Source organism: Lolium rigidum, chromosome 6 (assembly GCF_022539505.1).
Source record: "Lolium rigidum isolate FL_2022 chromosome 6, APGP_CSIRO_Lrig_0.1, whole genome shotgun sequence".
Classification (NCBI taxonomy): domain Eukaryota; kingdom Viridiplantae; phylum Streptophyta; class Magnoliopsida; order Poales; family Poaceae; genus Lolium; species Lolium rigidum.
The window spans coordinates 17431012-17491959 of record NC_061513.1 but is presented as its reverse complement, the minus strand read 5'-3'; the positions used below and the strand labels follow the sequence as shown (position 1 = coordinate 17491959).

The following is a 60948-nucleotide window of genomic DNA, read 5'->3' as shown; positions in this document are numbered from 1 at the left end:
CGTTTCGTCGAATTCCGAGAATATTGCCCGAACAGCCTTTCCGGAACCAAAAACGAGCAGAAACGAGAACCGGCACCGTGGCATCTTGTTAATAGGTTAGTTCCAGAAAACGCATAAAAACATTATAAAGTGCAAGCAAAACATGTAAGTATTGTCATAAAACAAGCATGGAACGACAGAAATTATGGATACGTTGGAGACGTATCAGCGGGCGCCAGACAACTGCCTGCGTGCGTGGGGAAGAAGACAATGGCATATTGCCCATAACCCCCTGGGTTTTTCTAATTTCTCTAGAAACTTTGAAACAACACTAAAACAAATCCTTTTAATAGTTTTGCAACCTTTTGGAGATCCAAATTAACTCAAATATTTTAGGGGAAATATTTTGTGGCCTTCCTAATAATAATTGAAAGTCCACATATTTTTATCTTGAGGTTTTCAAACATTTGAACACATTTCAAATAGAGAAAGACTCTCATAAACCTAGGGTTTCCACTTTAATCTATTTGCAAATTTTTCTTAATGCATTTTAGATGATGCTCATGAATGCACAAACATTTCCTAATTAGGGTTTGCTAAATAGAGATGTTACAAGGAGAAGGGAAAGAGGAGGAGGGGAAGGGAGAGAGGCGGAGGAGGAGGAAGAGGAGGAGGAGGAGAAGAGAAAGTGAAAGAAGAAGAGGCCAGCGGTGTGGTTTGCATAGGTTATCGCCAGGGCACCAAATATGGTGGTGCGCCGATGATAATTTTTGAAAAAATTCATCAAAATCTAAAACCTGAAAAAATTTATGTTTCCTTTTTGATTTTAGGGAATCTAAAAGTTATCAATTTTGCGTCGATACATTTTGATATAAAAAAGATTTTTTATCGGAGGTCGTATCAAACAGAAATCTTGTTTTACCGAAACATGACGCTATTTTGCATAATATATCGAAATTCATGTTTTTAGATTTTCGTGGAAACTAGATGACATAGCACATGGGCATCTCGAAGAATTTTTTTAAAAAACTTCTATCATTTTCTTTTATGCCATGATTGTGCGCCGGTGGTAATATTTTTACCCCCAGCGCACTAGGCTCCAATCTTTGGGCTGGCCTAGATCAGGCATACCCTTATTCCCAGCGCACAAATCATTCGTTGTGCTAGCGGTATTTGAGCACCACCGGCGCCCCATAAAATAGGTGCACCGGCGACAAATTCCACCAGCATGCATATTTTTTGGTGCGCCCGTGGTAACACTAGACATATAGCCTATTTCGTAGTAGTGTGGGCATTGCCACAGAGCGATACCATGAGTGCACGGTCATCATGTACGTTTCAAATTGGCACGACTATGCGAGATGGTACCTCCGGAGCCTAACCAGTTCTCTTCAAATGTGGTCACCTTGACCCAGACATCAGCATCTTGATAGTCATGGCGATGGAGGTGCCATGATCGACGTACTTAAGATGCCAAGCAGTGAAGGTCGCCAATGAACGCTCGAGTAGGTGGACGTGTCAATGATGTCATCCTCAATAATTTTTTGTTTTTTCAAATTTAGGTTCAACCAGTGAAAGATAAAAGAAGAAGTGCTACTGCTATTTTCTCCTCGAAATAAACTTTCGCCCCACCATATTAATATAACAACCACGAGAATAAATATTTTCTTTTCTTTTCTTTCAATGTTTTTTGCTCATGGTTTTGTTGGTCAAAGTATTCCTGAGGTTATAGGATTCGTCAAACTTTCTTTCCATTTTGTACATCAACAAAAAGTTATGTAGAAGCTGTTCCATTACTCTAGGAAATAAACCATTCTTTGGTTGCGTGAACGATCGAATCGAATGAGTGCCATAGCGGCCAAGGTCCATAGTCGATACTAAGGGCGTGTTTGGTAGACCGGCTCAACACAGATATTTCCAACCCAGCCGACTATTTCTTGTTTGGTAGGTCGGGTCGTGTGTGCCAGTGCCCATCTCATGCGAAAATAAGCCCTCGGCCATGCTAAGTTAGGAAGCTCGAATCCAGCTTCGCAAGGCAACCGAGCTAAGTCCGCCCGGAAAACGGTTCGCGCAAGCGGTTCGGCCTGCGAGGGTCACCGGTCCATCCCATCATTTTTTCCTATAGCCTAGTCTCGCCAGAGAGCTCTCCTCCTTCAACTTCCTCGCTGCCTCTCACGGCTTCGTCTCGAGGTCCATGTGCGACCATCTTCCGAGCTCTACACCAGCAACTGAACTGGCGGAAGGCCACACCGCCTCTCCCATCCCCCTCCAGCAGCGGAGCAGCTCGTCCTCGCCTCGCGCGAAGCAGGAGGAGTTCTCCACCGACAACCGAGCAGGAGGAGTAGCTCCGCCTCACCGCTCGTGAAGCAGAAGGAGCTGGGCCATCTGGCGGCAACGGCTCCTCTCGCCGACGGCAGGGGTGGAGCTCGAGCCCAACATTCACATGGACCTCATTGCTTTTTGTTTTATGTACAGGGACCTGGTCGCTTTTTTATTTTGTACTTAGGGACCGATGCCTTTTTATTTTTGTATGGCATGACTCAAATCATATAGGACACCAAAGAAAATCTCATACGACCTACCAAACACAACACAATAAAACACACTTGTAGGTAGTCAGCATAGGTAGACTCAACTTGTATTAGGTGAAATAAGCCAACCGGGCTACCAAACACACGTTAAGGGCTTGTTTGGTTACATGTTTTCCCGAGGAGTTCTGCCCATTTTCCCCGGCTAAATAAACGCCGAGCCCAATCAACCCAGATAAGCCCACCACGACGTGCAGTTTGTGGGTCGTTTCCACGTTCGTCCCCCTCCATCCTTATATGCCGACCAGGTAAGCACCTACAGTCCGTCGCACACCCCCGCACGTGGTGTGGGTGGACTCGGCTAGACATTTTCTTCCTGTTCTTTCTCCTTTTCCTTTCCTTTTCTTTTTTCCTTTTTTTCTTTTTTTCTATTTAAAAAAAGTTTTCCAATTTTTTCATATTTTAAAAAGGTTCAAGTTTGGAAAAGTATTCAAATTAAAAATTTGTTCATATAAAAAGTTTGAACAATTTTAGAATTTGAACGAATTTCAAAAACTAAACGAATTTTGAATTTTAAATGAAATTTTCAAAATTTAAACTAATTTCTAAATTTGAATGATTTCTGAATTTTCGAACAGATTTTGAATGATTTTCGAATTTAAAACAAATTTTGAATTTTGAACAATTTTTTAATTTTGAAAAAAATTAAACTCGTACATTTCTAAAATCTATATATAGAATATTTTGAAAACATAGAAAATAAACAGAAAAATATTAGTTTAAAAAAGCATAACTTTAAACAGAAAGAAGAAATAGAATAATAAAGAAAAAAATAATTAGCTGATGAGCCGCGGCACAATTAAGGGATCCCCCAATTAACAGCCGCAGGGTCCTCTCCGCGACAGGGAGGATGCGACGTTGGGTCGCCAACTGCTCCCCTCTCCCTTCTCATCCGTCAGATCACCCTCCTCTGCTTCGACGAATTGAATATCCTCCGCGCAGAGAACACATGAACTCCCCCGCCCCTGGCCGCTCCTGGCAACAGCAAGGTGAGCCCATTCCGTCCCTTTTTGCACCATTCAAAGCAGATCCGTTGAATCCCACCCTTTGGTGCCAGTGATTTCTAAGTTTAGATCGCGCGGTAGCGTTCTGACCTTGTTTTCTCCATGAGCTGAGGCTATAGATTGTAGCTGTTTAGGATGTCGGCTGAGAAGGCTTTCTGTTTGTTTGAGTAGAGTCATACCTGCACCGTTAGTAATCATGTCATGCAAATTCGGCTGGATATGTTTCCCCGATAAATCCACTTGCGCCTGTGCTTAGATGTCTGATTTCATACTGAAACCGAACAGCCAGACTTGAAGCATGCTAGTGCTTCCATATCTGTATATGAAATCAAAGAGGACATTGATTGCTGTTTTCCTTCTGAATAAACTACTTGGGTATTCTGTACATTGATCGTTTAACTTTCTGTCAGTCATATATGGACAGCTCTGGCATTTTAGCTGATGTAATCTACCATGATCGATGACACCTTCTTATGTTAGATTTTTTTTTACCTGATAGCTCCATAGCTATTCTCTTATCAATAATGGATGTCATGAATACACTATTTGATGTTCCTTGTTGTTGGTTTCAGTTCTAAACTATTGCTTGTAGATATGACCATTGTGCAAGGACTGATTGTGTTGTCATGTCCTTGTGGTACAGTTGATACCACCACGTCGTTGGATAAATTGTCCCGGAAGTCAGCTGGGCGATCATAAAGGAGGAAAACCTTGAGTTGCAGGTATGCTCCAATATTATGGATTGGAATAAATTCTGGCATGATCTTTTACTGACTTGGGTAACAGTTAGGAAAACCTTGAGTTCTAATTTGGCTGATGTATTTAGTTTGTTGATAAATTCTGCCATGATCTTTACTGAATTGGTTGATTTATTTGGTTGCTTCAGAAGTGGAGCAAGGGAAAGCAAAGGAGAAGGTTAACAGCGTGGTGCTTCCTGAGTCAGATTACAACTGGAGGTCTGGTGTGTTGGGTGTTTCCCAGGTACCTTTCCTGGGTCCTTGTCGAAGAGGTTGGTATGATAATATCCTTGAAAATGGTCTTCGCTAACCGCTATGAAGGAAACAAATTAAGCTGGATTGAAGTTTTGTCAAGTGAACTGATGATTGTAGTTTAGCCTAGCCCACAGTTCTGTTGTAGCTTTACTTTGTATGTTTTTGCTTGCTTCTTGTTTGTTTGCTTGCAAAACCAAACTGAAGGTCGTTCTTGCTGTATTATTAAAAGCGATGCCACCCATGTCCAGTTCTAAATATTGGGACCTTTAAATCAAATTACTCTAATTGTAGTACCAGATTTTACTGTAGTACTAACTGCATAGATTATGTTGATATAATCCTGGTAGTTCCTTTTTCCATTTTAGCATCTGCCTATTTGTTTGATATAGACGCCAGCTTGATTATTATTTGATTCAACCTGTAATTTTCACAATATGCTCAAGTTGATATTCTGGATTGTTTGCATGATTCAATTCTTCCTTGCCCCGATTTAATTTATTCACAGAAGTTTCATGCCCGTATTACCCCAATAACACATAGATTATTCGCTAGTCTTTTTTAGTATGGCAGCAGAGAAACAAGCAGCACAAACCTGAGTTTAGGGTACATATGACAGGCTCCAATAATAAATTATAATACAGTGAATTGTTCGTTTTGAAGAAGCCTTAAGAAGTGTTCATATTGTTTGGTTGATAGGGGCAGGCTCTTATTCTTGTAAGGAACCCAAGGCAACGGTATGTATCACCCTGAACCGATTGAACTGCTGATCATCTTGGAAATGTTATTGTAATACGAAGAGCTCATGTGTTACAGTCTTCCTTCTCTAATGCAAGTTGTGTCATGATTTATGAAGAAGCGCAATTTTGTGTTCCTAATTTATTCGGTAGTATTTAGGCTAACTGTTTGTATTTTTCTTGAACTAGATTTGTCATACTCAAATACTCCATTCAGATTGTTGAGTAGCATGTACCGGCAATATATTGTTAGATGTTGGATATTTTGGAACTAAATGTTAATCTGAACCTGAAACTTTTTCAGTGAAACTGCAGGAGGCTGGGATGAGGTCGCACGCTCGGACGACAGAGGAGCTTCGGTGCCCCGGCGTTGTGGTCGGCGACGTTGTGGTCGACGAGGAAGAGGCGGCAGAGGGCGAGCTCCTGTTTGGGATGAAAACGGGAACGTGTCGATGAGGCTGGAATGGGAACGGGAGTGGCGCGACCTTGCTTCCCTGCTCTGGTACTAGCCCTCTGCCGCCGCGGCCTTGCTCGAGCCCTTCATTGGCAAGCTGAGTCGCGTCGTGGCCGTAGGAGGGAGCTCTGCACGCCTGGAGCATGGCGACCCCCACGGGAGCCCTCTGACAACAAGCAAGGTTACGACGGCGAGCGGAGTGGCGGCAGATGGCAGGGAGGACGAAGATTTGAATTTGAATTCTGTTTTTTCAGGCCTGATTTTAAAGGTTTTGAATTTGTGGAGTTTTTGGCAAAAATTTATTTGTACTGTGCCCACGTCAGTTAATTATGGCTGGAAATTAAAATCATACTATTTTTATCTCCTGATATTGGCATGAAACTGTATGTAAGAACAGAAACATTAGATTTCTCCATGTCCCCTTCCCGTTCCCTACTATTCCTTCTTTCTGCTCTGATTCCCTGGTTAATTCTCACCCGACAACCAAACAAGGCCTGATGGATCTTGAGGAGGGCTGCGGCTCGGTCGCTACAGCTGCTGCCGCCATCCACATCCAGCCGCCGACGGCGAGACTGCGCCATGTGGATCGCCCTCGCCGTCCAGACCCTTTCCGTTCCAGGCCTTCTGCCGTAGTGTGCGCTTCAGATTTTCTGTAGCTGCATGATCTGAACGACAACATAGACAGAAGGTGTCTCTCCTGTCTATATTATTATGACAACATGTATTCTATACCCTTCAGAAACTGATCACAAAATAAGCTGCACACGCCATGCATGAAAGCAGCTGCAAACAAGCTTAGCTGGAGGTAAATCCTGGATTACAAAGTTTCAAGATACAGCTGCATTATTACATAGAGAATATCCATACATAGCACACAAACAGGAAGTGTTCTGGTTCTATACATACTGAAGGAGATAAAACACTTGAACTAGCCACGTAGTTTGGAACAAGAAATGAAATGTTACACGATTCTTGCATGAGTGTTGGTGAATGAAAGCAGGAGGACAAGAAGCGGTAGTATTACTCTAGATAGGTTGTACATACGGATGGCAGAAACAGTTCCGCCAAGCAGCCGCCCGGCCTTACAATCAACGCCAGAAGAAATCTCGGAATATACAGTGATCCATGGCCCAGTCAGATCTCCTGCTTGCGGCTTGGTAGCTTCCTATGGTGGCGGTGTTGCATATTGACAGCTAGCTAAGCTCTGCGGATGGCATTCCTCCATGACCGGGGATTGAATAGACTGGGATCTGTTGTATCAATGCAGCGTCAGATCACTTGGAAGGAACAACGAATTTAAATTAAAGGAATATATTTGCAACAGATTTTGGGTTGTACTACTAGTCATGCTGTTACCACTATTTATGGCGTGTGCCATTTACCAATACCTAGCAACTTGGTTAAATATACTCAGTAGCGTAGTGATCAACTAAAAGTGTACATGTGTACGTAACACATGTCTGCTATTACACACGAAAATATTGATAAACATCTTCATTTAGTTATGTATCTGCTAGCTAGCTAAAGCAGTCGATCCAGCTGAAGTAGTAGTATATATGGAAGTATGTCCTAATTTTTTACTGAAATGTGACAAATTAAAAGAGATGGAAAATGACACGTGCATACCTTGAAAACGGGCATCTAGATCTTTGTCCGGGATGCTGCTTAGACGTTGCTGGAGGCATGTAGGGAGCCTCTTTAGACTAGGACACCTGGTGATGGCAAGTCTTTGCAGAGATGAGTATGCTTGTGGTCCATTCGGTAGTGATGACAGGGTTTTGCAATCATTGATGTTGAGGTCAACCAGCGATGAGGGAAGATAGAGGACACCTGTTAAGCTATCACACCGCCATATTATTATTTTTTCTAAACATGGAAACAGAAAGTGCTCTGTCCTGGCATTGGCAGATGATGATGACACCTCTGAATATACAGGTGACGGCCCTTGATGGATCGATGGTGCTGACTGTCCCTGCTGTACCCTCCTGCTGTATATGGATGTGAGCTTAGTGCAATCAATAATTGTCAGGTTCCTCAGGGATGCAGGGAGCTTTAAGACCTCTACCATGCTTGGACAACCATATATCCCGAGAGATTCGAGACGTGGCAGGAGTTCACTCGATTGTTCTGATGTTGTTGATGGCTCCGCTGCAGGAGCTTGTGGTGCGTATCCAATCAGTTTTTCGCAGTACCAAATCATTAGGCTCCTCAAGGATACCAAGCTTTGAAACTCTTTTTCTGGCCAGTGGACAAGTGCATCACAACGAGTAAAATCCAAGTCTTGAAGCTGTACAAAATGTGCACATAGCTCAGTCGCACCCCCCGACTTAAAGCCACTTAACTCCATATCTTTTAGAGGGAAATCATTGTGATTCCCATTTACCATGACATCCACCGCAAGTTTCAAACTATGATCAGCCGCTGACAAGGTTGTTTCCGTTTCTCGACTGCTATGCAGTTTCAAGTTGGTCAGTGAAGTCATATGTCTAGCTACCAACCGGAACATCTCTTCCTCACTTCCCTCAGTGTGTAACACGGCCAGCTTTGGAGAAACCTTTTGTTGCCCTGATGATACTTTCATCTTCCCACAGCCTTCAATATACAACTTCTGAAGTTGAGGAAACATTGCGTCTTCTCTTTGAGATCCATCAACTGCATCCGAGCTCTCAAAGTTCTGCAATCTTTTCAAGCTGAGAACCTTCAACGTAGGAAATGCTGAGTGTGCCATACCATAATCTCCACCAGGTTGTGCTTCCGGGAATGCTGTCAACCCACTGCAATTGTGAATTTCAAGTTTCTCAAGCCTAGGAAATATTATGTATCCTATTTGATTTCCTTCAATTGCCCCCCATCTCTCAAAGTTGTCCAAGTCCTGCAACCAGAGTTCTTTCAACTCTGGAAATGCTGACCGTGCCATTGTACCATAGGACTGTCCGAGCAGTGTTGCTTCAGGTAACGCTGTCAACTTTGGACAGCAATTAATAGACAACTTTTCAAGCAGAGGAAATATTATGTATCCTCTTTGATTTCCTTCGATTGCCTCCCATCTCTCAAAGCTGTCCAAGTCCTCCAAGCAGAGTTCTTTCAATTCTGGAAATGCTGACCGTGCCATTATACCATAAGACTCTCCAAGGGGTGTTGCTTCAGGTACAGTTGTCAACTTTGGACACCAATTAATAGACAACTTTTCAAGCAGAGGAAATATTACCTCTTTTCCTTGTTCCTGGCGACTTAATTCCCACCATCTCTCCAAAGATTCCAGATCTTGTAGTGTAAACTCCTTCAGATTTGGAAAACTGAAGGATGTATCACAACTGAATAACCATTGCAATTTCTTACAACCAGAAAGATGGATCTCAACCACGTTTCGCAACATAGACATCCATGTCGGAAAGGTGGTTCCTCCGTATGACTCTATCCTTACAGCCTGCAGCTCATCATGAGGTTTGAGACCTTCAAGCACTCTCACATCATCCTCGCGGCCAACAGACCATTCTAATTTCAGTTCTCGGAGTTCCTCCTTCTTTCCGATGTTTGCCGCTTTCGCAGCTTCTTCTGTCACATTCTCTAGCTGAAGTAGCTCTAGTTGTCCACCCAGGTTTAACTGCCGCAACTCTCCAACATCACTGCACCCAGAGCCAGAAGGACCTGCTACAAAACACGTAAGTGTCTGCAAGGACAAGAGTTTTCCGAGATCAACTGGCATGCTCCTCAGCGGACAACCATGAGTGTAGAGGTGACGGAGGGCAGTCATATACTTTATTTGCCTTGGAAGCTCAGAAAGTTCTTTGCAGCCAGAGACGTTCAATGTTTGCAGGTTGTATAGAATGCTTATATCCTCAGGAAGTGCTTTGATACGACTACTTGAGAGATCAAGGTACCTTAGGTGATGCAGATGCTTGGATTTTAAGGGGAATGACCTTCTATTTGTACAGATCTGTAATGCCATCAAAGAGCTGTATTTCCATAATTGCTGCAATGGTTCTTGCATATGATTATCACATAGAAGTGTCTGGAAAGCCGGAGATCTTGTCAACAGAGAATCATTCAAAACAGTTTCTGGTTTTTCACAAGACAAAAATAAGTGGCGAGCTGTATCTGGAAGCCACTCAATCTGACTTGGTTGCTCAGGCATGAGAGCACATTCCTTTTCCATTGTAGACAGTGCAACATCATGCATAAGATCATGGATTTTACATGTATGTTTGGAAAAACTACCCATCTCAGGGTAATATTTGTTTATTGGAACTTTGACTTGCCTCACATCCACAAAGAATGACCTTGAGGCCAGCTCATTGAAAATTCGTTTGCCAATGGTTTCAGGACTAACTTCCTTTTGATCCTCAATAAAGCCATGTGCCATCCATAGTTGGATCAGCTTGTCCACATCAATCTCATAATCCTTCGGAAACACGGCACAAAAAGCAAAGCACTGCTTCATCTGTGATGACAAGTCATTGTAGCTGAGCTTGAGTATTGGTAAAATTCCAGATTCCTCAGTGCAAATGCTGCTTTTGCTTAACACAGCCTTCCATTCTTTGCGGGTCTTCGTCCGCAACACCGAACCTAGTGATGCTGCAGCTAAAGGAGAACCACGACATCTCTTCACAATCTGATCAACCATATTAACTAGCACGGAAGGCCTTTCTTCTTCCTTCTGCGAACCGAATGCTTTTTTCTCAATAATTTTCTTTATAAAATCATCCCCCAAAGCTGCGAGATTATAGGCCTTAACTGTACCCATTATTTTCGCGACTCCTTCATCGCGAGTAGTTGTCAAAACCGCACTACCCTTGGCACCATGTGTAAGGCAAGACTTGAGCTTTTCCCACTTATCGGGCTCTCTGTTCCAGACGTCATCCAGCACAAGGAAGTACCTGTGCCCTCTTAGTGTATCTTGAACGACATCAAGTGGGCTCTTCCTGGAAGCTGATTCAGCTATACTCTTTTTGGGAAGAAGTTCAGCTATACTTTTAGCCAGGGAATCCACATCAAAGCTGTCTGAGACACAAACCCAGAGGAGCAACTCAAAATGCTTCTGAATTTCTGGTTCATTGAAAATGAGTTGCACTAAGGTGGTCTTGCCTAGCCCCCCTACTCCAACGATGGGAACAACCGTGAGATCTGCATTGCTAGCTTGACCAAGTAGAGTATCAACAATATTCCTTGTATCCTGGTCTCTCGATCTGCTGATAATTTTGTTTGGATCAGAGATAACAGGATCCGTCTGCCGCCACTGCTTGGATGCTGACACTTGCCGCTGATATTTGAACCCAAATGCATTCATCTCAGTCACAAGGACCTCAATGGCCTGGACAACCCTGCATAGCTTCTTTCCCATTTTGTCACGGAACACAAAACGGTTGTGAGTGGGAAAGAGTTTTATTACATTGAAGCCGAGCTTGCTGTAGTGCCCATTCTTCTTAGCTTCGCGACGGAGAGCTTCGTACTTGAACTCGTCGAAGATCTCGTTCGCCTCGTAAGCCACCCTCTTGACCTCCAGGAGCCAAGCCTTGGCCCCTTCTCTGTGGGACGCTGCCTCCTCGGCGTCGGTGATGACGTCCAGGATGGCCGGCAGCTTGCGCTTGAGGATCCTGTGCTGCTCCTCCATGCCCTCCATGACCTTGTACTTGTCCAGCAGGTAGCTGGACGCCTTGTCCTTCACGATGGACAGCAGTGGCCCGACCACCATGGTGGCCACCAGCTCTGCATGCCATTGGAGTGCTCAGAGCTCGTGACGCATGCGGAACACAGGGAAACACAACTGCGGTCAAGGGTGGAGAAGAGAATGGCACAGGGAAACACAATTGCCATCTAGGGTGAAGAGAATGATAGAGCAAGCTATACGTGCAGATATGCTTTGCTTGCTGAGGAAAATGGAAAGTAAAGCTGGTGGCGTGAGCAAGCTACACGTGCAGATGCTTTGCTTTCGAGGAAAATGGAAAGTAAAAGCTATTGTGTGAGCAAAGCTACAGCTAGACGTGCTGTAGATATGCTTGTGAGGAAAATGGAATCCAATGCGAGTATCTCCCTGTCCCCCAATTTTCATCTGTGAATACTATGTTTTAAAATTTATAAGAATCCATCTAATGTGCAACTAAATGATCCATGCTAAAATAAATCCGTTGCTTGGCCAGCCAATGGAAAGCAACATATACAGGTTATGTTGGAGATTCTAAACCGAATGGGACATACTAACAACTAATCCGTTGCATGGTGAACTAGAGGAAATCAACACATACAGGTTATACTGAAGATTCTGCCCAAGATGTACGAAACCAACCTTTTGGTGATCACTATCCAAGAAAAGTATATTCTAACATTTTGGTGATCTTGTATTTGATTTGACAACACGAAACTGAAGATGCCAGCAGATTCAGGTTAAACAAAGTTGAACTCTGCTTGATTTAACTACTGTGAATCTGGGTGAGCCATTTCATGATACACTTGACACAACCTAGAAGCAACAAAATGCAGTAAGAAAAATAAACTAGACAGATGTAGATGTAACTAAACCTGAGTATGAATGCAGGTATTAAATTGGACGGGATACGAGATAGCTACCGCCGACGAATCTGCAGGAAGAGAAAGAAGGGAAAGGGGGAAACAAACCCACTGATGACGAACTCGGGGGTTGCTGACCGCGGAGCAGGGGAGGGAGGCCGGCGAGTCCGCCGACCCTGGGAATGCTCCAGTTGAACGTCAGACAGGTACTGATCGAAACGCCTCCGAGTCCTCCCGCCCGCCCGCCCGCTCGTCCTCCGGCGCGCTGCGGCGAATGCATCAGCATTGCAGGCAGCCGAGGAGGGAGGACTCCGCGATGGATCCCGACAGGAGGGGGTTGAGGAGGCTATGGAGGGAGGGTGCGAGAGTGCTGGGGCCGGATGCGGCAGCGGCGGCGCCGGCGGGCGTGCTAATGGTCAAATCCGGCAGACGCCGTCGCCGCCGTAGTCCGGTGTGGTTCAGTTCTAGCACGGGATGTTGAGAACCGAGTAGGAGTCTCGAACCGTTGGATCTCTATCGTAGGGTTGAAAATAGAAAAACATTTACTAAAATAATCCCAAGTCCCAAAATACATAGCGTACAAATTAGTCACAAGTGAAAATTCACTAAGTTGGAAAAACTTATATATAATGAAATATCAAAAAGCACAATATTAAAGAAATACATTATAAACATATGTCTTCGATGGATCTATTGATACTGATTTGAGTCTTTGTATATTCTTTTGATATACATGATCAAATTTTAAAAACATTAGTGTTTGGAAAAATTATGTAACATGTAGTCTCGCCTTAAAGCGTTGGGTTCGTGGGAGATGCTTTCGGTGCCTCAAGCGTGACCACCAGGTCAGCACATGCTGTGAGCCCCTTCATATGCATCTGTTGTCGACGACCTGGTCATCGGGAGCGTTTCTATCGTGCAAACTTTCCCGCCGCTCGTTCTCGCTCTCCGGACGCTCGTGCTCATTCTTCGGACGCACGTGCCCCTTGCCAGCGGAGCCGCTCTTAATCCGCATAGCCTCATCGTCCCTCGAACGCCCGAAGTTGGGTTGAGTTTGTGTGCCACTCGTCGCTGCCTGCAACATTGCCGCCAAGGCCCTCTCCAATGTGTCGCGAGGAGTTCAATGTCAACGCCTGTTTCGACTCTCATCTTCAGTGCTAGTTTGCCTTGATGCGCTTGGAGTTTGCTCAATTGGTTGCTAACCGCGTCAAGGAGGTGTCTCGCCCCCTTTGTGAAGAGGTGGCAACGCTCAAACTGCTGTTGACACGTGTTGGTGTTTCTTTGGAGCCAACGGAGTCATGTTCTTCTTGTGGCCAGGAGCTCCCCACCGTGCAGGCTTCGTGTCCGCTTGGCTCCGCTGAGCCGAAGTCATCGGTGGTTGAGTTCACGCCAGAGATACATGAGCTTTGTGGGGATTCTTCTGTGGTGCATGAGCTCTTGGAGTTGAGTGGTGGTGTGGTTACGCCTCTTTCCATTGGGGAAGTGAGGTCTGACTCGCACGAGATATCGGTCGTGACCTCTCCACCGAGTCAGACACTTTGCTTTGAGAAGAGTGGTGTTGCTGACGCTATGTCTCTCTCTTGTCTGAGTCCGACAGGCATGTGGTTCATATCCGTGATGGGGTTGCTAAGTCAGGACTGTTGGCAACAGTGCCTAGAGCTGTCGTTGATAGAGATGTTTTTGATTTTCTCGCCACCTTGCCTGTTGCCTACCCTGGATCCGTATTTGATTGATGGGTACCCCCAATGCCATGACCTATCTTTATCGATGCGGTGTTGGAGTGTAGTGTTTGGAGTTCGTTCCATCTTGTCGCCTCGTGATCCCTTGTGTTGGCTAGAGTAAGTGTGGCCATGTTGTTCGGGTCTTTGTTAGGCTAGGTGTCCGTGGGCTTGGCCCTATTGTTGTAGGTTTTCACTCGATTTTCTACTAAAAGTTGAGCACTTCTATTCTTAATTGATGGATGAGGCAAAGATTTTGCCTCCGTTTCAAAAAAAAAGTTAAGCTCCTAAGAGGTACTCCAGCAGATACCCTATATCGCGTTTGCGCTAAAATAACCAGCACACCGCCGTTTTGCGCCCTCCAGTAGACGCGCTAAAAATGCGCGTGATTAAAACTTTTTCTGCGTGTGCCATTTTGTGTCCTCCTACGCCCCAAAATTGACGCTTGCAGTCAATCGCGCGCTATCGATGTGGCTCACAAGCGAACACCCAACCACAGCCCAGAAACTTCCCCCGCGCCTTCAATTCCCCCTCGCCTCCGTGCATTCACCGGCAACATTTCGCCGATGGATGGGTCCTCAGCCACTCCGCCGACCCCACCATACTCGGTCCCTGCCACAGCCGGCACCGGCGCGACAGTTCCACCGCCGGCTGTGCCAAACCCTAATGCCGTCACCACCACCCGGAGCTCCCACAACAATGCCCACGTCCTATTCGTGCCTCCGCGGCCGAAATCATAGCCCGGCGCCGCGCCGCCTCTACCGCCTCCCGCGTCGAAAGGAAGGGTCGGAGCTTCCAAGCGCCCGGCCGCGACGGCGGGTGCCCAAATGCTGGTAAAGAAGGCGGCCAAAAATATCGTTTCTCGTCACCCTTCTCGACCTCCTGCACCGACTGCGAGCGCTCCACAGCAGCCACCACCGCCGTTGGTTGTGTGGAACTATCCTTTGCATTTGAACTATGTCCTAAATTTGAACTATGGTATCTAGGTTGACATTTGGAGATTTTAGAGCCATTTAGTGTTCTATTATTTTGATTTATTTGATCTTGTTGATCATTGTTGGTTGTGAAATTTATTTGGGCCGACGCTGGTGGTTGTGTGGAATTATCCTTTGCATTTGAACTATGTCATGAATTTGAACTATGGTATCTAGGTTGAGATTTGGAGATTTTAGAGCCACTTATTGTTCTATTATTTTGATTTGTTTGATCTTGCTGATCATTGTTGGTTGTGAAACATATTTGCGCCGACACCGTGCCTTGCATTTTAGCGTCTCAGGTGGGGGAGCATTTTCTGCTTATTGTCTTGCGCTGCGTTTTAGCGCCTTCGATGAAGGACAAGCGGACGTCGCACGCTAAAAAAAAAGGATCCAACGCGTTGCAAAGCCATTTTAGCGCGCGGCGATATAGCGCGCCTTTGTTAGAGTTGCTCTAAGCGATTTCCTTTGGGAGAGGCAATACTAGAATTTATGTCTCACATTTTCTCCAAGCTTTAACAAATATATACGACTCGGTTTCGCGTGGGAATATGAGGGGAATCCTACGGATAAATATTATGTTTGTTTGTTTTTTTTTGAATGTAAACCACACTTTATTAAGCAAAGCAAGCCCGCCTCATTAAAAATCTTCCAGTCTCCTTCGGTACCCTGGAAGGAAAAGAGTGCGTCTGAAAACTTGCCCGCAATCAGCACAGAGTATGGTTACAAAATACAGTCCCGTGCAACAGCCGCCGATACGCAGATCGGGATTGCACCACATAAAATACCAAAATCACCAGATTTGCCTAACTTAGCAAGACCATGCGCAACATGGTTACTACTTCTACTGATCTTCCTAATCTCTAGCATCGGATTTGTCCGCAGCAGATCCTTGATCTCTAAATAAATACTCCATGATGGTGAGCGATCAAAGCTCTCCGAGGTGATGGTCTGAACAACTCTTTGGCAGTCTGTCTCCAGGATTCCTGGAAGGCGATGTGTTGTTGACGTCAGAAACCCACCGGCGGGCAGTGACTGGCCAACACCGTAGAGCCGGGAACAACTTAGGGCTGCGGCTGGCCCCAGTCCCTCAGAGCGACGGCCCGCAAAGCCTCCTGGTCGCGCGCCGATGCAAGCCGCAAGGGCGTGCCACCCGACCTATACCCGGTCAGGAAGGTGTGGATGATGCCTCGCTTAGTTTCCTGCAGGGCACACACGTACACGTTAAATACGAGCCTCGATCGGCTCTCAGGTTGTCCTGTGAATCGGCTCATGGAGCCGATTCACCCATGATTCGTCCAAGGTGGCCGAATATATGGTGGTCCTGCTTGATCAAGATAAAGCGTATGAGATCCACGACGATCTGGGGTTTTCACCGCATAATCGGATCATCCTACTCACGATTGGGCCTCGCGCTCACGCACGGTGATCGTAAGCCAGCCCTAGACAAGGCCTAAAAACCAACACTAGGTTGATCCTCGGAACGTCCTGTCTAGGGGCAGCAAACTACACCCTACATGCCGCTGGATCCTCCAACCCTTTGTAAGGCCTAACTATTGCGGATATTAAACTAATCCTTGATGAATCAAGGAGCGACCGTAACGGATCAGATCTCGCTAAACGATGATCAAGCGGGGTGCCGTCCCCGCACCCATGATGAGGTACAAGGACGGCTAGATGCGCAAGGGTTGCACTACGAGAGCATATGATACTAAGAACAATGCTAACCCTAACGCATCTATGATAACTACGTTGCTCGCCATCAAAAAGGCTTCAGCACGAGCAACGCATGAACACCTAGGCAGGCTCGTGCTGCCTAGATCGCGAGATGCGATCTAGGCAGCATGGTGCTTACCGGAGGAACCCTCGAGACGAAGGAGTTGGCGATGCGCCGAGATTGGTTTGTGTTGAACGTTGGTTGTTGTTTATTCCATAAACCCTAGATACATATTTATAGTCCAGGGGACTTTCTAATGTGGGCGTGCACCAAACCGTGCACGAGATAAACTCTAACTTCTACACTAAGATGCGATCTAATATGTTACAGATACACGGGCGGTTTAGCCCAACTTGGTATAAAAGGCCGATTCACGTATCCCTTCTAAATGTATATCTTCACATCCATCTCGATCGCGGCCCACCTCTGACTTGGCCAAATTCTGGTGATAACACATGCCCCCCTGGTTTTGGAAATGACATTTCCAAAATCATTACGCTTTTCTTTCGTAGGGTCATGTCGTGGCGAGGCGTCGCAGTTTTTCCCCGAGGGGTCCTCTATGATGACGTCTTGCCTCCTCGCCTTCTCTCGCACGACTTGACGGTTCGGCACCACGTCCTCGGGAACTGCTTAGGCATTACCATATACCCCCTTTTACTCGGCCACTTCCTGTAGCTCTCGTCCTCATCCTCCCGGCACTAGCACTTCCAAAGAAAAAACCCTCCTGTGCCACCATGTCCTCCTCTTCGTCGGATCTTTCTGCGCAGTCCTCCCCCTCCCGCGAGCCGACGCCGGAGTGGAACCTGGAGAAAGCCCATGCGGCCAACATTCGCCGCGCCATCGAGGCCGGGGATGAGCCAAGCCACGACTTCTCCACCTGGTCAGAGGACGACCAGTCCCTGACCGACGGGGAGAGCGACCTCCGCTTCCTTGCCAATGAGGAAGCGGTGGAGGAAAGCGACGACGACCACCTTCCACGGGACGGGGCCCCTCCTCCGAAGAGGAGGGGCAGGAGGAGGAGGAAGAGGATGACAGCTCCTCCGACGAGCCGCCGGCCAAGCGCCACTGCCCCTGGCCCGGCAATCTCGGTGATTTCGACGACGACGACGACGACGCCGATGAAGAAGATGAGGACAACGAAGGTCCTGCCGGCGGTCGCTACGACAGCGACGATGAGCCGGGCTGGGAGCAGCGCGGCGACGACGGCGATGATGGCGACGATGACAAGGGCAGCAACGGCCCCTAGATAGGATTTTAGCCTAGGGCCGGCGGTAGTAGACGGGCAATGTAGCCCCTAGGATCTTCTTTTGAGAGCAATCAGCTCTTTATGTAAGAACTCTAGTTGATCAATGGAGAATTTCCCCAACTCGATCTTGTCGTCCTTCTTCATGGTAATTTAGCCGATCGCCCTTTATACCGAGCCTGCCGACTGCCAATCCGGTCGGTGCTTAAGGAGCCGATGGCAATGCATCGGACTCTCATGGCAAACTCGAGGTGGATCCGTCCGGACCTCCACCCTCAGGACGAGCCGCAATCATGCAAATCCTAGATCCTGGAAATGCAAATTCAACTGCACGGAATACTGGATCTTAGCGGCATTCTCATCTTCCGGATCTTCTTTGCCACTGTCCTTGTAATGCTTCATCTCTTTGTGGTCACACCTGGTCCAGAGTCCGTCAGCGATTGTTGCTTCTTCCCATTACCTCCGGCCATTCCCTTCGCAATAATTCACCCCCTCTCGACGAGTTACGATGCAGAGCAAGCCGATTTCAACCAAATCGGCTCCATAGAACAAGGAACCTTAAGGGCGAGCTGCCCCCCGAGCCTTAGTCCAGGCGAGGATAAAAGCAGACCAGCCGATTGAGCCACCATTGGTTTCCTGACTGTATCGCTGTGTTAGGTTCAAGGAGCCAGCACCTGACAGATTCTGGAAAGGTCAGCCGCTCCCTTGAACCAAGGAACCTCAATGTAGTGGCCTTTCAGCCCCTCTTAATTCCATTCTCGTGTCTTGCAACATCAGATCGGCTCATCGCTTCCAGCGAACTAATGTAACTCCTGGTGAACATGTTGGGAAACGCCCTAACATCCTCCGCAGCAAATCGCCTCGTCATGGTTGGGGGACTCGAGTCTTTCCTTCAAGGACTTCCAACTCTCTCTGCGAGCCCCTAAGTTGTAATGCAGCAACCAACCGATTGTAATCAAATCGGCTTTTGAGGGCAGCGAACCTCCAGGGCGAGTTGCCCCCCGAGCTCCTTTGGTTCAATGCAAGAGCTTCTGGTGAGAATGCTGATGAAATCGTTACCCTGGCCACACCCGAGGGGGGATCCTACAGCCAATCGGTTGGTCATCGGGCTTATATTTGCAACCGTTGTACTCCTTGAGTCAATGTCTGCACATTGGCTGTGCTCAAAATTTTTGGAATTTTTACGGCCGATTTTATGTTATCGGCCCCCATGCTTGATACTACTATTTCATATCCTCGTGTATCATCCAGAATGTGTGCCCCCCGAGCCGATTCTGTCAAGAATTGATGGTATCGGCTCTTTAGGTAGTCCCTGTTGGGCCAAATGTTGATCCCAGGCAGAATAGATGGTGAGGATAATTTTGGCCGATTGCTGGAATCGGCCTCCACGTTGCTTGCTTGGTGAAGGTTTTGTAATGTCCCTTCATAAATTTTTTTGGGGGGCCGATCACAGGGATCAGCCTTGTCATCTCTGTCCATCGATGTTGTTCTTGCTACACGGTCAGTCCGGTGGATAAAACCAGCCTCACCCCGTTCCTTGTTACATCGATGCGTTCGCGATCGTCCAGATTGATGCCCGAGAGTGGCTCTTGGCCTGATGTCTCCCAAATGTCCATGCCGGCTGTCGAAATCTCAGCTGAGTCATCTGCGTGGACGACTTCCACTTCATCTCCATCCCACTGTATTAGGCATTGATGCATCGTGGATGGAATGCAACAATTGGCGTGGATCCAATCTCTTCCCAGCGATACAGACATAGGTACTCTTGCTGTCGACGATAAAGAACGTCGTAGGGACAGTTTTCCTTCCTACGGTCAGATCCACATTCAGAACACCTTGCGCGTCAGATGCTTGGCCGTTGAAATCGCTCAGTGTTACGTTGGTCTTGATAAGATCTGAGCTGGAGCGTCCCAACCGACGCAGCATGGAGTATGGCATAATGTTAACTGCCGCCCCGGTGTCCACCAACATCTTATTGACAAGCTGCCCATTGATGTAACCTCGTAAGTACAGGGCCTTCAGGTGCCTGTAGCTTCTTTCTCGCGGCTTCTCGAAGATGACCGGCCGTGGGCCGCAGTCCAATTGCGCCACAGGTGCTTCACATAACCTTGGAGCGCTAAACTCCGCAGGAAGGATGAAGACCATGTTCGTGCCAGCCGATGTTTCATCATCGGCTTTCCTCTGCTAAGGCGCCACTCTTTTCTTTGTGGCCGACCTTCTTCATCCAGGGTTTGCTGAATTTTGGCGGCCGGGTCAGGCCGTGCCTTCCTCGGCGCGTGCGAGATATAACCTTTCGGCTTCTTCCAACGCACGTAGTCGCTGAACTCTTCGTTTTTGGGAGCGGCTGAGCCCGTCGGGACACCATCTTGGCCGATGATACTTATCCTCTTCATCATCGTCCTCTAGTTCCTCGTGATCTTCCATCCGGACGGACTCGGCGTGCTTGCCCCAAGGCGGGAGAGGCCCTAGACGCTCGAACACGGACACCTTAGCCGTACCCTTCCCCTTTTGTTTACATTCGGGCAATTGCCGATTGTTGGCAATCGGCTCATTCCGGAATCCCAGCGGTGTCTAAAGAAGGGGCGAGTCCCAATGCCTATCCACGTTGTCCGGTTCCTCGGACCTCCCTGCGGCGCGACGTTCATACCCGTCGTCGTGGTCGTTGTTACGACGATATCTCCCGCCTACATCGGACCGATGATTTCTTTGGTCATCTTCACCGTGGCGACGTCGGTCATATGGCTGATCATATTTGCTGAGGAGATGCTCGGGTAATGGGTGTGGATGCCGTATGCTTCTCACCTCCTCCTTGGCCGGGTACCGTTTATGGTCGTCTTGGGGCCGGTCACGTGGAACGGCCTCCTCCTTCTCCTTGCCACGAGAGTGGCTGCTCTCTGTTTTGTCCGCGTCATGGCGAATCACGAACCCTGCCATATTGGCATCGAAAGAGAACCCTGGTTCTCTTATGGAGTGGCTGAGATCGACCGTGTCGATACCAGGCAACGGACGCGTGTCTCCATCGCGCTTGATGCCGTGCGAACGGGTCTTGTGGAAAGAGCCGATTAGGTCGGCTTCGAGGACGGCTTTGACCTCGTCATACTTCTTCTTGAGCTCGCCATTGAGCTCCTCATAGGTAACAGGAGTTTCTTCAGCCATCTCTGATGTAGATGGCGAGGTGGTTGTCGTTGAAGATGGTCCCACCGGGCGTGCCAGAATGTGTTGACGTCAGAAACCCACCGGCGGGCAGTGACTGGCCAACACCGTAGAGCCGGGAACAACTTAGGGCTGCGGCTGGCCCCAGTCCCTCAGAGCGACGGCCCGCAAAGCCTCCCGGTCGCGCGCCGATGCAAGCCGCAAGGGCGTGCCACCCGACCTATACCCGGTCGGGAAGGTGTGGATGATGCCTCGCTTAGTTTCCTGCGGGGCACACACGTACACGTTAAATACGAGCCTCGATCGGCTCTCGGGTTGTCTGTGAATCGGCTCATGGAGCCGATTCACCCATGATTCGTCCAAGGTGGCCGAATATATGGTGGTCCTGCTTGATCAAGATAAAGCGTATGAGATCCACGACGATCTGGGGTTTTCACCGCATAATCGGATCATCCTACTCACGATTGGGCCTCGCGCTCACGCACGGTGATCATAAGCCAGCCCTAGACAAGGCCTAAAAACCAACACTAGGTTGATCCTCGGAACGTCCTGTCTAGGGGCAGCAAACTACACCCTACATGCCGCTGGATCCTCCAACCCTTTGTAAGGCCTAACTATTGCAGATATTAAACTAATCCTTGATGAATCAAGGAGCGACCGTAACGGATCAGATCTGCTAAACGATGATCAAGCGGGGTGCCGTCCCTGCACCCATGATGAGGTACAAGGACGGCTAGATGCGCAAGGGTTGCACTACGAGAGCATATGATACTAAGAACAATGCTAACCCTAACGCATCTATGATAACTACGTTGCTCGCCATCAAAAAGGCTTCAGCACGAGCAACGCATGAACACCTAGGCAGGCTCGTGCTTTGCCTAGATCGCGAGATGCGATCTAGGCAGCATGGTGCTTACCGGAGGAACCCTCGAGACGAAGGAGTTGGCGATGCGCCGAGATTGGTTTGTGTTGAACGTTGGTTGTTGTTTATTCCATAAACCCTAGATACATATTTATAGTCCAGGGGACTTTCTAATGTGGGCGTGCACCAAACCGTGCACGAGATAAACTCTAACTTCTACACTAAGATGCGATCTAATATGTTACAGATACACGGACGGTTTAGCCCAACTTGGTATAAAAGGCCGATTCACGTATCCCTTCTAAATGTATATCTTCACATCCATCTCGATCGCGGCCCACCTCTGACTTGGCCAAATTCTGGTGATAACATGTGTATGAAGGACTTGATGCAGCCCTTCCAAGCACGCTTTAGCTTCAGCCTCCTCGGCACTTTCACAGTAAGGATGAAACTTCCAAATTGACCGTATGACAGATCCTTGGTCATCGCGGATGACCGCTCCAGAACCTGCTCTCTTGGACACATCATCCCAACCCGCATCGACGCATACCGAAACAGCACCCGCCGGCGGAGGTAGCCATTTAGAAACATCAACATGAGAACTCACCAAACTCTGGCTCGGGTACAGAAGGCCTTTTCCTTTGGAGCTGCCCAGGGTCACGTTGGCATCCTTGAACGAAGACAGATAGTTCTGTAGAAAGGGTATCGAAACAGACACCGAAGCTTTGCTGTCCCCATGTACAATGTTGTTCCTATGATGCCAAGCTCTCCAGAATAAAAACATCAGCTTCACCCTCATCTTAGGGGCCGCGTTGGTAATCATAATTAGAAGCCATTCCTTACCAGATTTGCAGAATTCAGACTCCGGCGGTAAAGTCCAAACACTCCGCATACCATGTCGTAACGCCTTAGCAAGTGTGCACTCAACCAGAGCATGATGCGTGTCTTCTTCCGCTGATCCATAAACAGAGCATGTTGGTCTAGTTGTGCTAATTCTGCGATGGACATTCTCTAGAACTGCAAGCGTATTTGTGGCAGCCCTCCAACCAAAGACACGAATTTTCTGCGGGACATTTGCTTTCCAAATACTATCCCAAACAGGTCGATCACCCAAAGGATCAGAGCTAGATTGGCCTGATGCGAGGTGATTTAAACACGGCTGCAAACCCAATCGATATGCTGATCTGACTGTAAAAAGTCCATTGTTTTCCATATTCCAGGCAATAAAATCGTCCGTGGGCCGCTGTGTGAGCTTGATTGCAAGAATCGCTTCTGCGTCATGTGGGTAGAAATATTTTTGGATTACATCTCCTCTCCAGGTTCTCGTCACTGGGTCTATGAGGTCTGAAACCCATCTCAACCTATTCTCCTTCTTCTTACCTGATACTTTTAGTGAGTCAGCTCTCGGAAGCCAATTGTCCCTCCAAATGTGGACTTGGGACCCTGTACCGATCCTCCAGATGGCACCCTTTTTCAGAAGCTCTAATCCATGTACAACACCCTGCCATGACGGTGAAGGGTTACGAATAAACGCAGTGTCTAATAAATTCCCATTTGGAAAGTATCTGGCTTTAAGAAATCTTGCACATAAACTATCCGGTTTTTCAATGAGTCTCCAAGCTTGGCGAGCTAGAAGGGCCTGATTAAAAAGGTGGAAATCACGGAACCCCATCCCTCCGTGTGCTTTAGGTCGCGTAACTTTCTCCCACGACATCCAATGTAAATGCCTCCTATTATGCTCATCGCCCCACCAGAAGTTTCTGACAATTTGATTGAGCTCCTCAATAGGGCCACTAGGAAATCTGAACACCCCCATAGCATATGTGGGAAGTGATTGGAGAATTGCCTTTACCAAAATTTCTTTAGCGCCGCTGGACATATATTTTTCAATCCAATCACTAGCACGTTTCACAAATTTCTCCTTGATCGGTTGAAATTATGTATGTTTGTTGATCTAATGTTTCATTAATTGTTGCTGTCACAGAAACCTGAGATTACATACTTCAGTACTTTGCAGCCGTGTGATCTCTATCGCACGACTGAAAACCAGAAAATAAACACTGAAATTAAAATGTTAAAAAGGCGGGCACTCAAGGGTGCCTACTGCCTAGACCGATCATGCTAGGCGTATTATTAAGCTATAAGCGTGGCTAGCGGTTTTTTTTGTACCTTGTTTGAATATACAAGAAGAATTTGTGCGGGCAAATATGAGAGAATTTCTAGAGATGGGGGGATTCTATGTACTTTGTTCGCTTCATGTTTCAACGGTTTGTCTGAGAACAACCCATGAAGCCAGCGGTCAACAAATACTACTGGGAATGAAGGCATGGAGCTAATTCAGAGAATCTGAAAGTTTTCTTTAGATTACACTCAAAAACAATATTTTGACGCGGTCAACAAATGCCAGTGGGAATGAAGTCTTCTGCCTCGTTTCACAAAAGAAAAAAACCACAGGATTAGACTTGGTTTAGTGGTGCTATGCTCATTGGCATCAACTAGGCGCGTGGGTAACTTTGTAAATTTGCTAGGTCAGTGTACAAACTTTGCTTGTTATATGCATCCAACCAATATGATATCTCTTGCAACAACGATGATGAACACAAGAAACTTAGCGCCACTTCTTTTCAGCTTGTACCAACCTCGAGGCCACAAACGGCTGCTTTGGCAGCCCAGAGTTTATACGGGGCTTTGAAAGTTGATGAAGAGCAAAATCCAGTGCTCATTTTCTTCTGATACGCGAGCAAACCCACGCACTTCTGACGGCATCTCCTTCATACTCCGGCTGAACCACGGCATCGCCACCATTCAGTTGCCGACGGCGAGACAGCGGGACGTTGATGAGCCGATTGGCCCACTGTCCGTGGCCTTCTGCCCATGCTTCTGCCTGCCCGGTGCCGGTGACCCCTTCATCCGGCCACAGTGAACTTATTTATATACAGTACATACAGTACAATCTGTAGCTGCAGGATCTGAAGGACAACATATAGAGATAGTGTCTCCCCTGTCTATGCTCTGACTTCTGAGATCACATATAACTTTTCCCCTTGGGAAAATAATCACAATACTAGCTAGCTGCAAGGCTGCAGGTAAATCCTGGAGCACAAAGTCCAAGATGCAGTACATAGATATTACACAGACAAGAGTGTTACTTACATGCTTGCTCTAACTGAAACGTGCTGAAGGAGATACATGAAGATCACAATTACATATGCCGAGTCACAGGCAAGTTTTCCATATCACAGGCATGGCGTAACTTGCCATGTCACTGGTAACAACCAACACAAAGAGACGCCTCAAGTATCACATAATGAATACAGGTAAATTGAAAGCAGGAAGATACACAATACACATACTTTGATCCAGACATGATTTTTACTGTCGCTAGGTTGTGTGTCCGGATTGCGGAAGCAGTTATGTCAAGGAGCCGCGCACAATCAGCACTGGAAGAAAGCACCGAATTTAGTGGCTAATGGCCCATGTATATATAATCAGATGTCTTGCTGCTCGAAGGAACAAATAGATAGCTCGCTAATCTCTGCGAATGGCATTCCTCCATGTCTTGGGCTTCAGAAGACTAGGCTCTGTTCACAAATGATGCAACCGGAAAGTTGTAAGTGTGCGTGTAGCGGCAGCCTGATGACTTGAAGGAACAAAGAATTTACGTAAAAGGAATATTTGCAACAAAGTTTGGGTTGTAGTACTACTGTACTAGTCATGCTGTAACCACTACGTTTGGCAAGTGCCATTTACCAATACCTACTTGGTTAAATATACTCAGTAGCGTAGTGATCAACTAGAAGTGTACATGTGTACGTAACACATGTCTGCTGTTACACACAAAAATATTGATAAACATCTTCATTTAGTTATGTATCTAGCTAGCTGGCTAAAGTAGTCAATCCAGCTGAAGTAGTAGTATATCTGGAAGTACGTCTTAATTTTGTTACTGAAATGCGACAAATTAAAAGAGACGGAAACTGGAACGTGCATACCTTGAAAACGTGCATCTAGATCTTTGTCCGGGATGCTGCTTAGACGTTGCTGCAGGCATGTAGGGAGCCTCTTTAGACTAGGACACTCCATGATGAAAAGGCTTTGCAGAGATGAGTATGCTTGTGGTCCATTCGGTAGGGATGACAGGGTTTTGCAATCATTGATGTGGAGGCGAACCAGCGATGGGGGAAGATAGAGGACACCTGCTAAGCTAGCACACTGCCCTATGTCTATTTTTTCTAAACAGGGAAACAGAAAGTGCTCTGCCCTGGCTTCGGCTGATGATGATGACACCTCTGAATATACATGTGACGGCCCTTGAAGAATCAATGGTGCTGACTGTCCCTGTAGCCTCCTGCTGTATATGTACTCGAGCTTAGTGCAATCACTAATTACCAGTTCCTCAGGGATGCAGGGAGCTTGAAGACCTCTAACATGCTTGGACAACCAAATATAAAGAGAGATTCGAGACGTGGCAGGAGTTCACTCGAGGGTTCTGGTGTTGTTGATGGCTCCGTTGCAGGAGCTTGTGGTGCGTATCCAATCAGTTTTTCGCAGTAATAAATTATTAGGCTCCTCAAGGATACCAAGCTTTGAAACTCTTTCTCTGGCCAGTGGACAAGTGCATCACACCTAGTAAAATCCAAGTGTTGAAGCTGTACAAAATGTGCACATAGCTCAGCCGCACCCCCCGACTTAAAGCCCCTTAACTCCATATCTTTTAGAGGGAAATCATTGTGATTCCCTTTTACCATGGCATCCACCACAAGTTTCAAACTATGGTCAGCCGCTGACAGGGTTGTTTCCGTTTCTCCACTGCTCTGCAGTCTCAAGTTGGTCAGTGAAGTCATATGTCTAGCTACCAACAGGAACATCTCTTCCTCACTTCCCTCAGTGTGTAACACGGACAGCTTTGGAGAAACCTTTTGTTGCCCTGATGATACTTTCATCTTCCCACAGTTTTCAACATACAGCTCCTGAAGTTGAGGAAACATTGCGTCTTCTGTTTGCGATCCATCAACTGCGTCCGAGCTCTCAAAGTTCTGCAATTTTTTTAAGCTGAGAACCTTCAATGCAGGAAATGCTGAGTGTGCCATACCATAATCTCCACCAGGCTGTACTTCCGGGAATGCTGTCAACACACTGCAACTGTGAATTTCAAGTTTCTCAAGCCTATTAAATATTATGTATCCCCTTTGATTTCCTTCGATTGCCTCCCATCTCTCAAAGCTGTCCAAGTCACCCAAGCAGAGTTCTTTCAATTCTGGAAATGCTGACCGTGCCATTGTACCACAAGACTCTCCAAGGAGTGTTCCTTCAGGTAACATTGTCAATTTTGGACAGCGTTTAATCGACAACTTTTCAAGCTGAGGAAATATTACCTCTTTTCCTTGTTCCTGGTGACTTAATTCCCACCATCTCTCCAAAGAATCCAGATCCTCTAGTGTAAACTCCTTCAAATTTGGAAAAGTGAAGGATGTACCACAACTGAATAACCATTGCAGTTTGCTACAACCAGAAAGATGGATCTCAACCACGTTTCGCAACATAGACGTCCAAGTCGGAAAGGTGGTTCCTCCGTATGACTCTATCCTTACAGCCTGCAGCCCATCATGAGGTTTGAGACCCTCAAGCACTCTCCCATCATCCTCACAACCAACAGTCCATTTTAATTTTAGTTCTCGGAGTTCCTCCTTCTTTCCGATGTTTGCCGCTTTCGCAGCTTCTTCTGTCACATTCTCTAGCTGAAGTAGCTCAAGCTGTCCACCAAGGTTTAACTGCTGCAACTCTCCAACATCAGCCAGAAGGACCTGCTACAAAACACGTAAGTGTCTGCAAGGACAAGAGTTTTCCGAGGCCAACTGGCATGCTCCTCATCTGCGGACAACCATGAGTGTAGAGGTGACGAAGGGCAGTCATATACTTCATTTGCCTTGGAAGCTCAAAAAGTTGTTCACAGCCAGACACGTTCAATGTTTGCAGGTTGTATAGAATGCTTATATCCTCAGGAAGTGCTTTGATACAACTTCTTGAGAGATCAAGGTACCTTAGGTGATGCAGATGCTTGGATTTTAAGGGGAATGACCTTCTGTTTGTACAGATCTGTAATGCCATCAAAGAGCTGTATTTCGATAATTGCTGCAATGGTTCTTGCATACAATTATCACACAGAAGTGTCTGGAAAGCTGGAGATCTTGTTAACAGAGAATCATTCAAAATAGTTTCTGGTCTTTCACAAGACAAAAGCAAGTGGCGAGCTGTATCTGGAAGCCACTCAATCTGACTTGGTTGCTCAGGCATGAGAGCACACTCTTTTTTCCATTGTAGACAGTGCTACATCATGCATAAGATCATGGATTTTACATGTATGTTTGGAATAACTACCCATCCAGGGGGAATATTTGTTTATTGGAACTTTGACTTGCTTCACATCCACAAAGAATGACCTTGAGGCCAGCTCATTGAAAATTCGTTTGCCAATGGTTTCAGGACTAACTTCCTTTTGATCCTCAATAAAGCCATGTGCCATCCATAGTTGGATCAGCTTGTCCACATCAATCTCATAATCCTTCGGAAACACGGCACAAAAAGCAAAGCACTGCTTCGTCTGCGATGACAAGTCATTGTAGCTGAGCTTGAGTATTGGTAAAATTCCAGATTCCTCGGTGCAAATGCTGCATCTGCTTAACACAGCCTTCCATTCTTTGCTGGTCTTCGTCCGCAACACCGAACCTAGTGATGCTGCAGCCAAAGGAGAACCACGGCATCTCTTCACAATCTGATCAACCATATTAACTAGCACGGAAGGCCTTTCTTCTTCCTTCTGCAAACTGAATGCTTTTGTCTCGACAATTTCCTTTATAAAATTATCCCCCAAAGCTGCAAGATTATATGCCTTAACTGTACCCATTATTTTCGCGACTCCTTCGTCACGAGTAGTTGTCAAAACCGCACTACCCTTAGCACCATGTGAAAGGCAAGACTTGAGCTTTTCCCACTTATTGGGCTCTCTGTTCCAGACGTCATCCAGCACAAGGAGGTACATGTGCCCTCTTAGTGCTTCTTGAAGGATATCCAGTGGGCTCTTCTTGGAAGCTGATTCAGCTATACTCTTTTTGGGAAGACGTTCAGCTATACTTTTAGCCAGGGAATCCACATCAAAGCTGTCTGAGACACAAACCCAGAGGAGCAACTCAAAATGCTTCTGAATTTCTGGTTCATTGAAAATGAGTTGCGCTAAGGTGGTCTTACCTAGCCCCCCTACTCCAACGATGGGAACAACCGTGAGATCTGCATTGCTAGCTTGGCCAAGTAGAGTACCAGCAATATTCCTTGTATCTTGGTCCCTAGATCTCCTGATGATTTTCTTTGGATCAAAGAAAACGTGATCCGTCTGCCTCCACTGCTTGGATGCTGGCACTTGCTGCTGATATTTAAACCCAAATGCATTCATCTCAGTCACAAGGACCTCAATGGCCTGCAAAACCCTGCATAGCTTCTTTCCCATTTTTTCACGGAATGCAAAACGGTTGTGAGTGGGAAAAAGCTTTATTACATCGAAGCCAAGCTTGCTGTAGTGCCCATTCTTCTTGGCTTCGCAGCGCAGCGCCTCGTACTTGAACTCGTCGAAGATCTCATTCGCCTGGTAAGCCACCCTCTTGACCTCCTCGAGCCAAGCCTTGGCCCCATCCCTGTGGGATGCCTCCTGCTCAGCATCGTTGATGACGTCCAGGATGGCCCGCAGCTTGCGCTTAAGGACCCTGTGCTGCTCCTCCATGCCCTCCATCACTTTGTACTGGTCCAGCAGGTAGCTGGACGCCTTGTCCTTGACGATGGACAGCAGTGGCCCGACCACCATGGTGGCCACCAGCTCCGCCATTGGAATGCTTAGAGCTTGCAACACACGCGGAACACAGGGAAGCACAATCGCATTCTAGGGGAGAAGAGAATGGTGTGAGCAAGATGGATGTGCATACGGCTACGGAGGAAATGGAATCCAATGCATGTATTGAATTTTTGGGTGGATGTGTTTGGTCGGTTGCATCGATTACCACAAGAGTATTAACTTATGGTTGTACATAATAAGATAACACTGCTTTCTCTCCATTGTGCGAGCTGCACATGCACGGCCAAGCCGTGTGGGGGGATGTGCTTTCGTCTTTAGCAAGATAACACTACTTCGTATGAGCAGAACTTGATCTGAATCTCTTCGGCAGCGTAATTAGCACTGGGCTCGTATTTTCTTTAGACAAAAGTTGAACCTAATTAAGAAATAAACTACTCACTCCAGCTAGCAGTGGCTCAGCATAGGGCACTGTTTCTTGGTTGGCGTATACTAATAGGGACAGCTAACTGGTGAAATACATTAGTGCTCATGTGGGCGCAACTATGCGGAATCACGGGGACCCAAGCTCTATTAATCTTTTAGTCTGATACTACAGAGTTTTTGTGGGGATTAGTCACTATAAAACCAGTCAAAGGCTCAACGACCATTTGGCTGTCGGCACAGCCCCCAGGTGGGTCTGCTGTTTGCTCTGGCAGGTTCTGTGCCGACGGCATTAATTTTTTTCATTTTTTTTTTGAAAATTTCAAATTAGTTGAATTGTTAATTGCACAAGGGACATCTTTAACTCAAAGCATGCTTAATCTCAAGTCAAATTACTCACTCGTAGTTAAAGTTCCAAGTTGATCAACCATCCTCAGACTATTATCCCTTGGGCAATCATGATGTTACATGTCTTTATTTTTTGAATTCTAAACAACTATCGTCAATGCATAAGTAATAGTAAATCTTGTAACAATAAAATAAAATTATCTTTTATCAAAATCTAAAAGCTCAAAAAAGTTATATTTCCTTTTTGATTTTGAGGAATGGACTACACAATCCTCCATAGCTTCTTTCCCATTCTTTGACGGCGGTTGTGGCTGGGAAGAAGAATTTTATTACATCGAAGCCAAGTTCGCTATAGTGCCCATTCTTCTTGGCTTCACGACGGAGCGCTTCGTAGTTGAACTCGTTGTCGGGGGGATGGCCCCCGGTAGGCCAAAGGCATGGCAAAGTTGCCCTGTTTATCTTTTAAGATACCGGATTAAAGGTTTCAGGTAAGTTGAGAAGCGCCAAGTTAAAGTGTACCGGTATCCCAGGAGGGGTATACCGGAGTTCGATAAACAAGAGAGATACCGGAATACCGGCAGGAACTCTACTGTAGCCTGTCGGCACTCTGGTCAAAGATTCTCTCAGGGGCTAGAGGACAAAGATGAGCGACGCAAATCAGCTTTAATCGAAGGTCTGAAGCTGAAGCTGTTACCCTCCAAAACCCACCGACGGGCAATGGCCGAGCAACACGAAGAGCCGGGAAGCTCCCAGGGCCGCTTAGTGGATCCCTGGCACCTCGCGTCGTCCCGCAAATCTTCTGGCCAACGTCCTGGCGGTTGCTAGGGCGTGCCACCTGACCTAGACCCGGTCGGGAAGGTGTTAGTGCTTCGATTGTTCCCGCATGGTGGACACGTAAACATTAAATACGAGCCCTATCGGCTCTCGGGTTTCCTCGTGGATCGGCTCAAGGAGCCGATCGCCCCATGTTTCACGTTGGATTTACAATGGCATGGGGATCCCGCTTGATCAGGACAAAGCTAAAACGATCCACGACCGTTTAGGGTTTTCACCGCATAACCGGAACGTCCTACGTGTGATCGGGCCTAGCAGCTACGGGAGATGATGCAAACCACCCCTACGAGAGGCCTAAAAACCAACATAACGTCGATTCCCGGAACATCCCTCGCAGGGACGGTGAACAACATCTAGCGCACTACCGGATCCTCCGACCCCAGCGTAAGGCCTAACTATGCAGATATTAAACTAATCCTTGCGGAGCAAGGAGCAACTATAACGGATCGGATCTACTAAGTAACGAACAAGCAAGATGCTGCCCTTACGTCCGGATAGACGTAGGGGCAGCTAGGTGTCGAGGGACGGCATCGCCACGCGGATATGCACGTGAAAGCATCAATGCAAGCCCCTAAACACCTAAGGATAAATAGTACTGCTCGCCATCAACAAGGCTTCAGCACGAGCAAGTACAAGGTTGACGAATAAACGTATATCGCCTAGATCGCTAGATGCGATCTAGGCAAGCATGGTGCTTATCCGGGAGAAACCCTCGAAGAAAGGGGTGGCGATGCGCCTGATTTGTGTTGGTTGAACGATGATTGTCCTCCTTTTCCGATAACCCTAGATACATATTTATAGTCCAAGGGACTTTCTAATTGAGGCGTGCACCTAACCGTGCACGGGCCGGACTCTAACTGTTAATTCTAAACACGATACAATCTAATAATATTACAGATACACGGGCTACTTAGCCCGAACTCTTAGCGCAAGACCGCTTCAAAGATGCTCCACGTGTAGTCTTCAAAGCCCATCTTCACTTACGGCCCATCTCCTGATTTGGCCAAAATCGGGTGGTAACACATGCCCCCCTGGTTTTGATAATGATAATTGCAAAACCATCTGTCTCCTTCGAAGGGTCATGTCATGGCAGAACCGTCGCAGTTTTCTTCATGATGATGTCTTGCCTCCTCGCCTTCTCTGCACGATTTGACGGTTCTGGCACCACGTCCTCGGGAACTGCTTAGGCATTAAATTGCTATATTCCCCTTTTTATTTGGCCACTCCTTGTAGTTCTCTTCTTCATCTTCTTCGCACTAGCCCTTCCAAAAACCCCCCTCGGCCAGCATGTCGTCTTCCTCCTCCTCATCGGGTGTTTCCACCCAATCCTCCACCTCCCGCGAGCCGACGCCTGAATGGGACCCACAGGAGGCCCACGCGGCCAACATCCGCCGTGCCATACCCGACGGGGACGAGTCGACCCACGACTCCTTCGTCTGGTCCGAAGACGACCAGTCCTTAACGGACGGGGAGAGCGACCTTCGCTTCCTCGCCATTGGGCAATCGGAGGAGGAAAGCGACGACGACGGCTTCTCCTGGGACGGTTTCTCCTCCGCCGAGGAGGTGAAGGAAGGGGAAGAGGAGGAGGACAACACCTCCTCCGACGAACCGCCGGCCAAGCGTCTCCGCCCCGGCCGAGGCAACATCGGCGACTTCGACGGCGACTATGGCGACGCTAGCGAAGAAGATGAGGACAATGAAGGTCCCGCCGGTGGTCGCTACGAGCAGTGACGACGAGCCGGCCGGGAGCGACGCCGCGACGGCCGGCGATGGCGACGATGAGGGCAGCAGCGGCCCCTAGATAGGACAGAGCTAGGAGTAGTAGATGATAGGGCAATGTACCCCTAGCAATCCTTTTGAGATCAATCGGCTCCTTCTGTGTAAAAAATCTGGTTATCAATGAAGAATTTCCCCAACTTGATTTTGCCGACCTTCCTCATGATAATTTAGCCGATTGCCCTTCGTACTGAGCCTGCCGACTGTCAATTTGGTCAGTGCTCAATGATCCGATGGCAATGCATCGGACTCTCCTGACAAATTCGAGGTAGATCCATCCAGACCTCCAACTCCCGGTCGAGCCACAATCGTGCAAACCCCAGATCCTCGGAAATGCGGATCCAACCGAACGGAATGTTGGACTTTAGCGGCATCCTCGTCTTCCGCATCCTCTTTGCCTTCGAGAGATCTTAGGACCGTCGTTAGAACAACTCCGCTACTGAAGCTAACACTTTTGCGGAACAGGCACTATTCGCCCACAACTGTCCTTGTGATGCTTCATTTCTTTGCAGCCACAACTGGTCCAAAGCCCATCAACGATCGTTGCTCCCTCTCCAAATTCCTCCCATCAATTCCAGCAGTTCCCTTCTGCAATAATTCACCATCTCTCAACGAGTTGTGATGCAGAGCAAGCCGATTTCAACCAAATCGACCTCATAGAACAAGGAACCTTAAGGGTGAGCTGCCCCCCGAGCCTCAGTCAAGGCGAGGATAAAAGTGGACCAGCCGAATGGGCCATCATTGGCTTCCCAACTGTAGTGCTGTGTTAGCTGAATTCAACAAAATCGGCTCTCCAGATCGTCGATGTTTCAGAGCGAGCTGCCCCCCGAGCTACTCCAGCTTTTCATTAAAACAGGGCAAGAACGCTTACGCTCAAGGAGCCAGTGCACCGGAAAGGTTTTGGAAGGATCAGCAGCTCCCTTGAACCAAGAAGCCTCAACGTAGTGGCCCTTCAACCCCTCCCAGCTCCATTCCTGCGTCTTGCTGCTTTGATTGGCTCATCATCCTGGGCAAACTGATGCAGCTTCTGGTGAGAATGGTCTAGCTCCAGGAGAAAACATCACATCCCATTGGATGATCATCGGCTGTTCTCATGATCCTAACCTGATCCGTATGCTTGCGCAGGCACTGCTGATCTGGTGATGACTGCTCCATTAGGCTTCTGCTTGTAACCACTGTATTCCTTGAGTCGATGGCCATGCATCGGCTTTTTCTTATTCTTAAGTCGATGTCTGCGCATCGGCTGTGCTTAAAAATTTTCAATTTTTTATGGCCGATTTGCTTATGTATCGGCCCCCATACTTTATCAGAGAGTATATCTTGACTTGCTTCAAACTCTGTATCCTCGTGTTCTATCCTTCTATGTGCCCCCCGAGCCGATTCTGTCAAGTAATTGATGGCATCGGCTCTTCAGGCATCTATTGAATCAATGCTGAACACAGACAAAGGGATGTTGAGGATAATTTTGGCCGATTGCGGGAATCGGCCTCCCTTTTCGTTGCAATGCTTGACGGTGGTTTGCAACTTCTTGGACTTCCACTGTAGCTACGTGACGTGTTGGAGATAAGATCCTTTGCTTTTCATTTTTTGAGGGCCGATCGCCGGGATCGGCCTTGCCACGTATGCCCAATGTCTTGGACCTGCTACTCCGTTAGGCCGGTGGATAAAACCAGCCTTACCCCATTTTTCGAGGCTTCGATGCGCTCACAACCCTCTAAACTGATTCCAGAGAGCGGCTCTTGGTCATCTGCTTCCCACACGCTCATGGCAGCTAATGATATCTCGATTGAGTCATCTCGCTCGAACGACTTCCACTTCATCTCCATCCCATCGTATGATGCATTGGTGCATTGTAGACGGGATGCAACAGTTAGCATGAATCCAGTCCCTTCCCAATAGGACGGCGTAATTGCTTTTGCTGTCAACGATGAAGAACGCAGTAGGTATGGTCTTCCGGCCTACAGTAAGCTCTACATTCAGAACACCTTTCGCTTCTGACGCCTGGCCGTTGAAGTCGCTTAATGTGATGTTGGTCTTGATCAGATCGTCGCTGGAATGCCCCAAACGACCTTGCATGGAATACGACATTATGTTGACTGCCGCCTCGGTATCAACCAACATCTTGCTGACAGGCTGCCCGTTGATGTAACCCCTCAAGTATAAGGCTTTCAGATGCCTGTAGCTTCTATCTTGTGGCTTCTCAAAGATAACTGGTCGTGGACCGCAGTCGAATTGAGCCACTGAAACTTCCTCGTCGCTTGGAGCGCGAAACTCCGACGGGAGTATAAACACCATGTTTGTGCCAGCCGATGTCTCTGCATCGGCATCAGCCGATGCCTGTGCATCGGCTTTCGCCTGTTTTGGGCGCCATACTTTCTTTGGCGGGCGCGCCTTCGTCTCCGATGTTTGCTGAATCTTCGCGGCCAGATCGGGCCGTGCTCTTCTCAACGTGTACAGGTACTGTGCCTCGGCTTCTTCCAGGTTTCGCAGCCGCTGCACTCTACGCTTCTGAGAATGGCTGAGTCCATCAGGGCACCACCTTGGCCGGTGATACCTATCTTCTTCTCCATCTGACTCCTCAAAGTCCTCTTCTTGAGATGACTCAGCTCGCTTGTTATGTGGTGGGAGAGGTCCTAGGCGCTCGAACACTGAAACTTCGTTTGTCCTCCTTCTGTGCTGTCTGCATTCTGGGCAGTTTTCGATTGTTGGCAATCGGCTCATTCCTGAGTCCCAGCAATGTTTGAAGGAGGGACAGTTCCAGTGCTTATCCACGTTGTCTTGCTCCCTTGACCTCCCTCTGGCGTGACGTTCGTACCCGTCGTTGTTCCTGTCATGCTGACGATACCTCCTGTTTTCCGCATCAGACCGTCGATATCTTTCATCATCTTCGTCGTAGTGCCGACGTCGGTCGTACTGCTGCTCGTATTTGTTGAGGAGATGCACGGATAATGGGCGTTGATACCGTATGCTTCTCACCTCCTCCGCGGTCAGGTACCGTCTATCCTCATCTTGGGGCCGGTCGTGTGGAACGGCCTCCTCTTTATCTTTGCCACGAGAGTGGCTGCTCTCGGCTTTGTCCGCGCTATGCCAGTTCACCAGCCTGGCCATGTTGACACTAAAGGAGAACCCTGGCTCCCTTATGGAGTGGCTGCGATCTACTGTGTTGACGCCATGCGACAGACACGTGTTTCCTCTGAGCTTGATGTTGCGAGAACGGGTTGTCTCAGAGGAGCCGATGAGTTTGGCTTCAACGATGGCCTTCAGCTCATCGTACTTCTTCTTATGATCAGGAGGAAGATCCTCGTATGTGATCTGTTCCTCCGCCATCTCGGATGCCGATGTTGACGTGGATGTTGCGGAAGGTTGTCCCACCGGGCGTGCCGAATGTGTTACCCTCCAAAACCCACCGACGGGCAATGGCTGAGCAACACGAAGAGCCGGGAAGCTCCCGTGGCCGCTTAGTGGATCCCCGGCACCTCGCGTCGTCCCGCAAATCTTCCGGCCAACGTCCCGGCGGTTGCTAGGGCGTGCCACCCGACCTAGACCCGGTCGGGAAGGTGTTAGTGCTTCGATTGTTCCCGCATGGTGGACACGTAAACATTAAATACGAGCCCTATCGGCTCTCGAGTTTCTCGTGGATCGGCTCAAGGAGCCGATCGCCCCATGTTTCACGTTGGATTTACAATGGCATGGGGATCCCGCTTGATCAGGACAAAGCTAAAACGATCCACGACAGCTTTAGGGTTTTCACCGCATAACCGGAACGTCCTACGTGTGATCGGGCCTAGCAGCTACGGGAGATGATGCAAACCACCCCTACGAGAGGCCTAAAAACCAACATAACGTCGATTCCCGAACATCCCTCGCAGGGACGGTGAACAACATCTAGCGCACTACCGGATCCTCCGACCCCAGCGTAAGGCCTAACTATGCAGATATTAAACTAATACTTGCGGAGCAAGGAGCAACTATAACGGATCGGATCTACTAAGTAACGAACAAGCAAGATGCTGCCCTTACGTCTGGATAGACGTAAGGGCAGCTAGGTGTCGAGGGACGGCATCGCCACGCAGATATGCACGTGAAAGCATCAATGCAAGCCCCTAAACACCTAAGGATAAATAGTACCGCTCGCCATCAACAAGGCTTCAAGCACGAGCAAGCACAAGGTTGACGAATAAACGTATATCGCCTAGATCGCTAGATGCGATCTAGGCAGCATGGTGCTTATCCGGGAGAAACCCTCGAAGAAAGGGGTGGCGATGCGCCCGATTTGTGTTGGTTGAACGATGATTGTCCTCCTTTTCCGATAACCCTAGATACATATTTATAGTCCAAGGGACTTTCTAATTGAGGCGTGCACCTAACCGTGCACGGGCCGGACTCTAACTGTTAATTCTAAACACGATACAATCTAATAATATTACAGATACACGGGCTACTTAGCCCAAACTCTTAGCGCAAGGCCGCTTCAAAGATGCTCCACGTGTAGTCTTCAAAGCCCATCTTCACTTACGGCCCATCTCCTGATTTGGCCAAAATCGGGTGGTAACAATCGGGTGCTCACCTCGTAGTCCGTACGTTCCTCAACCTCTGGCCAAGGGCCAAGTTCATCAATAAAGATACCGGTATTCCACCCAAAATCCATCCTCGTGTTACCAAAACTCTCCCCCAAATCCTCTAGCGCACATTCGGCCCCAACTCAAGCCATCCCATGGCATCTGTCTGTTCACCACGACGACAGTTGGTGCCCACCGTGGGGCCAGCAGCTGCGCTTGCTGGAGTTCATATTCGGGCGGGCCTCCTCACCGTCTCCGGCGAGCGGGTGGTGTCTGGACTCGTTCAGCGCCTCTACTCGTTGGACTTCATCGACGACAATGCGGGCTGCTTCGCCAACGGCGGCAAGTTCCCCAAGAACGGCCGCATCATCGAGTTCAGCTCCATCCGCGTCTACTACGGCACAGTACTGGAGCGCTAGTACCCCTCGCCGGTGCTGGTGGAGCCGGACCTGTAGGGATTCGTTGCATAGAAAACAAAAAAAATTTCCTATCGCGAACACGCAATCCAAGCCAAGATGCAATCTAGAAGACGGTAGCAACGAGGGGATGATCAAGACTAACCCTTGAAGAGATTCCAAAGCCTATAAGAGTAGGCTCTTATTGCTGCGGTAGACGATCACTTGCCGCTTGCAAAAGCGCGTAGAAGATCTTGATCACGATCGGTTCCGGCGCCACGAACGGGCAGCACCTCCGTACTCGGTCACACGTTCGGTTGTTGACGAAGACAACGTCCACCTCCCCGTTCCAGCGGGCAGCGGAAGTAGTAGCTCCTCTTGAATCCGACAGCACGACGGCGTGGTGTCGGTGGCGGTGGAGAAATCCGGCGGAGCTTCGCTTAAGCGTGCGGGATATGGTGGAGGAGAGAGAGACCGCTAGGGTTTGGGGAGAGGGGCGTGGGCTAGAGCACCCTTGAGGGGTGCGGCCATGGTGGTGGCTTGAGTGGCCGGCCAGCCCCTCTCTCCCCCTCTTTATATAGGTGGAAGCCCCAAGAGTTGGTGTACAAGTCTTCGAATAAGACCCCAACCCAAAACCTTCCATGTGTAGGGAAACCTACCCAAGGTGGGATTCCCACCTCAAGTGGGACTCCCACCTTTCCATGAAGGGGGTGGCCGGCCACCTTGGGGGAAGTCCACCTTGGACTTTCCCCTCTAGGGTTTGGCTGGCCAAGCTTGTGGAGTCCTTCCGGGACTCCACCTTCCATAGTGCGTTTCTTCCGGACTTTTCTAGAACCTTCTAGAACCTGCCATAAATGCACCGAATCATTTCCAAACTTGGAATATGACTTCCTATATATGAATCTTATTCTCCGGACCATTCCGGAACTCCTCGTGATGTCCGGGATCTCATCCGGGACTCCGAACAAATATTCGAACTCCATTCCATATTCAAGTTCTACCATTTCAACATCCAACTTTAAGTGTGTCACCCTACGGTTCGCGAACTATGCGGACATGGTTGAGTACTCACTCCGACCAATAACCAATAGCGGGATCCGGAGATCCATAATGGCTCCCACATATTCAACGATGACTTTAGTGATCGAATGAACCATTCACATACGATACCAATTCCCTTTGTCACGCGATATTTTACTTGTCCGAGGTTTGATCATTGGTATCACACTATACCTTGTTCAACCTCGTCTCCTGACAAGTACTCTTTACTCGTACCGTGGTATGTGGTCTCTTATGAACTTATTCATATGCTTGCAAGACATTAGACGACATTCCACCGAGAGGGCCCGGAGTATATCTATCCGTCATTGGGATGGACAAATCCCACTCGTTGATCCATATGCCTCAACTCATACTTTCCGGATACTTAATCCCACCTTTATAACCACCCATTTACGCAAAGTGGCGTTTGGTGTAATCAAAGTACCTTTCCAGTATAAGTGATTTACATGATCTCATGGTCATAAGGACTAGGTAACTATGTATCGAAAGCTTATAGCAAATAACTTAATGACGAGATCTTATGCTACGCTTAATTGGGTGTGTCCATTACATCATTCATATAATGATATAACCTTGTTATTAATAACATCCAATGTTCATGATTATGAAACTAATCATCCATTAATCAACAAGCTAGTTTAAGAGGCATACTAGGGACTTCTTGTTGTCTACATATCACACATGTACTAATGTTTCAGTTAATACAATTGTAGCATGATATATAAACATTTATCATAAACATAGAGATATAAATAATAACCATTTTATTATTGCCTCTAGGGCATATCTCCTTCAGTCTCCCACTTGCACTAGAGTCAATAATCTAGTTTACATATGTAAAGATATAAGACCTTGGCCTTCTGGTGTTTTATCATGTATTGCTCACGGGAGAGGTTTTAGTCAACGGATCTGACACGCTCAGAAACGTATGTATTTTGTAATTCATTTGCGTCTCAACGCATCACTCATTTCCAAATGATTCGGTATTAAATATGTTTGGTCTTCTGGTGGAACCTTAATTCCGCAGTCTGAAATATGTCACTAATATTGTCACACACAATATAGCTTCAAAGTTCTGACTCTGTCGGAACTACACCAAGTTCTCAAAGAACCTCTTGACTTAATATCCTTTGTCATTGTCAAAACAATGACATACTCTGCCTTCTTTTGTAGAATCCGTCACAATATTTAGAACTCTTCTAAATCTAGCATAGACAACTTCTAGCTCATTGTGCTACCTTTTAAACAACACTTAGTCTAATTTGAGATTGAAATTATATTTTATATGTGACAAAACCAATATCGGTGTAACACCTTACAGCGATTTGTTTGTCATTTCCTCATATAAAACTATATATATATATCCTTAGTTCTTCTAAAGTACTCAAGGATATTCTTACTGTCGTCCAATGATCATCATATGAATCATTCTGGTATATGCTCATAACACTTTATAGCACATGACATCTGATTGTGTACATTTTATTCGTGATCTATAATCACTCATGTGTTTTTACTCATTGAGTGTCAGATACATTCAAGTCTTGTTAAAACTTAACATGACAAGAACATTTTCTTAATATTTATATATTGAACTATTTCAATATCCATTCTATGTACTTTGACTTAAACTTATTATGTGTTTCAATCTATCTTCATAGATCTTGACACTAAATATGTTTCAGTCCATATCCTTTCATTGAAATTAATTTCTCAATGAAACCTTTTAATCAAGTATATAATTACATTATTTATAACCAACTATATGTCACCTACATAAAGTATTATAAATATGTCTCAGCGCTCCCACTTAATTTCTTGCAAATACAAGCCTCTTCATCGTCTCTTGATGAAATCAAAAACTCTTTGACTATTTCATCCGGTGAAGATTCCAACTCCGCGATACTCACTTCATCCAATTGAAGTTTGTATACCTATCTAGTATTCTACGGACAGGCAAAACTCTTGGTTGTATTTTGTATACACCTTTAATACATACTTCTGATAAGTAATGTATTTTGCCATCCTACTAGCATATTTCATAAAAGAAATATGTAGTGATTACTAGAATAAACCACATAGACTATAAGCATTGCTACGGAAGATCTAATCTTATCGTAGTCAACTCTTTGAACTTTGTCGTAAACAATATTTCGACAAGTCGAGCTTCTTTAAAGATATTTCATCCAAGTCTATAGATCCATTTACTTTCAAAAAGTATTCATCTATTATGGATTTCATGGCGCATGGCCATTTTAACGGAGTCAGGGCCCATCATAACTTCTTTGTTTGTAGTTGGTTTATCATTGTTCATAAACAATCCTTTGTTTAGAAATCATTTATTTGATCACAAAGTAAACCATACCTACACGGTTCAATATGTACTTCGATCTCCATGACTAAAACACTTTGTAGTCATGGGAGCCATGATCGTCGTGGCCGCTTACGGAACCAATTCCGATGCTGCGCTACTCTGATCATTATGCTCAGGTTCATAAACCTTATCAAATTATATTGTCCTCCCACTCAAATACTTCACTAGAAACAATTTCTCGGAAATAAGAAACATTGACAAACACTTTTGTCTTTGTCTCGTGGGAAGAATTCCCAATTAAATCTCTGGGATAACCAACAAAGACATTCATCCGATTTTGGTTGTAAACTTTTAGACCAAAATTTAAAGAAAGACTATTAGGGTTTATACCCATACCATAACTCGTATGGTGTCATTTCAACGGATCATGATGATGTTCTATTCAGTGTAAAAGCGGTAGTCACTAAAGCATAATCCACAAAAATATAATGGCGTCATAATATTTTATCTCATCATTAATCCAACAAGGTTTGGATACATATCTCGGATATTATATCATCATTATGATACTCCAAGAAATGTGAGTTGTAGAACAATTTCATAACTCTCTTAGATGTTCGCTAAAACTCGTAATTCAAATATTTCTACCATGATCCAATCATAGATATTTGACTTTTCTATTACGATGATTTCCACTTCATGCTGAAATTTATTTGAATCCATTCAAATGTTTCAAACTTCTTCCTTATTGAATATATCCACATATATATACTCAATTCATTGTTGAAAGTTTTCATGAAGTAGAAGAATCTCCCGCACACAACTATGCCCAGTGAACCACATACATCATCATGTATTTTTCCACTAAGTTAGTTGCCCGTTCAACTTTTGGCCTATGAACGGTAATTTAATCATTCTCTTTAGAAAAGATTTGCAAGCGTCAAATGATTCAAAAATCAAGTGACTCCAAAAATCCATTTGCATGGAGTTCCTTCATGCGTTCCTTTCTAACATGACCTAAATGGCGGTTCCACAAATAAGTGGAATTCAAATCATTTGCCTTATGGCATTTTAGCGTCAGTGTTATGTATGTGTGTTTCACCATTAAGATTTATAATAACTTATCCATCATACATGGAGTAATGTCATAATTTGAACAACTCATTGTTTTCATTTGACCAGAGCAAAATAACAATTATTAAGTTCTTTATTATAAATTCTAAGGGCTAGATAGAATACCAACGACGAACATAATAACACTTTATTTTTTGTTCCAGACGTGTATTCCTATCATATTCCTTGTCGATCACTTAGGCCATTGTATTCTTGTATTGCGTTGTTTTGCATGACACTTCATACCAACCAATATGGTACAAATACCCAAGAATTTCATTGTGTGACCAAACTAGGAATACAACCATAACATGTATATCATTTATATACACCTGAGCTAGACTTTCTAGTCTTTTCTTTTCTTTCTCGCCAAAATATCTTTTATAGTTTCTCTTTTAGCTTTCCTCATTATTCAGAAAAACACTTCAACATCATAGACTTCTAGATTTGTTGGTCAAATACCAATAACCTTGAGTTTCTTGCTTTGAAGTTGATCATCATATGACAAGTGTTCCTGATTTCACTATTAGTAACTTTGTAATATGATGAACAATTTCACTCATAATTTTATCCATCATATCATGACGACTTTCCGAAACCATGTCTGTACATACTAGGCTCGTAAAGTTTAACCTTAGTATTCGCATGTGCAAATCTGGCTTGCATCCATTGTATGCACTCGTGGAATCTATGACACCCGATCATCACGAGATGCTTCGAAACGACGAGTCTTAGCAATGGTGCATACTAAGGACGATCACTTCATGGATATGCGAATATTGTTAGTGCCCCAATAGTTGGAGGATTGGGACGCCTGGCGTCTTCAACCTTCGTACATTCCCATAAAACTTATGAGTTTATGTAGTCTCACTAGATTATATTCTATCATCTTGCAGTAAGGTCTTAGATATCGCATATATCTCATATCTCGCTTCTTTCTGAAAACAAAACTTTTCAGCTCCTTACTTTTCAAACAAATTTGAACATCAAGTTTCACGGAGACAAGATAATTGTAGGTACTAATTGAAACCATAGCTCTTTGAATCAACAATGTGAGGTTTACTAAAAGTTTGCAATAGGACTTAATTATTTCTTGATTCTTTAACAATACGGTACCAGTCCGTAAAGTTAATTGTCAGACTTAACAGTATTTCTATCTCAATTATAAGACTAGCGCATGGTAGAAAAACGGATGCCAATACTACAAAATTAATTCAAAATACTACTCAGACTTTGTTTATGATAATTAGTTCATGTTTTAATCTAATTACTAATGAACTCCCACTTAATACAACATCCCTCATAGTTGTTAAGTGGTACACGATCCAGATCCACTACACCAAAACCGATCATCACGTGAGATGATGTAGCTTCAATGGTGAACATCAACATGTTGATCATATCATCCATATGACTCGTGTTCAACCTTTCGGTTTCCGTTGTCCCGAGGCCATGTCTGTACATGCCAGGCTCGTCAAGCAAACCCAAGTATTCCGCGTGTGCAACATGGCTTACACCCGTTGTATGTGAACGTTGAATCTATCACATCCGATCATCACGAGATGCTTCGAAACGACGAACTGTACAACGGTGCATACGAGGGGAGAACACTTTATTATCTTGATATTAATGTGAGGGATCATCTTATAATGCTACCGTCGCGATCTAAGCAAAATAAGATGCATAAAGGATTAACATCACATGCAATTTATATGTGATATGATATGGCCCTTTAGTCTTTGCACCTTCGATCTTCATCTCCAAAGCACGGACATGATCTCCATCATCAACGGGCATGATCTCCATCATCGTCGGCGTAGCGCCAAGGTCCATGGCGCCGTCTTCATGGTTGTTCACCTCATGTAGCAACTATTACAACTACTTTGAAATACTACTCAACATGAAATTTAAAGACAACCATAAGGCTCCGCCGGTTGCCACAATACAATAATGATCATCTCATACATATTCATCATCACATTATGGCCATATCACATCACCAAACCACTGCAAAAACAAGTTAGACGTCTCTAATTTGGTTTGCATGTTTTACGTGGTTTAGGGTTTTCGAGTAAGATCTAATCTACCTACGAACATGAACCACAACGGTGATACTAGTGTTGTCAATAGAAGAGTAAATTGAATCTTCACTATAGTAGGAGAGACAGACACCCGCAAAGCCACTTATGCAATACAAGTTGCATGTCAAGCGTGGAGCAAATCTCATGAACGCGGTCATGTAAAGTTAGCCCGAGCCGCTTCATCCCACTATGCCACAAAGATGCAAAGTACTCAAGCTAAAGATAACATAAGCATCAACGCCCACAAAAACATTGTGTTCTACTCGTGCAACCATCTATGCATAGACACGGCTCTGATACCACTGTAGGGATTCGTTGCATAGAAAACAAAAAATTTCCTATCGCGAACACGCAATCCAAGCCAAGATGCAATCTAGAAGACGGTAGCAACGAGGGGATGATCAAGACTAACCCTTGAAGAGATTCCAAAGCCTATAAGAGTAGGCTCTTATTGCTGCGGTAGACGATCACTTGCCGCTTGCAAAAGCGCGTAGAAGATCTTGATCACGATCGGTTCCGGCGCCACGAACGGGCAGCACCTCCGTACTCGGTCACACGTTCGGTTGTTGACGAAGACAACGTCCACCTCCCCGTTCCAGCGGGCAGCGGAAGTAGTAGCTCCTCTTGAATCCGACAGCACGACGGCGTGGTGTCGGTGGCGGTGGAGAAATCCGGCGGAGCTTCGCTTAAGCGTGCGGGATATGGTGGAGGAGAGAGAGACCGCTAGGGTTTGGGGAGAGGGGCGCTGGCTAGAGCACCCTTGAGGGGTGCGGCCATGGTGGTGGCTTGAGTGGCCGGCCAGCCCCTCTCTCCCCCTCTTTATATAGGTGGAAGCCCCAAGAGTTGGTGTACAAGTCTTCGAATAAGACCCCAACCCAAAACCTTCCATGTGTAGGGAAACCTACCCAAGGTGGGATTCCCACCTCAAGTGGGACTCCCACCTTTCCATGAAGGGGGGTGGCCGGCCACCTTGGGGGAAGTCCACCTTGGACTTTCCCCTCTAGGGTTTGGCTGGCCAAGCTTGTGGAGTCCTTCCGGGACTCCACCTTCCATAGTGCGTTTCTTCCGGACTTTTCTAGAACCTTCTAGAACCTGCCATAAATGCACCGAATCATTTCCAAACTTGGAATATGACTTCCTATATATGAATCTTATTCTCCGGACCATTCCGGAACTCCTCGTGATGTCCGGGATCTCATCCGGGACTCCGAACAAATATTCGAACTCCATTCCATATTCAAGTTCTACCATTTCAACATCCAACTTTAAGTGTGTCACCCTACGGTTCGCGAACTATGCGGACATGGTTGAGTACTCACTCCGACCAATAACCAATAGCGGGATCTGGAGATCCATAATGGCTCCCACATATTCAACGATGACTTTAGTGATCGAATGAACCATTCACATACGATACCAATTCCCTTTGTCACGCGATATTTTACTTGTCCGAGGTTTGATCATTGGTATCACACTATACCTTGTTCAACCTCGTCTCCTGACAAGTACTCTTTACTCGTACCGTGGTATGTGGTCTCTTATGAACTTATTCATATGCTTGCAAGACATTAGACGACATTCCACCGAGAGGGCCCGGAGTATATCTATCCGTCATTGGGATGGACAAATCCCACTCGTTGATCCATATGCCTCAACTCATACTTTCCGGATACTTAATCCCACCTTTATAACCACCCATTTACGCAAGTGGCGTTTGGTGTAATCAAAGTACCTTTCCGGTATAAGTGATTTACATGATCTCATGGTCATAAGGACTAGGTAACTATGTATCGAAAGCTTATAGCAAATAACTTAATGACGAGATCTTATGCTACGCTTAATTGGGTGTGTCCATTACATCATTCATATAATGATATAACCTTGTTATTAATAACATCCAATGTTCATGATTATGAAACTAATCATCCATTAATCAACAAGCTAGTTTAAGAGGCATACTAGGGACTTCTTGTTGTCTACATATCACACATGTACTAATGTTTCGGTTAATACAATTGTAGCATGATATATAAACATTTATCATAAACATAGAGATATAAATAATAACCATTTTATTATTGCCTCTAGGGCATATCTCCTTCAGGACCCGCCAAGGTCTTCTGCTGCTCGCGGGCTGCGCGCCGATCGCGCTGCCGGCAGCGTGGAGGTGATGATGGCTGGCGCAGGAGGCGCCAGCAAGGAAACTGCTGGAGAGGGCGCTAGGCAGAGCAAGTCCACGCGCGCGGCCAAGCAGCCGACCGAGCGCGACGAGGGCGCTGCCGGAGCTTCTTCCGCGCCGCCAGAAGCGACCCCGTTGCAAGCTGCCATGAACGTGCTGGCCACGCCCATCGCGCACAACGCCGATGCGGCTACCGCGCAAGCTGAGCTGGAGGCGCAGCGGCAGAAGCTGCTCTTCGGTGGTGCGGATATCATCAAGGCACATCGCGAGCTGAACCTAACGCTACGTGAGTACAATGCTGCCCATGGCTTTGCTTCTGTTAGCGCGCAACCGGTTAGAGCTGCGGAACACCGGCTTAAGGCGCGCAACCTAGATCAGGACTTGCGCCGGGAGGTTCTTGCCGGTAAGCGTGTGTCGGTATCTCTGAGCGTAGTGGAAAAACCTAAGTATATCAGTCCGGATAAGACGATAAAAGCTGCTAGGACTGCTGTACAGATGTGTTAGTCGCTTTCAGGCGAGGCTTTGGCAAAACAGCAAGATAGAGTAAGAGAGTTGCTTGACATGATAGAGGCACAAAACGCTGAGCTTGCTAGGATCAACAAAGCAGCTATAGCGTCAAAATCGATCCGGTCGGCAAAGAATGTCGGTAGCAAGTCCCATGGGCAGGCATCATCCCCCCATCCGGACAGAAGGAGAGAAAAAGATAGAAACGCACAGCAGATGACTGTGTATGATCCGGTTCTTGCCGGAAAACAACAGGCCGGGCAATATGATGCCGGTAGAAAAAGCCAAGGGGCAGGTCGTGGCTATGACGGAAATTGCTATGCCGGAAAAGCTTATGCCGGTAAAGGTGAAACCGGGCAAAATTATCGAGCGCCCAGAGCAGCTTATGTTGAAGAAATGCCACCACCAAGGTACCGGCAGGCAAAAGCCGCGGTACCGGAAAGATACGATGAGGCCGATTCCAGAATGGAACGGATCGGAGCCTACCGGAACCCATTGGGGAAACGTGTGGGAGAAAGATGCCTGCCAGACCAGGATGCGAGGCACAGGCTGGACAGAGTGCATCTTTCCGAGATAATCGAAGCTGAGGGTCCACCCGGTCCACAATGCTTTGGCCCGCGGATCATGAGAGAAGAACCACCGGTACGCAACTTCCAGTTGCCCCGGGATACAAAAACATACGATGGCACAACAAAGCCGGAGGATTGGCTAGCTGATTATGTCACGGCAGTTTACGTCGCTGGTGTCAGGGGAACAGCGACCGGTGGAGGAAACCGGCGTTGGGCAGTGAGAATCATACCGTCCTTCCTGGTGGGCCGGCACGAATTTTGCTTAACAACTTGCCAAAGGGAAGTATAAACGGTTGGTTGGACTTTGAAGAGGCCTTTGTGAGCAACTTCAGCAGTACGTACCGGAGACCAAATAGGCCGCAGCAGCTGGGTATGTGCCAGCAGCGTTAAGATGAAACAGACCCGGAATTTCTGACCCGGTGGAACTCCGTGAGAAATTCTTGTGAGGGTGTGATAGAAGCACAGGCAATCGCTTGGTTCTGCAATGGGTGCCGGAGAGCATCCCCACTTTGGCAAAAGCTACAAATAAGCATGCCAACCACTCTGGCTGAGATGATCCGGATAGCAGATAGCTACACGTTGGAAGATCCAATGCAACCGGCAATCGCAGGTGATCCTTTGTCAAAGGGCCCACCGCGTCCGGATCAGTACCGGGATAACCGGCATAACAAAAGAAGAGAGGACTTTCCGGATCGGAGATACGGTCCGCAGCAAGTGGCCACGGTGCAGGACAATTCCGGCGCTACGATGTGTTCATGGCCGCCACAAAACTCAAGCATTACTTTGAGGAACACCCGATGAAAGTGGTGAGTGAGGCACCCATCTCGGAGATCATGGGAAACAAAGATGCCAGTGGCCGGATTGCTAAATGGGCAATTCAGCTATCACCGTACGTACCGACATATGAGAGAAGAGACGCCATAAAATCACAAGCTTTGGCGGATTTCCTGGTTGATTGGGTTGAAATGCAATACAAGCCGCCTAAACCAGAAATGGACTACTGGAAGATGCACTTTGACGGATCCAAACTCAAAGAGGGTCTAGGTGCCGAAGTGGTTCTCACCTCACCAGAAGGGGATCACTTGAGATACGTGCTGCAGATACACTTCAGGGCATCAAACAATGTCGCTGAGTATGAGGCTTTGGTCCATGGGCTCAAGGTCTCAAAAGAAATCGGTGTGCCCCGGATCATTTGCTATGGTGATTCAGATCTGGTGGTGAAGCAGTGTTCCGGAGATTGGGATGCAAAAGATGCCAACATGGCCGCGTACCGGTTCCATGTGCAAAAGATTGCCGGATTCTTCGACGGATGTGAGTTTCACCATGTACCGCGGGGTAAAATGAAGCCGCGGATACTTTGTCCAAGCTGGGCTCATCCAGGCAAGAAATTCCTTCCGGAATAGCCTTGGCTCACTTGAGAAAACCATCAATCACACCAAGTCCGGAATCTGAATCAATTTTCGTACCGGAATCCCACGTTGTACCCATGGACATTGATGAAGAAAACCCGGGGACTGTTCCGGCAAACCCGGGGACTTCGGGGTCAAAACCGGAAGAAGCTATGATGGTGGATTGCATGGTGATAGATGTACTGGTGTTTACGGTTCGGGAAGCACCAACATGGGTTAAACCTATTAAGCAATTCCTGATCAACGGCAGTTTGCCGGATGACGAAACTGAGTCGCGGAGGATCCAGAGAAGATCCAAGGCGTACACCATCATCAACGGTGAGATGTACAAGAGAAGTGTTACCGGTGTCCTCCAAAGATGTGTGGAACCGGAAGAGGGAAAAGAAATGCTCGTGGAGATTCACCAGGGAGAATGTGGGCACCATGCCTCATCCAGGGCGTTGGTGGCAAAAGTGTTCCGGCATGGGTTCTATTGGCCCACTGCTTTGGAAGATGCTGAGGACTTGGTCCGGAAATGCAACGGGTGCCAGAGGTACGCCAAGCAAAATCATACCCCAGCATCCGGTTTAAAAACTATACCGATAACTTGGCCATTTGCGGTTTGGTGCCTGGACATGGCTGGACCGTTCAAAACTGCAAGAGGAAGCATGACTCACATCTTGGTGATGGTCGATAAATTCACTAAGTGGCTAGAGGTAAAGCCAATTGCAAAATGTGATGGGCATACAGCCATAAAATTCTTGAAAGATGTCATCTTGCGGTATGGATACCCGCACAGCATCATCGCAGATAACGGAACAAACTTTGCTCAAGGGGAGTTTAAGTGGTTCTGTGACGATCACAATATCCGGTTGGATGTGTGTTCTGTGGCACACCCACAAGGCAATGGGCAAGTTGAGAGAACAAATGCACTTGTGCTTTCCGGTATAAAACCAAGGCTAATTGAGCCGCTCGAGAAAACGCCGGGATGTTGGATCTTGATGAGTTACCATCAGTGTTGTGGAGCGTAAGAACCACACCAAACCGGTCTACCGGATATACGCCATTTTTCATGGTATACGGAGTAGAAGCGGTCATACCAACCGACATTCTCCATGACTCGCCAAGAGTGCAGCTCTATACCGAAGAAGAGGTAAAAGAGGGTTGAGAAAATGATGTTGATTTGCTTTAGGAGCAAAGAGAAATGGCTCTGGCAAGATCAACCATATACCAGCAAAACCTCAGACGCTATCATAGCCGGAAGGTAAACCCGAGAGTATTCCGGGAAGGAGACATGGTGTTACGTCTAGTGCAACGCACTGAAGGGCGGCACAAACTCTCACCTCCGTGGGAAGGCCATTCATTGTGAGCAAGGCTCTACACAATGATGTCTACTACTTGATCGATGCATAGGAATCCAAGAAGGGAAAGAAGGACAGGTCAGGAGAGGAAACCAAGCGACCATGGAACATAGCTTTACTCCGTCCTTTCTATTCCTGAAGATATGGTGTAAGAAGTTCCTTTTTGTACGTTATTTGCTATCAATAAAATTCCGGCACCTCGAATGTGTCTCGGGGACTGCCTCTACCGGAATTGCATGCAATGTGTTTATTTTTTCTGTATACCAGTTTGATTGTCAGAAACTTTCTTTTCCGGTTTAGTAACATGCTAAACCTAAAGGAGTCTTCGACTTGCTGTTGTCCGCAACCCGGCTTCATGGCAAGCAAGATAAACCGGAAAGATCTAAGTACGCGAAAAACGTAAAAAAGGAACCGAAAACAAAACAACCCGAAGAAAGTTTGACTAACCCCGGTTATACTGGTTTTTTGTGAAAAATTTCTAATTTATTCTAAGTTCAAGAAAATGTTTGCTTGGCAAAAGAACTTTGTGTCTCATACGCCAAACACCCAAAAGAGGTAGGCAGAGCCAAAGCAAAAGAACCAAGTGTGCATCAGATTGAATTCGGAAACGAACCCGGAATATTCACCGTGCAAGATCAAAGCACACAGAAACAAATCGACAAAGCTTAAGTCACATAAGTTACCGGATTAATATATAAGCATATCAGCCTACCGACAAAGTTAAAAGTAGCATCACCAAAAGGAATTAGATTGTATTGAGTTACACCTCCCACCCGGCATACCGGGGAAATTTTACGATAATTGTTTTGCATAAGACATGATCAAGGGGTGTGATACATGGGGGATGAGGAATCCTGGCCCGGCACAACTGGGGGTTCAGGGGCAGCTTCTGGGGCAACCGGCGCTTCCGGGGCTTGCTCTTCCGGGATCTCCACCTCGCCATCGTCCTCATCCTCTTCGACATCTTCTTCCTCATCCTCAGAAATTTCATCAGTGGTGTCAGCTGGAGGAGGGATGAAGGTGCTGGACGGAGCGAGCTGGGCGATCCGGTAGGCGCGGTCGCGGCGTTTGGCAGTTTTGGCCGGACCAGTGTTGGTAGGAGCATCCGCGCGCATGCTATGGAGGGCGTCCAGGTCCAGATCATCGTACCACGAGCAGGCAACACGAAGTGCTGCGTCGGCTCCGGCACGGGCAGAAGAGCGTTTCCACTCGCTGAACCTTTGTCCGGCGTCCCTTAGCCGCTGGGCAAGCCGAGTCAGATCATCCGGCGCGGATTCCCCAGGCCATAGGAACTTAAACACCTGGAGGGCGACTTCCGGCACATCGCCAAGATGCCGGTCGACGACCTTCATGTGAGTAACCCGGGCGTACAGCGCAACAAGGTGGTCGTATGCGTTCCACGGAGCATCCGGATCGCTGACGGCGTGTTCAGCCCGTAGTTCCATGACCCTCTTGTAAGCATGCGGCTGGGAGTCTAGAAAAAGCTCTGAGAAAAAAGACAAAGAAAGCGGTGTAAACATACACGCCGGAAAAGATAAGTTAGCAAACATAAGAGAAGAACCATCCGATCAAACTCAGCTTGGTCCGAGAGCACCGCGGCGTGCCGGTCCTGCTACTCCTTCAGATGCTTGACTTTATCCTCCAGCTCCTTCTGCAGCTTCCCCGTGGCCTCGGCAAGGTCCTTCCGGACCTCCTCCACCCTGGCCTCACCGGCAGCTTTGGCCTCCTTCAGCGCCTCCGCGTACCGTACCTCAGCCTGGATCAGCTTGTCCTTCAGTTCAGCGGCGGTGTTCCGCTGAGCTTGCAGGGCATTGTGGTGCTCGAGGGCAAGCTTCTCCTTCTCCGCTGTAATCCGGAAGAGCAAAAATTCAGTAAAAGAAGCCGATAAGCTCAAACAAAAAAGACAAACGAACAAGTAAGCTTACCTTTGAGCACGGAGATTTGGCCGGTAAGCTCCTCAAGCGAGGCTTCCGGAAGGGCAGCTGCACAAAATAAGAATCTAATATGAATCAAGGGGAAGACCGGTACAAGAGGAGCCGGAAGCTTGAGGCTAACCTCGGCACTTGTTGTGGGCCTGCTCGAGGGTGGTGAAGGCCTCGGTGAGGTCCCGGTGCTCCCACAGCAGCCCCTCAAAGAGTTGTTTTCGGGAGTCGAGGGTGCCCTGCACAAGTTCAAAGTTACAGTGAGCTATGCCGGTTTTTTGCAGTTTCGCGCTAAGTACTACATGCTTAACCTGAAACTCGGGGACTAGCTATGCCGGTTTTTTGTAGTTTCGCGCTAAAGTACTTCGTGCTTAACCCGAAACTCGGGGACTAGCTATGCCGGTTTTTTGTAGTCTTGTGCTAAGTACTTCGTGCTTAACCCGAAACTCGGGGACTAGCTATGCCGGGTTTTTTTTGCTTCAAGAAAGTTTCACGCTAAGTACGGTGTGCTTTACCCGAAATTCGGGGACTATGAGGATATATCTATAAGCTGGAAAATTGAAAACCGGCATCGGTGTAAAAGAAAAGAGTTGAAGTTTAAGTATTGAGCTTACCACCACGTTGGCGCTGGCGTCGTGCCAGGCCGTGTCAAACTACTTCACGGCACGCTTGAGCCGGCTGAGGTGTTGCACCGTGCTCCGCGGGCCGGAGTTGTCCACGACCGGCAGCTTGTCCTTGCCTAGGCCGCAGGTGGAGGGGGAGAGATCCGCCCGGTTCAATTTCTCCACGTAATCCCGGAGCGAGCCCAGATCGGCCTCGCCGCGGGTTAGCTGAACGATTCGGCCCAGCTTAGCTGAGGCCTTCTCGCCGGCAGAAACCGCGGCGCGGCTGGCGTGAAGCACCAAGGACTGGGAGCCGGAAGGGGGCGCGGTCGCCATTGTGACCGCCGCAGTGAGCTGCTGCGCGGTGATGATTGTGCCCTCTGGCGGAGTTGGCTGGGGGGCAGGATCTGGTTTACCGCTAGGAGGTGTCGGCGGTGGCGCAGGAGCATCCTTTGCCGGCGAAGGAGCTGCCGGCGCGGAAGTTTCCGGCAGAGGCTTGGAGGGGGAAGTAACGGTGGTCTTCTTCTTCTTTCTTTTCTCAAGGACGGGCGGAACCAGAGGTTCCGATCGCCCGGCATCTTCGGTGCCGGCGCCCATGTTGCTGGCGCCGGCATCTTCAAAGTCTGGAGGGGAGACGAAGTCCTCCTCCGCGCGGGAATTTGGTGGATTAGGGGACGCGCACCCCGAATTTGTTTTCCCCCCACGAGGGGAGGATGGAACTTTGCCGACACCGGATCGTGCCGGACTTGGTTGAGGAGGAGAGGTCCTGGCGGGTTCTTCCGAGACTTCCGGTCTCATGCCTGGAGCGCTCCTGGTGAGTACCAGGGGAGCCCTAAAAAGAGAAACAAGTATAAAAGTTAACAAAGAAGCAACGAGTAGAAGAGTATCAACCGGAAAAAAGGTAACACCGGAGCCTTACCCAGTAGCGGTCGGCATCTCATGCCTGCGCTTCTTCCATGAGGCCTGGTGCTCCCCTACTTCTTATGGCGCTTGGCGGGGGAGCCTCGCTCGTACTGGCATCCTGGGCCGGAGCCTTGTTCTTCCGGGTTCTGGGGGCTTGACCCTGAGCAAGAGCCTGCTCGAACTCCGGGCCCACCTCGGCGGCGAGGGGAGCCACGTGCTCTAGTATCTGGGGGTTCTTAGGAACTGAGTGGGATGCTACACAAGAAAAGTATATGAGATAGAGAAAGATGCAAAGTACCTCAAGAACAACGACCTCATCGTCGGTATCGGAATCGTTTGCCGGAGTCTGAGTTGAAAAGTTACCAGGGCGCCGGGAGTAGGTTGGGCCATCTGGTGTTGTCCTCTCACGTACGGGTCTGCGTCCACGTCGTCTTCAAACTGGCGCTTGGCGACGTACGAGGGCAGCTCCTCCTTGGCGATCCGGGCGAAATTCTGCAACAGAACAAAAAAGCAAATCAGAACGCAAAGTTAACAAACACACCGGAAGAAGCTTTTCGAAGATCCCGAGATCTTACTCGGGGCGGATGAGGGTTGGTGCGGCTGTAAGGCTTCAGCCCGTTGATAAGCATCATTTATATAGCCTTTTCCTATTACTTCTGCGGCATTTACTTGTATTTTGATAACAAAATCTTGTCAATTCTTGGTGCTATGATGATTAATATGCCCAATTGTGCAATTTTACATGCTCTGGAAATATTGTGCAGATCGGTGCGAAAAGGCACTTATTCTTCTCATTTTGGACGAATTGCACATGTACCGATGAAATGCACCAAAGGACTTGAACATGAAGAAGTGGAGAAAACCAGGGATACTATGAAAAGAAAAGGAACATCTTGTGAAGAAAGAAAAGAAGATGAAGGGGCGAGCTGCAAATTGCCAGATCAGATCGAAAGAAAAGGGGAGCCACGGGCTCCATCTCCCGCAGGCCTGGCACCTTCTATCCCTAATCCCCTTGCTCCACCTCCGGCTGCCGCTGCGGCCAGGCCAGGTGTCGAGGGTGCTCCTTGGCAATGCCCTCCGATAGGGGCTTAGGGTTGATGGAATCCTACAGGCTGACACGAGACATCGGTACACAGACAAGCGGGGAGAGCGATTTACCCAGGTTCGGGGCCCTCGATGAGGTAAAACCCTTACGTCCCGCTCCGTCTATTCTTTGATTATGATGAAAACAAGTTACAATGGGGTGCCGAATCGTTTGGCCGTGATCTCGTCGAGATGTTAGTTGCTAGGGTAACCTAGTTCTAAGCTTCGTTGGCTAGTATTGCTAAGGTTTATTGTGTCCCTCGATAGCCCCTCTCCCGGCCTTTATATAGGTGGCCAGGTCCCGAGAGATCTCATCGAGTACGAGTAGGTTTACAATAGATCTATCTTCAAGCCTTCCTTGTTCGGCTTCCTCCGTGTCTTGAACTCCAAGCAATCTTCCGCCGCACCGTCCTAGTGGCCCATCTTGCCATCAGGTACCTTCATGGGCCTCCAGTTGGACCGTATAGGGTAGAGCAACATTGGTTACCCGAAGGGTAATGCCCACGTCACAGCCCCCGAGTGTCTAGCCGAACATAGTTCGGGTAGAGACTAGAGCATGTCTTCTTCCGAAGTCATTCTCCTTGATCATTCTTGCCTTTCTTCTATCTTCTATCGGGTGCGCGTCAGCGCTCCCGATGGGAGTCCCCGAATCTAGGTACGGATGCTTGCAATTCGTGCGTAGACTCAAGTTGTACCACTCGAACATTTTCTTCTGCCGAAGCTTTTTCCTGCAAGTCTTTGTAGTCCATCCGATACATTTTCCTTACGCAAGGGATAATGAATAACGTGCCCAACTTCTGTTGGTTAACTGCCGATGGCAAAACAACGTTACCCTACACAGAGTCAAGTCCCCGGGCATGATCCTGGAGTGCGAAAAAAGTTTTTATCGGGTGCGCGTTCAGCGCTCCCGATGGGAGTAACCCCCGAGTCTGGGCACGGGCGTTTATGTCCGAGTGCAGACTCTGATCAAGTTTTTTCCTTCGAATCTTTATTCCGTCGGGTGCGCGTCAGTGCTCCCGATGGGAGTAGCCCCCCGAGCCTAGGTGCGGATGCTCGCAATCTACGCATAGGCTCAAGTCGATCACCCGATGCTTCGTTATCTCTTCGTATGCAATCATTCTTCATGACGTCATTGATGATGTTTTTCTGTCCCCTTGATTTTGACCGATAAGACACGACCTGCTAGCCCTGTTTTCGAGCAATTCCCGCTCCTCTTACACGGTTAGCGAGGCACCTCCTCGATTTCCGCAACCATTAACTGGAAAAAAAGGCCCACTAACAATACGAGGCCTTCCTTAAGTTTCCCAAGAGATAGAAATCCCCAATCTCTTCCTTCATTCATCCTTTCGCTGTTCTTCCTCTTCTCCCATTCACAACTGCTCGCGCCGCTGCCACTGCTTCCTAGCTTTTCCCAGGTCTTGCGATGGTGAAGAAGAAGAACCCTAGCGCCGCCGCCAGCTCTACGAGCGGAGGCGCCGCCGCCAAATCTTCCTCGATTCTTTCGAAGGAAGGCGCCCCAAGCGCTCCTCCCCCAGCTCCGGCGCCGCCGGCGCCACCAAGCTCAGCATCTAGGCCCGGTGATTGGATAGCTTCGACCGTCACCAAGCGTGACGAGAAGAGATCCCGAAGCCTGGGATTGATCTCCTCCGATGAGGGGAATGTGATCTTTCCAGGTGCGATTTCTCGACCTAACCCCCCTGCCGGTTTTACCGTGATGTTCTTGTCGTTCCTATACCGAGGCCTTTCACTTCCCGTTCCCGAATTCCTCCTCCATCTCCTACGAACTTACGAAATCCAACTATGGCAACTCACTCCCAACTCAATCCTTCATGTTGATGTGTTTATCACCCTCTGCGAAGCATATCTGGGCGTTGAGCCTCATTTTGGGCTGTGGAAAAAGATCTTCTATGTGAAGAGATACAGCAGTAGCAACGGATCTTTTGTCACCGGAGGAGTAGGATTTGTAGCTCGTTCGGATGTCAATTACTTTAATTTCCCAATGAGAGAGTCCGTGCAAGGGTGGAGATTGAAGTGATTTTATATCAAGGATTCCTTGTCACCCGAATCTCAACTTCCTCGCTTTGTCGACGTCCTTGAGGCCAAGCCTAAGAATTCTTGGAAGAATATTCTCTCTCCCGACGAAAAAGTAACTGCCGATGAATTATTTGCCAGATTTCTTCGGATCAAAGAGGCTGACGGACAAACTATGGTCGGCACCGAGGTAGCGGCAGTGTTTCTGAGACGTCGAGTCCAACCAGCCATGGCTAGAGTTCGCCCAATGTGGTTGTATTCAGGTCCAAAGGATGAGACTAGAATTAACGCTGCCGAATTGTCAGAAAAAGAACTGCTCGATGAAGTCCGTCGCCTCACTTCCTTCAGTCAAGAGGACTTGATCCCACTGATGTCTCCGTATATTCCTTTCGATGCCGATCATCCACCACCAGAGGTAATTTCCCTCCTTAAATTCTTGTTATGCTGCTATCGACATATATGACTGTTATTCTCATTTGTTTTTTCTTCGACAGACCCACGTAGCCTCCGAGGACTTACATAACTTGCCAAATGAAACTTTCGAAGGAAGAGGCTCTTCAGAACCCGTTGATTCTCGTACTGTTGATCATACAAACCCAACAAGCGAACATGATGACCCGATAGATTCTGAAACTGTTCACGCCCATCTCCCCTCATCAGCCGGCGACACTTGCTACACAGAGGGATCAGTGCGCGATGATGACGCTGATCACGGTGCCTTTGTTAATGCAGCTGCGGAGGAGACCAGGGCTCCACCTACGAAGAGATCAATCGGCGGTTTTGCCGACGAAGATGATCTACTTGATTTGTAAGTGTTTTTCTTCTTCTTACTATTTTCATCTTCTTGATCTTTTCACATTTTTCTCATGACTTGGTCGATCAAATCTTTCTTGTAGTGACGATGCTTTCATTGAGCCTCCACCTAAGAGGGTCAGATCTGATGTTGTCTCGCCAGCCGCCGCAGCTTCCGAAGCTTCGGCTCCCAAGGCGGCTCCTGCGGCGCAAGCGTCGACTGCCTCCTCCCTTTCCAAAGGGAAAGATGCTCCTGCTGCCGCCGCAGCTCCTCCTTCTGTAAGTCTTTGTTGAGTCTAACAAGAATCTTTTGGAATGTGTCTTTGCCTAACGATCTTTGTAAAACATTCCCTTTCTTCAAGGATCTACGAGGTGTGATATCCTCTTTAGAGGCCTTCGCCTCTCAATTCACCTCTATGGAGGCAGACAAAATTCGGCTGCAAGAGGAGGCTAAGTCTTCCTCTTCAAAGTTGGATGGCGCCATTAAAAAGGCCGCCGTAGCTCGCCAGGAGGTCGACTCCCTGAAAGAAGAACTGAACAAGCTAAAGGAGAGGCTGAAGGAAGAGGAAGCTCGGGAGACAAAAAAGGATGAACTCCTCCGTCAGTCTGCCTTGGCCCTACTTGGTAAGTTCCTACTTCCCTTGTAGATTATCACTTTTTATGGATCTGTTTCTTCGTCAACGATTTCTTTTAATTTCTCGCAGAAGCCGCCAGCATCCCTGCTATTGCCTTGGACAAAATTCCAAGCAATTCCCCAGCAAATGGTGTGTCGACGGTTCTCGCCGCCCACCAACTTACCCGGGAGCTTCTTGACAAGGGAAAGGGTGCTCTGACGCGGATGCATTCGATGATATTCCCCAAGGCCAAGCAGAGAAGACTCGGGGCAGCTGATCGATGCCTTCGCGACCGACACCAAGGAAGTCATTGAGGTATTCAAGAGTACCTCGCGTACCTATGGTGCCCTCCTTGCCTTCCAACTTATGATGGGTTACGGCTTTAAGGCCGACATCGAAGAAATGACTAAGGAGCTGCCGAAAGAGAAAGATGGGCGATCTGTTGACTTAAGCGCTTTTACGGCGTCCGCCCGTACTTGTGCTCGCCAGCTCCTCGATTTAGTTTCAGGAAAAACATCGATTGGCCCCAGCCTGTCGACTCAGACTCAGGCTCCTTGACTGTTGTAACAATTTTATCCTTGGACTAGTATGAAACATTATTCCGTTGCGAGAACTTAAGTTTGTAATGAACACTGTGCTGGCAATGTTTCCAGCATACTTTTATCATAATATCTTCACTTGTGCTTCTCCTGATAGGGATTACATATGCCTCTCCCGATGGGAGTTTTGTTGGATGCTTGATTTGACCATATCATCCTCTTAACGCTGTTGCCTGCAGGTTTTCCCGGTGCCCTCGTTTATTGATGACTCCTCTGGCGTTCTTCCCGAAGGTGATCGGATCCAACGGATGAAGGATCGGATCACCCAGATGGAGAAGGACCTGCGCAGCACTTACGCCTTGGCCGCGATTGTCAAGAAGAAGAGCGAGATTGCAGCTGACGTAGAGCGGTACGCTCTTACTGAGCTACATAAAGCTACCGAGAGCTTGAACTGTGAGTCCTTTGATCTCTGCACCCTTTGGTCGATAGCGTCTTATTTGATCCTCTTTTTTTTTACTTCTGTGCCAGTCATAGCTCTGAACCGCGCAGAGGAGAGCAAACGGGTTCACGAGCGTGTGAATGCCTTGATCGAGCTGTCCTCAGCCGAGGAAATTTTCTGGCGGGAGCACTCGAAGGCTTCGACTGTGGCGCAATTTCAGGATCGAGTTCAGCAGGTCCACCACTTTTTTGACAAGTGCTACAAGGCTATGAGGGTGGTTTGGAAGACAATGTTCCCTTTGAACGCAGCTCCCCCAACTCTCCTTGCTTTGATGTCTGAATTTGGTAATGCCAAGAAGATCCGAGACTTGGTACGTGCGCAAGGTTTTGCAGGGGCCAGATTTACGCTTGCCCTTGTACTTGCCCGTTATCCTTCGGCAGGTTTGCTGTCGATTGCCAATGTTACTGGAGACTTGGATGCGCTGTATCCGAAGGTATTGTTGCCTGCCAACATAATTGTCGACAGACTCGAGAAGGACTCGATGGTACCTGAAGAAAGAAGAACTCCACAGGGATGATTTCAGGGTTTTAATGACTGTTTGTAAATAAATAGTTTGGCTACTTTATCCAAGTGTTTGGATTATGTACTGACGCCTTTTCATTTGGTAGGTACATGCATATGTACTTTCACCATGTTTATTGCCGTTGGCAAGTTTTGACTTTGAGCGAATCTTAGTTGCTCATTTTTAAATGTATGTATATTGGTTGGTTAGCAAATCATGTGAGTGATCAGCTCGTGTTGCAGGTCTTGCTAAACCTGTTGTATGCGCAACTTTGCTTTCAACCGTTTTAAATTTCGACAGGCACTCCCGAATATTTCGGGTGTAGTGAGTCTGCCGATGAGCCCGTTGTTCCTTGATATTTCCATAAATAAAATATCGAACGTGGGTTGTTGTTTATGTGTATTTCCAAACTCTTGCTATTTACGGCACTCGTAGAGGCATCTATAGCAGAGGGAAAGGTGGACGTCATTTTAGCACTCGTAGAGGCTTTTTGGAGCACGATCCTTGTACCACGCTTGCGTAGTGATGGGGCTTAGAAGTTCGTGATCACTGCAATGCTTTAACAAAGGATGAAAGCTTAAGTTCTTATTAATAAAGTAAGCACGGGGCTAGAGGGCGAAAAAAGGAATGCCCTGTATAAAGTAAAGGGAAAATAAAGGCTGAAAAATTTCTTAATCAAGGAAGGGGTTCTTCTCTTCTCCTGGCTTCTTCACCACGTTAGAGGTAGTTGCAGCGTTGCTGGTTTCATCAGGGGTTTGAGCTGTGACTGACAGCGTCTTGCTGTCTTCTATGCCTT

At 47.4% G+C, this 60948-nt stretch overlaps 1 long non-coding RNA gene and 1 pseudogene across 1 annotated transcript; one reads left to right on the top strand and one right to left on the bottom strand.

The window, feature by feature from the left end:
* Positions 1-3521: 3521 nt before the first annotated feature.
* On the top strand, positions 3522-4552 carry LOC124667540. Its single transcript, XR_006991319.1, has 3 exons — positions 3522-3556; positions 4215-4293; positions 4458-4552. It is a non-coding gene; the product is annotated as an uncharacterized LOC124667540 (long non-coding RNA).
* A 2021-nt stretch (positions 4553-6573) lies between these two features.
* On the bottom strand, positions 6574-29795 carry LOC124667538 (annotated as a pseudogene).
* Between the last annotated feature and the right edge of the window lie 31153 nt (positions 29796-60948).